Source organism: Papio anubis, chromosome 16, assembly GCF_008728515.1.
Source record: "Papio anubis isolate 15944 chromosome 16, Panubis1.0, whole genome shotgun sequence".
Classification (NCBI taxonomy): Eukaryota; Metazoa; Chordata; class Mammalia; order Primates; family Cercopithecidae; genus Papio; species Papio anubis.
In genome coordinates, this window is record NC_044991.1 from 15,389,381 (window position 1) to 15,459,637 (window position 70,257).

Here is a 70,257-nt window from a genome sequence, read left to right on the forward strand (position 1 = left end):
GTATGCCCAGCTCCAGACCATACCTCAGATGGCAGGTGCTGCCTGCCCACTGCCCATGGGAACCAATGGCTGCTCACACAGACCCGGGCCCTCTCCCAGGAGCCCAGGACCCTGTGGACTCAATTGCTTCGGCCCCACACCAGCCCCCTCCATTCCCCAACCGTGTCCTGGGCCAGGAGGCTCCAACATGCCTCGGCAGTGACTCCCGGGGAGTTTGGCCTAGAGATCCCACACCTGAAAAGGTGGCACCCCAAGACCTGGGGCTCTTGAGCTGCCATGGAGGTAAGAGCTGACCCCCAGCACCTGACCTGGGGCCCAGCGTCTGGAAATGTGTGCCATGTCTTCCCAACTTAGCCTCGGTGCCTGGAAAATGGGCAGGATGCGCTTCTGCACGAGGAAGTGCTGGCACATGACAAACAACTGCAAGAGCTTCCTCCTGTGAGCTGGGCGGTTTGATTGGCTCATGGAGTCGTCGACTTCACGTGTATACATCGAGGATGCTCACTTTGCTTCTCCCAGGCTGTTGTGATGATACGAGCCAGTGTGTAGCCCCAGGCAGCGCCTGGCACCTGGCCTCGGAAGGCCAGCTTCCTCCTGTGGCCTGTGTACCCCACATGCCCACGCAGTCCACACAGGCCCCAGCCCTTGTGATTTGTGTGCTCTGTGCAGGGCAGAAGCTGGCCTCACGGGACAGCAGCGTGAAGTGCCTCGAGGAGGGAGGGATGTCAGCTAGGGAGGGCATGCATCCTCCGGGCAGGGGCGGTGGCTGGAGCCTGCCATGTGAGGTGGGAGGTGCAGCACCTGTGTAGTGTAGCTGGGTGCTTGCTCCTGTCCTTCCACCTGCACCACCTACAGATGCTCACCTCTCGGGTGGCCCCCAGCCCAGCCCAAAGTAGTCGCTGCCTCTGTGAGGCCAAGAAGTCATTTCTCACCGGGAGACTCGACAGTGCTGCTAGCAGGGTGGTTTTCTACCTTTAATTGGGGACACAAAAGGCACCCCTCGCAGTACAAGAGGATCAACCAAGAGGTGAGCCCCAGTGCTGTGGTGCCTGGCCAGAAGGAACAGAGGAAGGATGGAGGACAAGGCAGTGGAGGGGCAGTGGGGCCCCAGCGGCCCCTGAAGCCTCACCTGCAGCCTGGGGCTGGTGAGATCTCGCCCACTGCATGCAGAGTTGAAGCTTCGTACCTGGGCCGCCGCAGCTCCTCAGAGGGTCTCCACACCTCCACACCCTGCCCTTGATGGCCAGCCAAAGCCATGGGGCCCCACGCAGCAGAGCGGGGAATGGACAGCAGGCTCGGCACAATTTCCACTGTGGCCAGCTTCCAGCCAGGCCTCGACTGGCAGTGTGGGCTCTGAAGGGCTCCACGGGGCATGGGCCCGGAGCAGGGTATCACTCAGTGAAGGAGAGTCACACTGGGTCAGCCAGCCAGCCAGCCTGTCCTGGGGCCTCCACTTCTCAGCAAAGTCTCATGGTCAGCTGGGGTGGGATAGGAAGCGGAGCAGCCAGATCCCACTGCAGTGCAGACCTGTCCCCAGTTCATCCCACTGCCTCCACACCCCCAGCCGCAGCTGAGGCAGCTCCATCTTCAAAGAGGAGAAAAAGGGGGTAACGAGCCACCCCCAAAGCAGCCTTGACACCAGAGGAGGGAGGGAGGTCCCAGCCTAAGGGTGTGAGGGCAGTGGGGACCTGGGCTGCAGGGTGCCAGACCCCACACTCATAAGGCAAACAGCATGTCATCATCTTTCTCCTGGGTCTTCTTCCGGGGTGCTGGGCCAGGTGGGGGACCCGGGGGCCCCTCAGCTGAGGGGCTGGAGAGGTTGGGCAATCGATCCGCGGCTTTGGCCCGTTCTTCCAGGAATTTGTCAAATTCTAGAGGAAGGGGTGAGGGTGAGGGTGAGGGTGGGCTCTGAGGCCAGAGCCCTGGGGAAAGGAACGGGCGGGCAGGGGCGGGGACTACTACCTTCGCTGGTGACCCCCTTAGGCTCTTCCGCATCATTCCCCTGGGAAGGCAGAAGAAAGGAGGCAGAGGTTAGCGGGGCCCCCAGCACAGTCAGCCTGGGGCAGTGGGGCCACAGCTCCGGCCCTGCTGAACCTGAGCATTGGGTCCCAGCAGTCTCTGCACGCCCCCGCCACCCAGGTCCCAGGACCTGGACCTGGGCTCCTCCCTGAGCCGTGGGCCCTCCTTGGGTGGCACCTGACTTCCTGAGCCTTGTTTTTCCTTCTGTAAAATGGGGGCGGGGTGGGGGCTGAAGCTAACTTGGAGGGTTGCTGGGAAGCTGAAATGATATAATATGCCACACGCCAAGCCCAGCACCTGGTGCCCAGCGGGTCCTTGATGAGTGTTGATTCCTTTCCTTGGGAGGGTCACAAGGGGTGGATGGTCCTCACCCCCGGGGGCAAAGGCTGACACCCAGAGGCTGAGGGCCATTCATGCTAACACTGCAAACGAGGGAGGGGTGAGGCTTCTGCCACCAGACAGAAAGCCTTAGTCCGTGCCCTGTGGCTTAGTCCTGGGCAGAAACGGTCTCTTCACCTGCAGAAGGCGGCTTCTGGGCCTGAAGTGCCCAGGCGCCCATGTGGGCCTTGGTGCCCAGAGAGGGGACGGCAGATGCTGGGGTAGGAGCCCTGGATAGAGAAGCTGGGTCTGGCCCTAACTCTTCTGCACCCTGAGAGGGTGGCAGGGCTTGGGGTCCCCATGACTGGCACCCGCCCTCCTCCTCCCGGGTACTTCCCTTTAGAGGACAGCTGCTTATCAGTCTTCTGATCGGTAAACAGGGTGGGGATGGGTTCTCTCTGCAAGTGGCTGGAGTCTCCTGAGCTACTGCAGGTAAGAGCCTGGCGCCGTGAAGCTTCCTCAGTTAGCCTCTCTAGCCTGCCCCGACATCCCTAAGGTGGGCTGACACCCACTGGCACCTCACCTTGGGAGCAGGCTCTGGGAAGCAGCTGAGAGGCTACTGTGGCCAGGCCTTCTCTGGGGGAGGGGGCGTGCCAAACACAAGGTGGGTAGGTGGCAGGAGATGGGGACTTTAAGTGTGCCCCTCTGCTCTCAGGGTGCTATATGCTATACAAGAATACCCTGGCCCCGTGGGTCATTTCGTGGTGAGAACAACGGGTCCTCCTGCTGTGTGGGTGAGGAGTGGGCCTGAGCCTTTGCGTCCAGCTGACTGGGCCCCAACGTACCACGTCAGTGGACAGCCACTGCTCGATGTCCTCCATGAGGCAGGCCTGGGTGACTGGGATCTGGAAGGAAGGGCAGAGGGTGAGGCAGGGAGGGCAGTGCCCTGGGTGACAAGGTGGAAGACGTGCTAGCTCAGCGCCCGGCAGCTGAGTGGCCCTGGGCAGCCTCCCAGCCCAGCCTCAGCTGCCTAGCTGCCCGGACCCACCACTGGGCCCGTTGTGCCAGGCTGTGGGTGAGGGAGGTGCAGAGCCAGGAAACTAAGCAGGGGACAGGGCTCCCAGCAGCTGGAGCAGGGCCAGGGGTCAGAGGGAGCTCCCTCCCCTTGAGGAGAGGAACCCCAGTTCTGACACACCCTGCGGGTAAGCGTTCTAGGCTGGAGGAGGGGCTTTGGGCAACAGCCTGGGGCAGGGGCTATGCCGAAGGTTCTCAGGAGCATCTGACAAAAGACACACCAAGCCCAGGGACGGACCCCAGGCGTTTTCTCCAGCCATGAAGGCTGGGGTGGGGACATGGTTAGTGGGCCAGGGGTCCCCAGGTTCCATTCCCTGCTGCCTCTGCAGACGCAGACTTCACGATAGAAGGGGGCATAGCAGGGCCTGAGAGCAGAGGTGCCAAGTTGACCAGACAAGGCCAGGTGGGTAGACCCAGAGAGGCGGCATTACAGATGGGGACATTTCACTTTGGGCCACAAAGACATGGGCTGTGCCACGATGGCTCCCACACAGGGGCAGGAGTTGGAGGCTTTCTCCTCTAACGGCTTCTGCGGTGGCAGACTCCAGTTGGAGGTCATGGGCACAGGCTTCAGACTCAGAAAAAACTGGATCTGGCTCACCCCTTAACACAGTGTGACTTTGGGCGGGTTACTTAACTCTCTGCGCCTGATTTCCCTCGTCCTTAGGGTGAGGCTAGCAGCAGTACTTACCGTCCAGGTGGCTGTGAGGATGAAATGGGATGTCAAAAGCTTAGCACAGGGCCTGGCATGGAGGAGATGCTCAAGAAACCAATAGGCCAGTTCCTATTTACAATTAATCAGTAATGGCACTAATAGCACTAGTTACTAGTTAGCTACTTTAGAAAAGACAGTCTTTCCCCAACCAGGCCAGTTTGGTTTCCAAGCTCCGTCACCCAGCACCTGAGGACCCCCTAGGCAGGAGCAGAGCCCAGAGAGAAGGCAGGAGCCGACTTCCCAGCAGCAGTGGCAGCAGCCAGCGCCCAGCTGCCCACACCGGCTCCCTCTCCCGCTCCGCTATCCCCATCGCCTCTTAGCTGCCAGAGGGGCTACCTTGCCCTTGCCCGAGACTCAAGAGTGGGAACTGGGCACAGAGGAGCTGCGGAAGCTGGGCTGGCCGGGCCAACCCGGGAACAGCCTGAGCCCTGGGGCGCCGCAGGGCCCTCAGCTGCCCCTCTTCGCTCCTCTGGGTCTTCTCCTGGGTCCCACTCCCTTGGACAGCAGCACAGTGCCCCACGCCCACGCCTGGCAGGAGCCCTGCGAGCAACCCCAGCTTTCCGGGCGGCCAGGCCTGGCCCCTGCTCACCATGCCTTGTCTCACCATCCAGTCACTGAGGCTCTTCTCACAGCCGCCTCCCATCTGGGTGAGAGAGAGTCACGCTGATGGTGGAGGGCCAGTAATGCCAGGGCCACTGGAGGGCGCAGCTTCTAACAGGGGTGCGCCTTTCGGGTCAGGAGGCCTGCTGCCACTTTGGGAGACGTGTGTAGGGGTGTGTGTTTAGGTGTGTCGGTGTATGTGTGTAGGGGGGTGTGTAGGTGTGTCGGTGTGTGTAGGTGTGTCAGTGTATCATTGTGTAGGTGTGTGTGTAGGAGGTGTGTAGGTGTGTCAGTGTATGACTGTGTAGGTATGTCTATGTGTAGGTGTGCGTAGGGGTGTGTATGTAGGTGTATGAGTGTAAGTGTGTGTGTAGGTGTATGAGTGTAGGTGTGTATGTGTAGGTGGAGGTGGTGTGTGTAGGGGTGTGTGTGTAGGTGTATGAGTGGAGGTGTGGTGTGTGTAGGTGTGTGGTGGGTATAGATGTGTGTGTGATTGTGTGTGTGGTGGGTATAGATGTGTGTGGTGTGTGTTAGGGGTGTGTGGTGGGTATAGATGTGTGTGGTGTGTGTGTAGGCGTGTCTAGGTGTATGAGTGTGTAGGGGTGTGTGTAGGTGTATGAGTGGAGGTGTGGTGTGTGGAGGTCTGTGTGGTGGATGTGGCGGCCGGTGCAGAGGGATGAGGCAGGCATTGCGGTACCCACCGGGGGGGGGTGAACCACAACAGCTCTGGGATGCCAGCGCCCTGGGTAGGCTGGGGCAGAGCTGACGGCAAACTAAACAAAGCTTCTCAACTCTCTCCACAAAGATCCCAGAGGCTGGGCCTCAGCGACCCCAGGACAGCAGGGCAGGCGGTTGTCAGATGGTCTGGAGGCTCCCAGTGGGGTCTGATGGGCACTCAGGTTTTAGAAACATCAGTTTATCCAATCTTCTCACATTCATCCATGGCACACAAGCAGTTTCCTAGGGCCCCAGAGTGGAGGGAGACGAGAGTCCTGCTCCCAGCCCATCGCCCTGTGCCTGGCTGGCCCAACCTACTCAGACCAGCATGGGGCCTGGCACATGGCACACGGCACACAGCGGGCACGTCAGGGAGTGAAGGAACTAAAACCTGGCACACAGCATGCACCACCACCTCGTCACACGACTTGTGAGTCCTGCTCGGAATCCCAGGGCGCGAACATGGGCTGCCCACAATTGGCACTTGATTCTGTTTCTTTTTTTTGAAATAGAGTCTCACTATGTTGCCCAGGCTGGAGTGCAGTGGTACAATCACAGCTCATGATAACTTCGAACTCCTGGCTTAAGTGATCCTCCCGCTTCAGCCTCCCGAGTAGCTGGGACTACAGGTACAGGCCACCACGCCTGGTTTTGATGCCGTTTTGTACTTTGCTGTTGGGAATCATGTTCTCACGGTTTAGTGGGTGAAGGCCTTACCACCAGCCAGACTCTAGCACCCCAGGAGCAGACATTTGCTCACAGTTTTAAGAAATCATACCCTGATTTGGCAGAAATGGCTTAAATCTCCCAGGTTATCAGAGAGAAGTGAGTGCTAACCGGTTTCTCAGCTTCTCTTTGCTGCCAGTGGAGTTACGTGGTGTGTCTTCTCTCTGTGGGCGGGTTGCAAGGTGGTGTGGGAGCCAGGACACCTGGGCGCTAGTTCTAGTCATGCCTGAATTGCTGTGCACCCTTGGGGAAGTGAACCCTGTCTCTGGGCTACAGCGGGAGCGGACTGGCTGGGATTGCTGCCCACTGGGCGAAGTCAACCTCTGACCACAAGAGGCCAGGTGGCCTGAGAGGAGAGCTCCTACGGCAGGCTCCCAGCATGTCAGTTCTGATGAATCCCGACACACTGGAAGCCTGAGGCTGAGGACGGAGACACACACCTCCACTCACTCTCCTTTGCACTTAGGGCTTTTCACAGCTCTAAGGTTACCAGTGTGGCTTAGAAGCCAGGCAGAACAACACCTGTACTCTGGGCAGGTATCTCCCAGTCCTCAGCCTCAGTTTTCTCATCTGTAAAGGGACCAGGACATGGCGGTACTGTAAAGCTTAAGTGCCATAATACTATACTGTGTGCCAGGCACCATGCTGAGGACATCACACTGGTGGTTTCACTTAACCTCTCCCTGGAACTCAGTTTTCTCATCTGTAAAATGGGATAATAACATACCCTAAGGGTTTGACTCGCTAAGAGAGGGGATGCAAAGTGCTTAGTGCAGGCCTGGCCCGGAGCACAGGCTCAGCAAATGATGGCTCACACCCAAAAAAGGACGAGGCTCTGGTGTGTGCAGTGGATGTGACACGGGTGTGCAACGTGCTCTGCTTGGTGGCAGGTCACACACCACACATGGAAGGTACCGGATTCTCTTGCTGCCCACTGGGTGGTAGAGTCAACCTCTGCACAAGAGGCCCAGGTGGCTAACCCGTGTCCCCTACCTTGCCCTGTTCTGACTTGGGAATGGTTCCTGAGATGCTGGGAGACCCAGGAGCGGAGACAGAGTGCCCTTGGGAGTCACAAGGACTTTACCCACAGTGGACTGGCCTGGATGGTTTCCACAACTCCTCCCTCCCTGCTTTCCTTCTTTTCTTTTTTTTTTTTTTTTTGAGACGGAGTCTCGCTGTGTCGCCCAGGCTGGAGTGCAGTGGCCGGATCTCAGCTCATTGCAAGCTCCGCCTCCCGGGTTTTTACGCCATTCTCCTGCCTCAGCCTCCCGAGCAGCTGGGACTACAGGCGCCCACCACCTCACCCGGCTAGTTTTTTGTATTTTTTAGTAGAGACGGGGTTTCACCGTGTTAGCCAGGATGGTCTCGAACTCCTGACCTCGTGATCCGCCCGTCTCGGCCTCCCAAAGTGCTGGGATTACAGGCTTGAGCCACCGTGCCCGGCCTCCTTCTTTTCTTGATACAGGGTCTCACTCCATTGCCCAGGCTGGAGTGCAGTAGTGCAGTCTCAGCTCACTGCAACCTCCACCTCCTGGGCTCAAGAGATCCTCCCACCTCAGCCTCCTGAGTAGCTGGGACTAAAGGTGTGCGCCACCATGCCTGGCTAATTTTTAAATATTTTGTAAAGATGGGGTTTCACCATGTTGCTCAGGTTGGTCTTGAACTCCTGACCTCAAGTGATCTGCCCACCTCGGCCTCCCAAAGTGCTGGGATTCCAGGTGTGAGCCACTGTGCTCGGCTCTCCCTGCTTTCCGAGCTTCCATCCTGATCTTTTAGATTGCAAGTCAAGTCCCTCCTGTGCTCAAGACTTCCCTGCGGCCTGCACCTCACTTAGGATGCTATCCACAGGACTCCTAGCTGCCCTGAGGTCCCCTGGTCCCTGATATACCCCTAGAGCTTCATTTCCTACCCACAACCCCACACTGGCCTCAGAAGTCCCCATGCTGCCTTGAGCCTCCTCAGCCCCGGGTCTGCCACCCTCATTCCCCGGGACACCCAGGTCCTGCTGTTTCTAACCGTCTCCCATAGGACCTGCTCTGTCTGCTCACTTGCTGGAGCAGAAATTCTCACACGGCCTGAAAGGCATCCAGATACACGTTGAAATGCATGAGAGAATGGTTCTTGGAGGTCTTGCCAAAGGGTGTGGGGGTCACCCACAAAGTGTGCTTGGTGCTGGACAAGTGGCTGTCACTCAACACACAGTCAAGGAACTAAACGGAATTCAAACAGCACCCTTGCATTTCTCCCCGCCGCTTTAGGGTCTGCTCTTCTATTCCTCTCTGCCCACACTCCTGCAAATCAAGAGTCTCCTGAGAAGCAGAGAGGAATACTATGGAACGGGCTCTAACTCCATGTAAAGCTCCCTACATGCATCCTCTCACACTTCTATTATAAACATGTAGAGGTGCTAGGATAAGCCCCAATGTACAGATTAAGAGACTGAGGGTCAGAAAGGCCAATCATTTGCTTAAGGACACATAGCTGGTAAGTGGCAGAGCTGGAATGTGGAGCCCGGGCCACTGGTCTCCAGTTTCAAGTCAGGCTTAGGTCTGAATCCTTGCTTGAGAGCTGGGGCAAATGGCCTGGCCTCTCTAGCGGTTTCCTCTGCTGTAAACTGGGAATAACCACATTAGCCAAAAAGAACTGACTTGAGGGCCAAACGAGGAAGGGCCTGTGGATGTGCTGGGCCAGTGCTTGGCCAACAACAGCACCCAGTGGGTGAGCATTCCCTCACCTCCTTCAGGAGGGCCCCTCTGCTTACCGCGCCAGTGCTCTGCTGCCGGGCGTCCAGGGCTCCAGCCAGGCCGTCTGTTGCTTGGGGGGCTTCGTATTTTACCCTGAAACAGAGACCACCCAGCCATCGGATACTGCCCTTACTGATGGCTGATGCAAGAACGGAGCAGGTTGGGGCACAGGTTGAGGGCTCCCAGCCTCCAGGCCTCCCTGCAAATGGTAGAAAGGGTCTCATTTCCTGCCTCTGGAAATTAGGATCTGATAAGTGACGAGGATCAGGATTGGCCAAACTCAGGAGACTGAGAAATAGCTCCAGTGCCGCTCGGCTCATGAGAATCCCCGCAGACCCTTTCTTGAGCAGGTCTTGTTTCCTATTTGATAGACTGTGGTTCTGTATGAGGTTGTATTTGAACAGGGGATTCCATTCTGCTGCTGAAACACATCTGTAGACTGCTGGGTGCAGTGCCATCTTATCTGGCACTGGCTCACCAGCACAAAGACAACCACCCATACTCTGCCCCCACCCGTCTCAGTAGCATGGGAGGTGGCTTCGTTACAGCTCTTCTAAATGTCCCCTGGGGGACGCCAGCCAGCCAGCCAGGCAGGGTGGGGAGGCAGGAACTGGGACGGCACGCAAGGCTGATGGGCTGGGAGCGGCAGAGGCTGACCCTGCAGCTGCTGGGCAGATGAGGAGAGGCAAGGAGGGGCATGTTGTGTGTGAGGTTACGTCTTCTGGGGAGCAAGAGAATAGCCCAAGTGAGAGGAGAAGCTGGCTGAGGAGGAGAGGCGGCTGTGGTGTCTTTCCCAGCTGCTGCAGTGGGGGTGTCCAGGGCAGGTGTTGGGGACCCAGCCCTATTGCAGGGAAAGAGCCCCGTTATTCTCGCCTTGAACTGCCGGCAGAGAGGACTTCAGCACTGGCTCAGTCCAGCTTTGAGGCGAAGAAGCCACAGAATTCTGGTCACAAAGGGGAAGGCCTGCGATTCCTGTTATGGACAAGGCCACCTGACATGCTAGTGAAGCTAGTGAAGCCTAGTGAAGCGGGGGCTGGTCTCACCGAAGGCTTCAGGAACTGGGACTGCATCACATTTAACTCTTGCAGTACCAGCTTGCTTTCCAGGAATGCAGTAGGCTGCCACTGAAAGGGGCTTACTGAATATGACCCCCAGTTCCCACGCAGTCATTTTGAAGAGTGCTGCTGTCTGTTCCGTCCCACCAGGGGCAGAGTTTGCTGGTGGAGTGTGACCACTAGCTGGGGCATTCCCTGGTTAAACGGCTTCCATCCATGGCAAGTGGGCCAGTCACTACGGCAGGGCCCTGCTGGAGCCAACCTTAAAGCCAGTGGTGGGCGAGGTGGGGCATCAGGTCGCTCAGTTCTGACCCAGAGAAGACCTGCTAACTGAGGGTCTGGCGGTGGCATGTTGCGGTCTCCAAGACATGCTTGGCGCATTGTGGGCAAGGCTGAAGAAGGCACGCCCAGCCCCAGGAACACGCAGAAACCGATGCTTTCCCTTCACTCAAAAAAACTATCTGCCCTTCGTAAGCGCTCCTTGCCAGCTCTGTCTTTCTTTCCTGCCCACACATGGCCCTGAAGCCTGGCTGTCCCTGAGGGCCACGCCTGTGGCAGTAGAGGGCCAAGCACTCCCCTGGAGGAAGCCTGCGCTTCCTGCACTGGGTGGTGGCCCCTGGGCCTGGGCCTGCTGCCCCCCGCCCAGCGCAGGAGGGCGGAGGGTCACTCCTTAGGTGGTCCCAGTGAGGCTGTGAGCAGGGGCTGGATCTGGGCCACTGGGGTGACACTGGTCTAAGTGCTCCTTGTAGAGAAGGCCTCCGTGTACAGCAGCACTGGCGAAGAGGGTGGAAGGACACCCCTGCCTCTGTGAAGGCCTGGCTAAGGCATCCCTGCTGTGGCTTGCCTGGAAGCCCTACTGCTCCTTGGCACTGAGTGGACGGGACTGGCTGCAGGAAAGGCTGATGGTGCCAGCTGTGGTCAAGGCTGGAGCAGAAACAGCGGCTGATAAGGAGCCGGTTTCCCTGCAAGCCAAGGCAGAGCTGATTGCAGGCTGGTGTGAAGTGGGGAGCCAGGCAGGTACAGGGAGGGGCAGGCTGGACACCAGGCAGGCAGAAAAGGCCAGTCAGGTGACCAGAGCTGGAAGATCCACCAGAAACATAAAGGGGTCAGCCAGGCAGGAGAACAAAGGGAAGAGGAAATGGATGCTCAGGTCCATGCCTGAGCCTGCGGGATGTTTTCTGCCAGGGTGGAAACCAAGCCCTGGGGAGCGCCTGCAGGAGAACCAATGGCCTGAGAAGGTGCATGATGTCATTTCAGCTGTGCCTAACTGAAGGCAGTTTCAAAGATGAAAATCTGATAAGAAAAAAATCCCTCTTGTGCTCCCTCCTGCTCATGTTCCCTCCTGCTCATGTTACAATAAAATCAATTGCTTCTTTGTAGCCCAGTGGGCCCCATCAGCATCCTGCCCCCTTCCCTGTGTGAAGGGCGTCTTTCCCAGCTGCTGTGCGGAAGCCAGGGCACCTCTCTCCCACCCTGCCTCTGAGCCTTTGCACATGCTGTTCCTAGTGCCTGAAATGGCCTTCCTATCACCCAGCACCTGGTCCAGCCCTGAGTGCCCTCTGCAGAGTTGCATGCCCCCTTCTCTGTGTCCACAGAGCCTGGCGCCCCCTCCAGGACAGCCCTTTGACTTCGCAGCGGTGCTCCCGGTGCACGTCACACTCCCGTGACTGCAGGCCCTAGAGGACAAGCTCCTGGTGTGCTTTTCCCTGTCCCCCAGGGCCTGCTCCCCAGAGGAATGATGGTACAACAGCAAACCTCAGCCAGGCTGGTGACCAGGGCAGGCGCCAGGACTCTCCAGTGTGGCCACCAGTGTCGCCTGCTGGGGCCTCTGTGGACGGGCCACCTGCCTGGCTGCAAGTCGCACCACATTCATTAGCTTGCCTCTGCAGGATAGCCTTGGCAGCAACCCTAACTCCATGGCAACTGTGAGCTGCTGGTCCCAGGGTACCTGGGCTTAAAAGTACGGACTCTGCCCAGACTAAAGACGACATAGCTAACAGCTGGGGCAGCCCTAATGACCCAGCAGGCTGCAGCCTGTCAGATTTGACCTGGATTTGTGGGTTTGGAGAGGTTATCCCTGGGCTCTCTGGAGGCCCATTGACAAAGTTCCAAAAGACACCAGAATGACCTCTAAGGAGCTGAGTGGGGTCAGTGGGAGGATCCCATAATGTAGATCTTTCCTTAGCTAAAAGAATCCTGGCAGCCAGGCGCGGTGGCTCACGCCTGTAATCCCAGCACTTTGGGAGGCCGAGGTGGGTGGATCACAAGGTCAGGAGATCGAGACCATCCTGGCTAACACGGTGAAACCCCGTGTCTACTAAATATACAAAAAAAAACAAAAACAAAAAATTAGCTGGGCATGGTGGCGGGCGCCTGTGATCCCAGCTACTCAGGAGGCTGAGGCAGGAGAATGGCGTGAACCCGGGAGACGGAGCCTGCAGTGAGGGGAGATCGTGCCACTGTACTCCAGCCTGGGCGACAGAGCGAGACTCCGTCTCAAAAAAAAAAAAAAAAAAAGAATCCTGGCTGCCCAGAGCTTAGCCCTGGGGGTCACAAGCAAAGGGCTGAAGAAAGTATCAAGCAGACTGTTCCTCTTACAAGCCTCTATGGGGCCAGTTCTCTCACAGGTCCTGGCAAGGGGTTGGACCCTGGTGGACACACTCAGGCCACGTGCCCATTCTGCTGAAAGCACCCCCTGAAAACGCATGGTGCACAGGGAAGGGCAGAGCCCCAGTTCTGGGGCAAGGCCGACAGAACCTGCTTAATCTTCTCTGGAAATTAACGGTGGCTATGGAACAACAGAAAAAGACTTGACTTGAAAGTCCCTGAGGATTTATCAGGAAACTTCCCTGCTCCTGGAGGGCTTACTATGCAATACACAGTGCAGGGAAGAGGGGGCTGGGTGGAGACACTGTGTTTTGAAACCAGACAGCCCTAGGCTCCTAACCTAGTGCTGCCAAATACTAGCTGCTTGACCTGGGGCAAACGACCCTGCCCCTCTCTGTGCCTCAGTTTCCCCCTCTGATCAGACTGTGTAAGACTCTCGCATACAGTGGGTCATTAGGTACCCATCCCCCACCTAGCAAGGCCTGTGAGGAACGCAGTCTGTCAGCTGACCACAGGGCTCCCAGGCCATGCTGCACTGACTTAGGGGATCCTAAGGGGAGTGCAGCAGGGACCGTATACCCTTTCTCATGGTGTGCCCACCATCAAGCCGGGTTCAAGGACCCCAAGAGACGCTTTCCCCAGCAGAGAGCCACCTAAACTGCAGGGGACCAAGGCAGGGCCAGGACACTCACTCTTTCCGTTGGTCAGCCAGTGAGCTGCCCCGTGTCAGCGCAAACATGTCAAACTCATCTTCCAGTCGACCAGAGGCCTCCAGAGACTGCAGGCCAGCTCTCACACTGCTGGAGCCCAGGTCTGCAGGGACAAAAAGGCCACCTGAAGGACCCATCCACATGCCGTCCTTGCGTGCTGAGCTGCTGCTGAGCTGCCTGCTGCCAGGCCCAGGGCTTGGTGCTGGGGAAGCAGCATGTGGGTGGGGGAATGTGCGAGGCAGGCCACCTGCTGGCTGTGCGGCCTTGGGCAAGCGGCTTCCTCTTTCCAGCTTTAGTTTACTCATCCCTCCTGGGGCTGCTGTGAGCATCAGAGAACAGGCAAATGCTAACCACTGATTCTGCTAGGGGAAGTGGCTGGGCAGGAGGACAGTAATCAGATGGGTAGTCCAATGTTTCCAAAAGTATAGCATTAGTGATTCAAAATGGGATGCTAATGATTTCCTAGGGCTTGGCATGAAGCAGACAGTAAATTATATTAAAACCTATCACAGTGATACAGTGACAATGGCCAGCTACTCAACCTGGGCCTGGCACGGTCTAAGCGCTTCTCATACACGAGCTCCCTACTCCTGCTTCAGAGGAGGAAAGGGAGGCTCAGGAGGTTTAAGGAACCTGCCCAGGCTCACGTGGATGATGGAAGCCATGGAGCATTCAGTGTCGAGGGCCAGTCCTAGGATGGTGGGATTCTGAGACCCAAGGCGGCCCAGGACTTGTGCGGCTGCCAGGGGCAGTTACCCTGAGTGTCCCATCTTGCAGCAAGATTCAGCCTGGGACCCCAGCAAGGTGGGGTCTAGACTGACATTCTGCCGTGGGTGTATAACAAGGGCACACCCAAAAACTGCAGGGGTGCCAACAGTACCATAATGTACCCTCAGCTGGAGCCCTCCAAACCACACTTACTCATTCCTGCCAGCTGGGATGAGAGGTTGCCGGTGGCTGCTGGCTCAGGGCCCATGTCGATCAGGTCAGCTGCCGGCTCAGCCTCACTTGGGGCCTAGTGGGAAGGGAGATGCCCTGATCATCCCCTCTGTCTGCAGCTTCGTTCCTTTCTGTCCCAAGCATTGGGGCCTGCAGGCTTTGCCCAAGGATCTGTCACCAGGGCTCCAGTAGCTAGGACTGGGCATCAGGGGATTTCCTTCCTCCCCTCTGGCTCCAGCTTAACTGGACTCCCTGGGAGGCTGGGGAGACTCTTGGGCATCAGGTGGTGGCGGAGCCTTATTTACCTTAAAGGGACAGGGGCGTAAAAAGTTAAAAGGGGATTTCTCTCTAGGCCTGGATAAAACAGCACCACCCTGTCTGGTTTACTGGGGGAGGGAGTTGAGAACGACACTCCTTCTTCCCATGAACGTGGCTTGATCTAGTCACAGAAAAGAAGCCTTTTACCTTGGTGGTCTGGCCTGTTCGGAACCGTTCAAACCTACAAGACAGAAAAGACACGAGTTATGGAGACAGACTGAGACAGGCCCCTGCTGCATGGCCAGGAAGAGCTCTTCAAACCGTGGGTCTCAACATCAACACACTGGGTTATGATCAGGGTGATGATACATCTGGTGTGTCCTGGATAGATCCAGTTCATGCCTGCTGTCCCTGGATAGCTAGCAGTGCTCCTCTTTCACTTGCAAAAGTGTCCCAATTTGGATGACCAATTATAAGGCAACCTTAGTTGTGAGTAGCATGAAACAAATAAATAGGAATAGGGACAGCAAAGAAAGCAAATAGAACAGCAAAGAAAATAGGAATGTATGGCACACAGTAAAGGTAAGGGCTGTTTCATGAAACTTGTTTCAATTACATATTTGTGTGTGTGTGGGTTAGTGGCTCTCTTCAGGGGTGTAAGAAAGATACATGTATCTCTAATCTTGCTTTCTGGAGCTACTTAGGGGTCAGTGAGGTAGATCGAGAAGACTTTATTCCGGGGTCTGTTCGAGTTGTGGCCTTGTCACTTATCACATGACCCTGGGTAAATTATGTTCCTTCTGAACTTTAGTCTTCTTGTCTAGAATCTGCAGGCACCTGCCTCCCAGAAGTGGTGAAGCCCAAATTAGGACATAGGTATAAGTGACTGCGAACTTGAAAGCACCGGCAGACATTAAGCCTAACGACTGTGGGTATCTGAGAGTACCAGCTGCTACCAGATGGGGCCCCTCAGTCACCTCACAGCCCAAACCCCAAAATGGCAGGGAAGAGGCCTTTCATTCCACTGGGCCAATGAGCAGGAGAAGCTAGGCAGATGTGACCTGCAGGGTACCCCCTACTCTCCACTGTTTTAGAATCAATCAGTGAGTGTCTTTTGATGGAGAATGACACAAAAAATGAACAAGGGGCTGGAGGAGGCTGGAGTAACTTGTGTCATTTATTGGACACCCTGGACTGCTAAGTGCTTTATAGGCACTGTTTCACGGACTCTCAGTTATGCCACAAGCCTCATTTTATAGACACAGAGGTGGTGTGATGGGCACGCAGTTTCTGCAGACCCAGCAGTCCTTCTTCTCTTTCCTTTTTTCTTTTGAGAAGGAGTCTTGCTCTGTCACCTAGGCTGGAGTGCAGTGGTGCAATCTCGGCTCACTGCAACCTCTGCTTCCTGGGTTCAAGCAATTCTCCTGCCTCAGCCTCCCAAGTAGCTGGGATTACAGGTGCCCGCCACCAACCCTGGCTAATTTTTTTGTATTTTTAGTAGAGATGGGGTTTCACCATGTTGGCCTGGCTGGTTGCAAACTCCTGACCTCAAGTGATCCTCCCGCCTCGGCCTCCCAGAGTGCTAGGATTACAGGTGTGAGCCGCTGTGCCCAGCCCTTCTCCTTCTTTTGTAATAGCACCCAAGTGCTCTTTAGAGGAACTGCTCCTCCCCCATTTCACATCATCCCGGTGGGGCTGCCATCAAAGGGCCCTCTCCCCCACCCTAGCTGGTAGACACAATGAAGCTAAGCCAATCCAACTCGCTCTTGGGGATGTGACTTTTGAACAGAATGATACAAGGTGGGCAGGCAGGTGTGGTGGCTGATGCCTGTAATACCAATGCTTTGGGAGGCCAAGGAGGGAGAATTGCTTGAGGCCAAGAGTTGGAGACCAGCCTGGGCAACACAGTGAGACCCCTGTCTCTGCAAAACAACAAAAAAAAGAAGAAAAAAAATTTAGCTGGGTGTGGTGGTGCATGCCTGTAGTCCCAGCTACCTGGGAGACTGAGGTGGGAGGACTGCTTGAGCCCAGGAGGTTGAGGCTGCAGTGAGCTGTGATCATGCCACTGCACTCTAGCCTGGGTGACAGAGCAAGATCGTGCCTCAAAAAAAAAAAAAAAAAAAAAAAAAAGTGGGCAGATGTTTGTGAACAGGTGTTTGTGCTGATCCATTTATTGATGGCAGCACCCTGGGGACATGGTCCAGAAGTTTCTGCTCCTGAGACATTTGAGCTGCTCTGGGATCTGTCTTTCTTGCTCTGTTGGGAGATGTCAGTTTCACTTTTCTCTGGATTCTGAAAGCTACCCATTTAATAAAGATTATTATCCTAACAAATTCTTTTTCTGCCTAAGTTAGCCAGAAATGTTTTGTGTAGCTTGCAGCAGTGAAGTCACTTGTCTAAGGCCCCAGACCCAGGAAGTGGTGGAGTAAGGACACACCAGGCCGGTCTGGCTGCAGGGCCACGCTCTCAGCTGTGACCTGTGACCATCCCCCAGGGCTGGACTTGGGCACAGGCAGCAGGGCTGACCCTTGCGGGGGATGCAGGGTGGGTGTAAGGACGGGCCCTCAAAAACATCCTGGAAGAAGAGAGCTGAGGCCACACGCCCCTAGGAGCCTGCCTTGTGTTTGAGAGGAGGACGACAGAAGGCTCAGACGGTATGAGACCAGGAGAACAAGGCAGAAGGGAAGGGAGAAGGTTGGGGCAGTTGGCCAGAGGCCAGGGGAGGTGCTGGGGCTACCGTTCATGGCGCAGGAACACGTTGTTGAGATTGTCATTGACGATGAGCAGCTCCTCTGTCAGCTGCTCATTGGCGATCTGAGGGATGAGCTCCAGGACCCGCTGCTGCATGGCTCGGCACGTGCGGTTGAGCTCCTGCCAGGAAAGGAAGTGAGGCAACCACAGTCACATGACTCAGAGTGAGGCCATCTCTCATGCACGGGCCTCCAGCCCCTGCACAAGCCTTGGAGGAGGGAGAGGTGTCCAAACTGGACTTCAAGGTTCCACGGAACAGCTTTTTGATCAGGCACACATGAACTTGAACTTCACTTCCAAGTGTTAGATGCTAAAATTTAATCCACAGGAAACCATCAACATGTCTAACTGTACTGCCGGTTTAACTTGGCTTCGTGCAGATTCCAGAATAAAGGTTGTGCCACCTTCTTTCCTTAGTCGGAAAAAACTGAGTCTGCAAAGGCTGACGTTGAACAAACTGCAACTTCTGGAAGTACGCTGTGATTTTTGCAACCAAAGCATACAAAATGAATTAGATGACTGCGACCATTAGCCACAAACCTCAATTTCGAATTTTTGCCTCACTTTTCTCACTGGCTGATTTTTTTGTCTTTTTAAATAAACTTTTAGCTTCAGAATAATTTCAGATTTTTCAGAAGAGATGCAAAGATAGTACCACAAGTTCCCATACACCCTTGACCCTGGCTTCCCCTTAGTCTGGCATTTGTCAAAACTGAGACATTAAAACTGATAAAATAGTATTAACTAAACTGCAGACTTTATTCAGATTTCACTAGGTCCTTTGTTCTAGGATCCCACAGTGCATTTAGATATCACGTCACTGACTTTTAACCAGTAAGCATCATATTTAAACTTATGAAAAAGAAAAATATTGGCCAGGCCCAGTGGCTTATGCCTATAATCCCAGCACTTTGGGAGGCCGAGGCGGGTGGATCACCTGAGGTCAGGCGTTCAAGACCAGCCTGGCCAACAAGGTGAAACCCTGTGCCTACTAATAATACAAAAATCAGCCAGGTGTGGTCATGTATGCCTGTATCCCAGCTGCTTGGGAGGCTGAGGCAGGAGAATAGCTTGACCAAGAGGCAGAGGCTGCAGTGAGCCAAGATCGCACCCACTGCACTCCAGCCTGGGTGACAGAGCGAGACTTCGTCTCAAAAAAAAAATAAAAAATAAAAAATAAAAAACCATAGACATACGGGTTTTCATTTTTAAGATTGCTCAATTGTTTCTTCAGGTACCTGTCACCAGGTGAAGGTGCCTGGGTCAGGGCAGGTGCTTGGGTCCTGAGGTCCAGGGAGCTGCCCGGCATTGCCGACTGCGGCCTCACGCCAGCATGCCTTTCTCCTGGAGGCAACGCTGAGGCTAGGCACTGCCCAGTGTTTATTTTGGCTGTCATGTGGACCCTGTTCCCCGCCCCCTCCAAGGTCAGGCCTCTGGGATTTCCTCATTGCCCTTAGCACGGGGGCAGGGCGGGTCCTTTCAACATCCTGTGGGCTCCCCTCCTGCTCTCATGACTAAGCACAGGGTGGCTCTGCTTCTGCTTCCCTGCTGGCTCCTCTCAAGAGCAGAAGAGCAGCACTTGGAGCCAGGTTCAAATCGCAGCTCTGCTATTTACCAGCCATATAACCCTTGACGTGTTATCTGATCTCCCTATGCCTGTTTCCTGACCTGGAAAATGGGGGTGGTGAGGATTACGTGAGTGATGTGAACCAAGTGTCCACATACAGCTTGGGGCAGGGGAAGTGCCCAATGCATGGGAGCTGTCTCTGCGTCCACCTTGCTCAGCCTTCTGAGTCCCCAAACTGCTCACACCTCACGGCCTTGGCTTGGGGCGTACGAAGCTGCCTGCGCAGTCTTCTCTCTTCCGGAGCCCTTACTGGGTTTCAAGTTTGCGTATTCATTCGACTCTGAGGCTGCTCCTTTTCTCCCCACCCTGCACCACCAAGTGAGGACCCCTGCACAGTCGGCTCGGTCAGGCACACAGACACGGTGGCGAGGAAGACACAGCGCTGCCCTCAAGGAGTCTGAGGCCTGGTGGACGAGCAGCAGGAACTCGCACAGTTACACAAAGCACTATGTCCCCTCATGAATTCTGGTGACTCCTGGGCCTTGGGGGATTCCTAGCTTTCTTGGTGCCTCTATGACCGACCTCCACGTGGAGGGTGCTTTTTGCCAAATTCAGTGCCCCTTCTGCTCCAGTGACCCCCAATCTGGGCTGGGGCCATGGCAATACCACGTGACACACGGGAGCAGGCACCACTAGCTCCACCTGCCTCGGCTCCCCAAGACCAGTGGCTGGCGCATCTCGAGGCTGGCACCAGCCTCTCACACCTGCCTGCTGAGTCTCGGATTGTGAATGGTGGAAATCTCACCTTCCAGCTTTTTCTCAGGACCCCGTACTGGGTGCTTTACTCTGCACCAGGGACAAGCCTGGGTGTTTTCCATGCAATGCCTTATTTAACTCTCACGTCAAACTTGTGCCATAAAGGCTATTGTTAGAGCAACCTTACAGATGAGGAAACTGAGGCAAGGGGGGCTACTTTGTTCAAACCAGAAAGTGGTAGAGCTGCGGTCTGATTCCAATCTGATGGCGTCCAAAGTCCCTGGTGGTAACATGGCCCCAACTGTGACCAAGGAGTATGGAGTAAGCCATGAAGACCGTCATGAGGACTGGGAAAGAACGCACGTGGGCAACTGGGCAGGAGTCATCTGAACCCCAGGGGGTGGTGCCATCTGCTCACCTGCAGCAGCTCCAGGTCTGCAGGCTCGACCTGGGTGGGGACCAGCTCCGTCAGCATCTCCGACATCACCCTCACGTTCCCACTCACCATCTCCAGCTCACTGCGCAGCTTCCCAATCTGAAACACACAGTTGGTCGTGATGAGAGAAGCCAGGGGTCTGGAGCCCATGTCACTCACAGGGACAGAACCCAGTACCACCAATCCTAGGTGCAGCACCAGGGAGCCCACCTCCTAGCAGACTCTCTAGGCAGCCTCCCTCCTGGCTCCCACAGTGACAGCCCTGCACTAGAGGCCTGCCCCACCCCTCCTGCAGACCCCTCACAGAGGCGCTACCAACCGTGACCATCTCCACACCGGGGAGCCTGGTGCAGGGAGAAGCTGAAAGGAAATGAGCTGAGGGGGAATGAGCCACCAAGTGTGGCTGGAAGATTCCAGCATCTCCTGGGTCTAACACGGGAGCTAACAAGGCCCTGGAGGGTGGCTCCCCACAGGAGGAGGAGGGAGGCTGCAGGCCCTCTCACTCTCTCCCCCTAGAGGACTGGGCTTCTGCCCTCTCTCCTCCTCGGAGGACTGGGATTCCGCCCTCTCTCTATCTCTTAGGAGGACTGGGCTTCTGCCCTCTTTCTCCTCCTAAAGGACTGGGATTTTGCCTTGTTTCTGTCTGTTTTGGTGTCTCAGGCTCTTCTAAGGATAGTCCTTGCCGTGTCCCTCACCTTGAATATGAAACTCAGATTCAGCACTTGTTCCAAGGGATGTGGGCAGGTTTTCAATGGTCAAAGGGTTCCAAGGAGTTGGGCTTGGGGAAACATTTTCAACAAAGCTGTAGTCTCCTCAAAGAGGTTAGGTTGGGGAAGGCCATTGGATAAGGATCTTATGCTGTGGGACCTTGTAGGGTGTTTAATACCCTCATGCATACTGGGGATGCCCGGGAAAAGATCGATATGAAAACTTCCAAGATTTATTTGACTGAAGAACCTTTTTACGTTTTGAGAAATGCTGGTATATTGTAAATCATGTGGCTGAGTTATAGTTGATTTCAGAGTGTCACTATATACATTCATGATTGTGATAGCAGCTACCATTTATAGACTACCTAATAAGTGCCAAGCATTGAACATATATTGCTAACTTAATTTTTTGCCATAGGTAGACATCAATATCCCTGCTTTTACAGATGAAGAAATGGAATGTAGAGACAAGTAGTATATCCACTATGGTTCACTGACACCTTCCAAAACCTGCAAAATGTTTGATCTATTTGGCTGACTTAATGAATACTCTTGGTATGAGTGAGTGGAAAAACTACTGATCACAAACCTCCTGCATCCAAATCAGACTTAATTACAAAGGAGCCTGGGAGTAACATCACTGCACACCTGATGTCTTCACATGTCCCAAGAGACAAAAGGGGACTCTTGAATTAAACAAAGATTAGTTTCGTTTAGCAAGCACCTTCTTGCATTAGGAGTAATTAGCGTCTTAATCCACACAGATGCTAGACTTCAGGCAACTGGTTAAAATCGTAACTGAATGAGACAATTTTTTGGATCACAAGGTGCTTTTACAATTTTTTACACACTTTTAACCCATGCAGAAAAAAAAAAGTGCAGCTCACTGTCAGCACTCATTTAATTTTACATAAACATGCTCTTTGAGGCTGAAGTAAACCTGACTATTTTCAACATGAAAATAAAACATAAAAACTGTTCTTGGAGTTATTTCTAAACAGAACTCGTCTCCAATCCTAATGTAACAGAAATGTATATGATGTTACATTAGGATTAGAGACAAGAGTATCCTTGGGGTAAACAGGCACTGTGTTAATAATTTTGTCTAGTTAGCAACATTTTCTAGTAATATTTGTAACTCTGGGGGGTGATTTCACAACTTGCTAAGAGAAAACAAGTCACGGAAGTTTCTCTTCAAATAGGCTAGGGTTAGAATGAGTTCAAATGATACATAAAGCCGGTTGTGAGGATGCTTATTGGGAAAGTTAAGCTTCACTTTTTTTCCATCATGCATCCGTGTCTTCCTCACCAGCACACTCAGCAGCTCCGCCTTTAAGCGCCACTGATGTGATGGGTCTGATGTGTGTACAACACCTCTAATGTGGGTGCTCCCACAGTGTGCAGGACTCTGTCCCCACCCCAGCAGCCAAAAGTCTAGAATGACAAGCCCCCAGCTCTACGAGTTGGTCATGGCTGTAGAAGTCACTCAGCAGATACAGCAGCCATGGCACTCCACAAGCAGCTCATGGCCCAGTGGGCAAATCGTCCCACCTCCAGCCACAGAAGGAAGTGAGATGCCCAGATTGCCTCAGTCAGGATGCCACCTGCTCTGAGGTGGGTAATCCTTCAAAGCTAGTCACAAGGCTGGGAGAATCTGTCCCTTAGAATCTCATACTAAGCCTCAAACCTTCTTGGCTGGGCGTGGTGGCTCATGCCTGTAATCCCAGGACTTTAGGAGGCCGAGATGAGTAGATCACTTGAGCTCAGGAATTCGAGACTAGCCTGGCCAACATGGTGAAACTCCATCTCTACTAAAAATAAAAAAATTAGCCAGGCATGATGGCTCATGCCTGTAGTCCCACCTACTCAGGAGGCTGAGGCAGAATTGCTTGAACTTGGGAGGCAGAAATTGCAGTGAGCCTAGATCGTGCCACTGCACTCCAGCCTGGGTGGCAGAACAAGATTGTCTCAAAACAAACAAGAAAGTTTCAAACCTTCTTGAGACTTCATGGGAAGCAGCACAGTACAATGTTCATGTGTTTTTTATTTTTTGCACAGATGTTTTAAAACTTTTCAGGCAGAACCTCTGTTCAAATGAAGTCTTTTTTTTGTTTTTTTTAAACAGGTCTATGTTGTCCAGCCTGGTCCCGAACTCCTGGGCTCAAGCCATCCTCCCGCCTGAACCTTTGAGAAGCTGAGATCACAGACGCATGTGACTATGCTCAGCTCAAATGAAAGCTGTGAGTGTGTAAGAAACCACACAGGTGGAGCTGGCCTGTTTGAAGGGGCCGCCTACAGGACACCTCCTCTCCATGGTGCTGTCAGAGGGCCCCGCAGAAAACACAGGTTGGAAAATGGCCAAGGTACAGGGCAGTGCCTGCCAGGAGTCAGACAGGCGTGAGCTTGAATCCCAACTGTCTCCGATGACTGTGTGCTCCGGGCAAGTGAATGGACCTGTCTGAGCCTCATCGCTCAAACAGGAAGAATCACACATACCCCGTGGGCTGCTGTGAGGAAGAAGTGGAGGCTCTGTGGACGGTAAATTCTGACAGGGGCCCTCCCTGACGTGTGTGGCCCACCTGCCTGGACCTGACGGTTCTGACCCCAGGCTTGCGTACCTGCTCCGGCGTTGGTGCTATGGGTGTGTCGCCGGAGAGCATGGGCGGGGTGGGCAGAGGGGCAGTGTGCTGGCCAGAGTCCTCTTGCTGGCTGGCGTCAGAGCCCACAGAATCCTGTCCTGATTGTGTCTCTGAGTTGAACACGGTCTAGTGGGAGGAAAACAGAATCAGTGAGGGGTCCTGGGAACGTTAAGAGCCCAGGAAGTCAGGGGCCGGCCCAGTGATGTCTCTGGGGATGAGTCCTGCCTGCCTTCCCTCGGTTCCCGGTGCGGCAATTCTCTCACCCTCTGGGGTGTGTGGATGGGCGACAGCATGTCCAGGTCAGTCATGGGGAACTCCAGGCCTTTCCTCCGCAGGTCCTCATAGATGGTGACCACACCTGTCAGGTCGGGCGAGCTGCGGAACGCGTCAGCCCAGGACTGAGGGGGAACAAGGGGACACAGCCGGTAACCACAGCTCACCTGTGAGCCTTCCCACCTGGCTCCCAGAGAACAGACATTCTTTCCCTGATTTTTTCCTTTCTTTTTTTTTTTCTTTACTACATCTGCCCTGCCCACTCCACAGCAAAGCACACAGTTGGCAAGCCTCCCTCCCCACAGAACATCCCACCAGCAGACAACCGAGACACCCCGAAATGAGAAGTGGAGCCTGGGACAAACACGATGGCCTCGAGCTCTCCACTGGGCAGGAGGCTCCCGCGCTGACAGCTTTTCCTGGCGCTGCCCGGTCCTGGCACTCACCTGGATGAGGTTGAGCACCTTGTCATGCACGATGGTGGGTGGGTTGTTCTTGGGCAGGATGGTCCTCACCAGCACACTCTCCACGAAGTCCTGGCTGGCTACCAGCACGTGGAAGCGGTGCCCGCAGTTCTTGACACAGGTTTCTAAGACCTGGAGGGCGGAGAGGTGCCGTCAAGCACCTTGGTCAGAGGAGAGGCGGTGCCCAGGACCCCCACCCTTGTGGCTCCTCCTGTGTCCCAGAGGGGAGGTCCGGAAGAGGAGATGGGACTTCCTGGAGTGAGACCCTTCAATGTGGAGGGCTGGGACAATGCCAGGACTGGGGGACTTGTTTACTGGAGGGCACGGCCTAGGGTGGGCAGCGGTGTGGTGTGTGGGCTGGACTTCCCTCCCTGACTGGCGCCAGTGCACACAGAATCCCAGTGCTGGCTCTGAGCTGAGCATGGTCTAGACAGAAGGGGCTCTCCAAGAGGAAATCAAGAATCTGAGATGTCAATTGACCGGTAAGCCTGTGGCCCAGGGAAAAGACACTGAACTTCCCTCCCCACTCTCCACTTCCCACTGCAGGAACTGCCTTTGCTTTTCGCTTAAGCCAATTCACCTGGATATAAATGCTCCTTGTGGAGGAGGGTGGGACAGCGTTTATAGCTCCCCCAGTCAAACCCATGCGGACAGCTAGGAGGCCCACGCATGTCTGGCCGTCCTGAGATCTGGGCTGGTTCAGTGGTGGGGGCAAGACTGTTCTCAGCCACTGGTATTTATTTTACATTCATTTTCCAGAGCACCAAAGTGCCAGGCAGCACCCAACTCAGTCTGCCAGCCTCCCTGCCCCCACGGAGGCCTGGGTTTACTGAGCCTTCAATGTCACCCGCAGGTCCTTTGGCCCAGGCTCTCCCTGCCAGTGGTTCTGGAGTGATGTAAGCATCTGTTCCCATGCTGGGGGATCGGGGAGAACCTTTCCAAATGGCTTCTTGCTATTCTGCATCTGCCTGCGGTGTAGACAGGACAGTGTGTTGCCCACAGACCTTTCCTTTCCAGCACTCAAATGAGGAGCTCAGGGGAGGCTGGGAGTCCTGCTGGGTCTCAGGGGAGGTGACTTTCAGTGGACTGCAGTCCTGCCACGGGACGGACAGATGGGGCACTCACTGTGAGAGCCAGCATCACCTCGTGGAAGTTCTTATTTCCCACGATTCTCTTCTTTACTGCTCGGAGGGCATCTTTGGGACTAAGAAGGAGGACAAGAAAAAGGGTGGGCTTAGGAATAGAGCCCTCTTACCCAACAGCAGAGGCCCTGGAGAGTTGGAACAGCTCTTATTGGCCCATCCTCCCTGTGCCCCACCTGTTTGGTGTATCCAGTCAGGTTCTGATCACATCAGAATCTTCCTAGCCCATTGCTCAGCAGGGACTCACAACCTGTGGCCCCTGGACCTCCTGCAGCAGAGTCACTTTGAGAAAAGGTGAGAGTGTTTTGTTAAAAGTGCAGAACCTGGCCGGGCGCAGTGGCTCACGCCTATAATCCCAGGACTTTGGGAGGCTGAGGCAGGTGGATCACTTGAGGCCAGGAGTTCAAGACCAGCCTGGCCAACATGGCGAAACACTGTCCCTACTAAAAATACAAAAATTAGCTGGGCGTGGTGGTATGAGCCTGTAATCCCAGCTACCTGGGAGGTTGAGGCGGGAGAATCGCTTGAACCCAGGAGGCAGAGGTTGCAGTGAGCTGAGATTGCGCCACTGTACTCTAGCCTGGGCGACAGAGTGAGAGCCGAGATCGCGCCACTGTACTCCAGCCTGGGCGACAGAGTGAGATGCTGTCTCAAAAAAACAAAAGACATTAAAAAAAAAAAAAAAAAAGCAGAACCCCAGGTCACCACACTATATACCACCTGAACCAAATTCTCAGGCAGTGGGGCCTCTGAATCTGAATGCTCTCATGCTCCCCAGGGGTTTCTTATGCATGCTCAAGTTTAAGAACAAAGAACCTGGAGGCATAGTGTTTTCATCACAAAAATAGAGACGGGGTCTTGCTATGTTGCCCAGGCTGGTCTCGAACTCCTGGGCTCAAATGATCCACCCATCTCGGCCTCCCAGTGTGTTGGGATTACAGGCATGAGTCCCTGAGCCCAGCCAGCATAGTGTTCTGATGCCCTGTCCTGGCCAGCTGCTCTATCTGCCCATTTATCCTTCCATTCAAGTCTTTTTTTTTTTTTCTTCTGAGACAGAGTCTCACTCCGTCGCCCAGGCTGGAGTGCAGTGGTGCAATCACAGCTCACTGCAGCCCGGAACTCCTGGGCTCAAGTGATCCTCTTGCCTCAGCCTCCTAAAATGCTGAGACTACCAGTGTGAGCCACCATGTCTGGCCCATTCAAGTCTTATTAAGCACCAATGTGTGCGTGGCACCATGCTAGGTGCTGGGGAGACAGTGGCAAACGAGACCATATGGCCCTGCCTCCTCCCCACCTTGCGGGGAGACCCAAAGAAGAGCAGGGAATAAGCAGGTCCTGGAAAAAGAGCAGAGGTGAGGATTGGGGTGGTCAGAAAAGACCTCCGAGTTGGGCCTTGAAAGATGGGAAGGACCAGCTGTGGGGAGTGGGGGCAGAGCAGTTTGGGTCAAGGTCAGAGGCTGGACCTCCTGTGGTGCCTGGAACACACAAGGTGCTCAAATAAACAGCAATGCACCTGAACGACGCTGAGCCCATCCCCCCATGTTTACAAGGGACATGGGGGCTTGCTGTCCCCAAGGATACTGCAGTGACTTGCAGCTGTGACGCCCATGAAGCTCCCAGGCCTGTCTAGAAGCTTGGTGAAGTTTTCTGCCTCCTGCTTCCTTTCTCCTGACCTCTGCCCACCACTCCTTCCCTCATGCTCACTCTCATGAGTCCTTGGCAAGACCAGGGAGCAGGGCTGAGGAAGACACCGGCAGGTTCCTGGCAGCCAATGCCCTCTCCTAACTGGGCCTTGACTGTGTGACTCAGATGCCCACAGCCTCCCTCCTGCTCAGAGCTGAGCATTCCCTGCCCTCCACCTGCGTCCGGCCTGCCCCTCTCCATGCAAAGCCCTCCCGGGCTGAGGAACCCTGCGCTGGCCACAGGACAGCTGGATGATCCCAGTGAGAACTGGAGAGGGAAAGGAGGGTCCACATCGATTTCTCAGGATGGAGGCCTCGCCTGGCAGCACTTCCTGCTGCCCATGGGCCCCACACCTCTCCCCATCCTTCACTGGGTTTTCCTGAGAGGACAGGGACCCTCACATCCCCTTTCTGTTCCCTCCAGGGACTCGGGCTTATTGCTGGAAGGATCCAACAGAGCACCTTTGAGGACAAAGACCTAGAGAGAGAGGTAAAGTGACTTCTGAAGGTCACATGTCAGGTCAGTGACAACAAGTCAGACATCGGAGGCCAAGACCCCAATCCCTCCCCCACACCACGTGCCTTGGCAGGGCTCCTTGGCACTGAGCAAGAGGATACCATGACCCCAACACCAGAAATGCCTGGCAAATGCCAGTGCTGTTCAGGCTCACGGTTCAGCTTCACTTTCCCTGCCATCCTTGTGATCTCCCCTACACTCAAGGCTGGTTTCAAATCTTAAGGAAATGGAAGTCTGTTTTTGCTCACAGAGAAGCCGGAGTCTCTCTAGCGCATACTCCCGCCTGCAGAATGCAGATGGCGCCTGGGGTCAACTCTGATTGTAAGAGTCTCCAGCTTGCCTCATCCTAGGGAGATGCTGCACACAAGGCTGGGCTTCCAGATCCGTGTGGAATCTGTACTGCCACTAAGAGAGGCGGGATGGGGAGGCAGCCCTCGGGGGCCAGCTGTACTCCTGCTGTGAATGCCTACCTTGGATGGCGCTCAGGTACTAGGGGCTCAGATGGCCTCTGCAGCCAAGCGGGGTGGGTCAGACTTGGCTATGGCAGCAATGGGGCTGGGGCAGGGGCTCCCTGGCAGGGTGCAGGTGTGTGCTGCGTGGTGGATGGCCGTCTCTGCCTGTGCCCCGCAACCTCTCCTTGGGGGGCCCTTACCCTTCCTCCGTCTCGTTGATGATGTCACAGATCTCCATGTTGAGAGCCCAGTCCTCGCTCTGCAGGGAGCCATCTGTAGCTTTCTCTGAGAAGAAACCATGAGTCATAAAGGCATGTGGGGGTCCTGAATGGGTAAACCCAAACCCTGGGTGGGAGGGGAGTGGGGTGCAGGGCCAGATGAGATGGGGAGGAGGAAGATGACAGACGCTTCGGGCACAGGGCCTGGCGCTGTGTGAGACTGCTCTACACACATCATCCCATCCTCACTAGATTTTTGTAGCCACTGAGGCTAGGAGTACCTATCTTTTGAGTTGGTAACCATTCACAGGATACAAAATCTAAAAGTTCTCAAGTGGTATACAATGCAGCTACGTAAATCTATCTCTGCCCCTGCCCCAGCACCCTCTTCCTAGAGGCATCCCCTGTAACCAGTTTCCTCTAGAATCTCACAGAGACCTTCTTTACCTAGCAAGCAGAGGCTCCATTACTAATAGGTCACCCTGCCCTCCTGTACCCTTCTGAGGCACCCACAGAAGGGACCGATGCCAAGCCACCCGGCAGAACCGCCCCAAAGAGAGGCGATGATTCATGCAAGGTATCAGCACGGTATGGGCCCAAAATAAACACTCAGCAAGTGGCGGTGGTTCTTTTTTAAAAAAGTTGAGGCGAAAGTCACATAAAATAAAACTAACCATTTTCCCGTGTATAATTCAGTGGCATTTGGTACATTTGTAATACTAAATACAACCACCACCACCTCTATTCAGTTCCAGAAAATTTTCACTTTGTGGCAGTTCTGAGGGTAAGATTTCCAGGCCGGGAGTCGGCTGCAGGGTTCTGGAAGCCCGTCAGGGCCACAGCCTGGACCACTGGCTGCAGGTCCGCACGGTGGCAAGTATCAGGCTGGCAGCCTTTTGTAAACTGTAGCGTGGGAGACACTGATTGGTATGACATGAATGATGAACGCGGGAACTGGCAATGCCAGCACCTTTGTAAATGGTCTTCAGGAAAGGGAGGTGCTGCATGGCCTGTTTTTTTGTTCTCTGCGCCTTCCTAGATGCCATCTTCATGCAGACCAGTTCAACCACGTGCACACAGGAAATGTGCCCTGTTTCTTGCAGGTAACGTTCTATTACGCACATCACTCTGGCTGGTATGTATTGTGACTACATGGAGGACTGTGTGATGAGACAGGCCTTGCTCAGCATTTTAAGGGTGAGACCCTGTTCTGACGCAGGGACTACCCAAGGCTCTCTCCCCGGCAAGGGTCACATGCGGAGTACTCATCCTCCTGCTGTCCTCTGCAGCCATCCTGCCGGCCTCGGCACACCTGCTGGCACAGTGGTGCTGGCTATTATCTATCAGGAGTGTGCGCCTGGGTAGGCATGTAGAACTTGTTATTCCACGTGATGTGATGTCATGCTGTCCTGCAAGGGAGGCTCTCCCCTCACGGCTGTGCCCCAGCTTGGAGAGGGTGGGTGACTCCTTGCTTGCTACACAGCTATTTGTAAGCCAGGCCGGTTCCAGGCACTGGGATACCATGGTGGACACGGTGGGCATGGTCCCTTAGGGTGCCCAAAAAAAGCTACAGGGCATGCCAAACCCAGTCTGCCAGAGGACAGAGGAGGGCAGTTTCCATGGGACTGGACAGGGCCCTCTTCTAGCCACGCTGGCTCACCCAACTCTAAAACTGTGGCTCTGAGACCTTGGTTTTGCAACTGGCCCAACTTCAGTTCCACCCTTAGGTCCTGAGCCAGAAGGATGCCAGGGTGGCCCAGGACACATGCCAGGCGGCTGAGGCAGAGGGCGGTTGCTTTACCCCCAGACCAGGCCTGGAGGAGGGGATGAGGAAGGCTCCTCTGACAGGGCTGAAAGACAGAGTCGTCCATCCTGCGAAGGTTTACTGGGTGTGGCTTCTTTATACCACACCCCTGCCCTTGGGGGTTCCACACTTAAAGAGCCACATGGGAAGAACAGAGCGGGCTGAACAAGTGTCCCTCTGAGCAGAGGGCCATGTCCTGCTTTGGAGGGTTTGGGGGCAGGGGTTAGTCATGTCAGCGTTAACCTATAGAACCTGCTCCCCTGCCACAGGCCACATCTCAGTGAGCCCCAGTCACACGGGCCAGAGGGTTAGTGTCATCTCCCTCCCCGCCCACATCTAAAGGCCACGAAGTCCTGCCAAGTCAGCTCCCAAATCTCTGTCCATCACACCATCCCCTTCTCACCACCCCTCTGCCACGGTCCCTGCCCCAGCCCGGCCACCATCCGCCCGCTAGACCACCGCCTCAGCTTCTTCCTTCCTCCTGCCTCCCTCCTCCCACCCATTCTCCACGCTGCCCAGAGGGAACTTTCTGAAACCTGAAAATGACAGTGTCCTTCCTGCCCAAATCCTTCCGCGTCTCCCTAGTCTTCGGCCTGGCCTGCATGCCCTTCCACGATAATATTTTAACTTTCCAAGTTATATGCCGTAGAATATCAAGCAGCATTAGCTGTTCACATGAAGAATGAGATTCAATTTTCACACGCTGTAAGGTGTGCATTATTGCCCTCATCTCATGAGGAAACTGAAGCACAGAGAGGTCACCAACTTGCAAAGGGTACACAGAGGTAAGGGCGGGGCAGCCGCTGAGGCTGTGGCGCAGGTGCCTGAGGCGTCTGTGCCATCTGCATTTCTCGGCAGGGGCGGGGAGCTCTGCTTTCCCAGAAGTGTCCTTCCCGACCACGCAGGCAGTCGGCGCTCTCCTCCCTGAGCTCCACTGGCAGGCCTCTCAGTGGTCCCCTCCATCAGATCCCCTTCTGTCCCTAGCACCCCCTGAAACGATGGGCACCTCTCATCTCCTGGAGGAGAGAACATCAGTGTTTCAGGAGAGGCTGTGGGTGTTTTGGAAAGGCAAGCAAGTGGCTTTTAAAGGGAAGCGGGGACATTGATAAATAAGAGAACTCCCATACCCGGGAATAAGGTGGGTGCAGAAAGACCGCCTCCCCTCCGCCCTGCCCTGGTGCGTGAGTCTGATGTGACCCAAGCAGCGCGGGCAAGCTCCTTAGCCCTGAGTGGTAGCAGGCAGCAGCGGGCAGAGCCAATCAGAAGATGGAGGTTTTCTGCGGGGTGGGAGGGGACATGTGGCCTAAAAGAGAAAGGGGAGAGAAAGAGGAGGAGGAGACAAAATTGGGACAAGGCCGATCTGTGCGCAGTACAAGACAGCTGTTGGGAGGCTGTGGGACACATCTGCCCAGACCATCACTTGCCAACCCCTTCTAGATTCCTCCAGGTTCCTCCAGGTCCAGGTATGGACTACAGAACCGGGGAGAATCATGCATTTCCTTCAGATGCCCAAAGGGTAGGCATATTCCATCAGGGCAGAATTTTAAACCCACAGGAACCTGGCAATATTTGCTTTGTTTTTGTTCTTAACCACAGAAGTAATTCAGCTTGCTATTTTAAGAAGGGGGAATAAAAATACTGACAGTGGTTACCAGTTACCAAGAGAATGACAACTGATTCCCTGACCTCGGAGCTGTTGGCAATAAACTTCAAGGGCCTCTGGGTAGCAGCCGTGCTCGTCTTCCAGCTCCTGTCAGAGCCGGGCCCTGCAATCCTCCACCTTTCATCAGGCGGCTTTGTGGTTGTCTATGGCTGGCAAGTCTGTGGCTTCGGATCACTGGGCACCTGTGCATCTGTACGGCAGTCTGTCCTCTCCCTGTTGGGCCTGGTGCAGATACCACCTCCCTGGAGGGCTCCAGATAACCTGCCTGGCACGATGGCAAGACCCACTTGTCCCTCATGGAGATGAGGATAGAGTGGGATGAGTCTGGCCTGACCTAACTCAGAGACCATGGGCAAAGATCCAGCCCTTGAGTCTGTTTTTGCACCCATAAAATCAGGGTAAGACTGCCTGCTTCACAGGATGTTGTGACCTTACAGCCAGACAATGTCAGTATGACATCAGGAAAGGCTAGCAATGAGTAACCGAGCTACAATGACTATGATTTGGGCCAAGAGAAAGAATGAGCTCACAGACTCCTGGGGGAGAGAGAGAGATGTGGAAACAAAGAAATCGCCCAACGGACCAAAGACACGCCACACCACGGGCAGCATCAGAGATGGGGGCCATGATATGGTATCACCCCTTTCTTTCTTTCTTCTTTTTGGGAGACAGTCTTGTTCTGTCACCCAGGTTGGAGAACAGCAGCATGATCTTGGCTCAGTGCAACCTCTGCCTCCCGGGTTTAAGCGATTCTCCTGCCTCAGCCTCCTGAGTAGCTGGGTTACAGGCACCTGCCAACACAGCTGGCTAAGTTTTGTATTTTTAGTAGAGATGGGGTTTCACCATGCTGGCCATGCTGGTCTCGAACTCCTGACCTCAAGGGATCCGCCCGCCTCGGCCTCCCAAAGTGCTGGGATTACAGGCATGAGCCACCACACCCGGCTCTTTCTTTTTTTGGGAGATAGTCTTGTTCTGTTACCCAGGTTGGAGTACAGTGGCACGATCTTGGCTCACTGCAACCTCTGCCTTCTGGGTTTAAGCGATTCTCCTGCCTCAGCCTCCCGAGTAGCTGGATTACAGGTACCTGCCAACACACCTGGCTAAGTTTTGTATTTTTTGTAGAGATGGGGTTTCACCATGCTGGCCATGCTAGTCTCGAACTCCTGACCTCAAGGGATCCGCCCGCCTCGGCCTCCCAAAGTGCTGGGATTACAGGTGTGAGCCACCGCCCACTGTGTCTGGCCAGTATCACCCCTTTCCACGCCAGCCTTCTGGGAAGCAGCCTGGAGCCCTCTTGCTCCCACCCTGCACATTCCAACAGTCTCATGATCACTGAGACAGCTCTGGCTCAGGCTGCCACCTCCCTAGGCCTGGACTGTCACCTCCACACTTTACTCAAACATAACTCCAAGCACGACTTCCTTTGTTTAAACATTGTCCATCACCCCCACTGCCTGAAGATCGAAAGCCTGAACTCTCCAGGGACTGGTGTCAGCCACAGTCAGCTGTACCCCCTCCCTCTATGTGGCTTGTCTTCTCACGCCTCTGAGCTCCTGTCTGCAATGCCACTCCTCATTCAGTCAGGCTCATCCCATTCACATGCTCATCTGGCACTTAGCACGCACCAGGCATGGGACTTAACAAGCACGTCACACCCTCAGCACAGTACCCGTCACCACAACCTTTAAGACAGAGGATGAACTGAGGGGCATGGAGAAGTCAGCAATTTGCCTGCAGTCACACATTCTGTGAGATGCAGAGCAGATTCAAAGCCAGAGAAGTATGGTTCTCAAGTCCATATTTGTAACCACTACGCTATGTGCTTCTCAGGCATTCTCCACACTTGTCTTCCAGGCTACAGGGAGACGTCAGTGAGCAAATCCAGCAAGGTCCTGCCTCAGCGATGGTTTACAGTCCAGTGGGAGGCCACGACTGACAATTCCAAAAGGTCAAGGTTCCATGGCAGGAAAGACCAGGTGCTGAGACAGTGCCAGGCGTGCTGATGAAGAGGAGGCACGAGTCAGCTGAACTCCTGAACTCCCCTCATCTTTTTTTTTTTTTTTGAGACTATGTCTCACTCTGTCGCCCAGGCTGGAGTGCAGTGCATGATCTTGGCTCACTGCAACCTCTGCCTCCTGGGTTCAAGCAATTCTCTGCCTCGGCCCCCCAAGTAGCTGGGATTACAAGTGCCTGCCTAAGTTTTTTGTATTTTTAGTAGAGACGAGGTTTCACCACCTTGGCCAGGCTGGTCTTGATCTCCTGACCTCGTGATCCACCTGCCTCGGCCTCCCAAAGTGCTGGGATTACAGGCGTGAGCCACCGCGCCTGGCCGACGCCCCTCATCTTCTAAGCCCCACCCAGGGCTGGCTCCTCAGTGGTGCCTCCTTCTGGGCAGACCATGTCCCTCCTCATCCTGCACCATGACAATATCATCATGGAGAACAATGACAAACAGCATCATTCAGTGAACAAGTGTCAGCCTGTGCGGGATGCTTGGGGGCCCACCTTTTGTGTCACCTCCCCACATCCCCGACTGTGGTGGGGGCAGCCAGTGTGCGGAGGTTTGTGACTTGCTCGATGCAAAGCCAGGCCTGCGTGCTCCAAACTCGTGTGCTCTCCACTCTGCTCTGTCCCCGTGGAGACTGCCTCTGCCTGCCTGGGGCAGACACTTTGGGGGCCCACCTTCTGGTGGGACAGAGCAGAGGGGGGCATTACATACCTCTGGAATGACGGACTGAGGCTCCAGACTGCCCAGGTGCTCAGTTTGAAGCTGACCGCCCCTGCCTACCCCGCCTTCCCAGAACAATATTCACTGTATTTCACTGATGAGCCACCAGGCTAAGGACAGAACAAGAAAGAGCCTGCGTGTTTTGAGACATTGTGGAGCTGTCAAACCCACCCTGAAACTGCAGACCTTCAGGCTTCTCGCTAGGTAAACAAAGTGCGTTGTGGTGGTGGTTTCAGACTCTGCTGGGTGGGTTTCCTGTTACCTGCAGCTCAGAGTATTCATGATTAATTTTCCTCTTTAAGGAGTGAGGCCCAGCTGCCCTGGCCTTCCCACGGACTGCTCCGCAGTGGACAACCACGGCACAGACCTGAAGGCACCGGGCTCCACGGAAGCCCTCGGGAGCCGGCGCTGAGACCTGGCCCAGCCCTTCCTCCCACTCCTTCTCATCACCAGCTCAGCTGACCACCTGCACCTGCCCCATAACCCTCCTCAGGCTTCTGTGCTTCTGAACATGCTGCCCTTCCTTCCAGGAAGAAATGTACTCCTCACCACCTCAACTCACGCTCCTAAGCCCAGACCAAAGGTCAGGTCTCCTGGTGGAGTCCGCCCTGACACCCCTCAGGGCCTATTCCTTCCAGCCAGCGGCCAAGAGCATTTTCCACAGACCACAACTCTAAGCACTGCTTCGTGGAGTGATTACAGTAACTCTGTTGGGTGATTTCTTTGTTTCTACATCTCTCTTTCCCAGGAGTCTGTGAGCCCTTTAAGGGTGGAGGTTATAGCTCACGAATGGTCCAACTGTCTACCCCAGAGGGACCTGGCCCATGATAAACCTGCAGTACCTGTTTGCTGAATGATGGAATGAAGGATGAGGCCATATTCACCAGCACAATAAACCTTTATAACAATGTAAATGAAATAAAATACCTCCACACTTTGGCACTCATTGATCCTTTAGAAACTATTGTGTGGAAATCCTAATCTTTCTTCCAACTTGCAGTCCTTTGAATACCTTTTTTTTTTTTTTTTTTGACGGTGTCTCACTCTGTTGCCCAGGTTGGAGTGCAGTGGCACCATCTTGGCTCACTGCAACCTCTGCCTCCTGGGTTCAAGTGATCCTCCTGCCTCAGCCTCCCAAGTAGCTGGGACTACAGGTATGCACTACCACGCCCGGCTAATTTTTGTATTTTTAGTAGAGACGGGGTTTCACCACATTGGCCAGGATGGTCTCGATCTCTTGATCCGCCCGCCTTGCTCTATCGCCCAGGCTGGAGTGCAGTGGCTCGACCTTGGCTCACTGCAAGCTCTGCCTCCTGGGTTCACGCCATTCTCCTGGCTCAGCAGCTGGGACTACAGGCACCTGCTACCACACCTGGCTAATTTTTTTTTTTTGTATTTTTTAGTAGAGACGGGGTTTCACCATGTTGGCTAGGATGGTCTCGATCTCCTGACCTCGTGATCCACCCGCCTCAGCCTCCCAAAGTGCTGGGATTACAGGCGTGAACCACCGTGTCCCTTTGAATAGTTTTAAAAAGTACCGCGTCCCTCCTTAATCTGTCCTCCAACCTAACATCCTCAGGACCTGTGACCACTCTACTCTGGTAATGATCTCCAGAGCCTTCACTATTCAGACCGACCCCTCTGGATATAGGCCAGCTGTGCTGTCCATCTGGAAATGCAGCGTGGGAACCCACACGCCACACTTATCTGTCCTTGTTAGATACTGTATTTCTATTACTGCATCCAGTGACTATGTGAAATTTTTATTAACCCCACCATATGGAGCTGACTCCACTAGTTGTGAAAGATGATCCCCCTGGACCCGCAGCATTTAGCTCTTCTAGACACTCTTGCAGCCAGAAGTGGCCGTGGGACTTACGGCCACTGAGATGGAAGCGGATGTCTCTTGCGTGGCTCCTGGGGAAAGTTTTGCTTTCTTGGTAACAGAGACACAGACAGTTGGTTCCTTCACCTGTGCTTCCTACCATGAGAATGCAAGCACGAGGATGAAACCAATGTGGTCAAGAAGGTTAGGCAAAAATACAGAAGGAGTCATTACTGAACGAATTCATTCTAGATGGACACAGATGTTTTCACTCAAAGGGAAACCCAGCACGTCTCTTTTAGTTCTTTTTTTTTGTTTGTTTTTTTGAGACGCAGTCTCTGTTGCCCAGGCTGGAGTGCTGTGGTGCGATCTCGGCTCACTGCAACCTCTGCCTCACCAGTTCAAGCGATTCTCCTGCCTCAGCCTCCAGAGTAGCTGGGATTACAGACACTCACCATCATGTCCAGCTAATTTTTATATTTTTAGTAAAGATGAGGTTTCACCATGTTGGCCAGGCTGGTCTCGAACTCCTGACCTCAGGCGATCTATTTGCCTTGGCCTCCCAAAGTGCTGGGATTACAGGCGTGAGCCACCATGCCTAGCCTCTTTCAGTTCCAAGGGAGAATCAGTGAGATGGAAGAGTTGGGAGGATGGGATGCAGACACAGACAAATCCTGCCCAGACTCAAGCACCTACGAGCTGTGTGACCCTGGGTGACTCCTCGGCCTCTCTGTGCCTCAGTTCCTCCTCTACAGAATAAAGATGACCAAAGCACTCACCTTCCAGGGATGTGTGAGGAGGAGAGTATACATTTCAAGCACCAAAATAAATGCTATCCTCTACAAACATATCAACCACAACATGATTGAGAATTTCAAGCACTCCCATAAGAGATTTTTAAATCACAAATATGCAGAAGCCATTTTTTTTTCAGCCAGAAACTTGTCTTGAAAACTATTTTCCAAAGGAGTAACTCTTTCCAGACCCAGCGTGGAAAGTTCCATCCACCTCCTAATTTGCTGAGCCGCCCTTCCTCAAAACCCTGGCTGCCTCTCCCCTGTTATTTTTTTTTAACCACAAACCACAGGAGAAACCCTAAAATACCTCACAGAGGGTATTGCTTCGGCAGCCTACAATCTTAAAGTTGATGTAACTAACTATAGTACCTAACAAAAGGAAATGTCAGTGAGATAAAGAAAGGTTTTCTAAAACTCCCCAGGTAAGAAGAAGAGAGGCTGTGAAGGCAGAGGCTTGAAGTGGCTGGCTGAGGTATAGACGGCAACTGTTTTCACTCCCCACTTGGGAGCGTAAAAGGTGTTGCTGACAATCTGGATGGTTAGGGGTGGAGTGGGGTTTGTATTAGTCAAGGTTCTCCAGAAAAAGGAACTAGGCTGGGCGTGGTGGCTCATGCCTGTAATCCCAGCACTTTGGGAGGCCAAAGCGGGCGGATCACGAGGTCAGGAGTTCAAGACCAGCCTGGCCAACACGGTGAAACCCTGTCTCTACAAAACATATAACAATTAGTCAGGTGTGGTGGCGGGTGCCTGTACTTCCAGCTACTCGGGAGGCTGAGGCAGGAGAATTGCTTGAACCTGGGAGGTGGAGGTTGCAGTGAGCCAAGACTGCCCCATTGCACTCTAGCCTGGGAATAGAGTGAGACTCCGTCTCAAATAAATAAATAACAGAAAAGGAAGTAACAGAAAGAAAAAGAGAGAGACAGACACACACACACACACTCACACACACACGAGAAAGAGCAAGCGAGCACTTAAGGAATTGGCTTATGCAGTTGTGAAGGCTTAACAAGTTGAAAATCTGTAGGGTGAGCTGACAGGCTGGAGATCCAGGGAACAGACGCTGTCCGAGTGCAAGGGCAAGGGGAGCCTGCTGGCCAAATTTCCTCTTGTTCTGGGGAGGTCCATCTTTTTCTATTCAGGCCTTCAACTGATTGGATGAAGCCCACCCACATTATGGAGGGCAATACGCTTTACGTGAGTGTAGCGATTTCAGTGTTAATCTCATCTAAGACATACGTTCACAGAAACATCTAAAATAATGTTTGACCAAATATCTGTCTCCCCTGGCCTAGCCAAGTTGACACATAAAGTTAACCACTACAGGGTTTACACTGCACCAACACAAACAAGTTCAAACAGTAGACCCCTCTGTCTGTCCCTAAATTCTCTGTCTGTCTCAGCCCCTGCGGTCTGGCTGGCTCTTCTCTCCTGCTCCCTCCTCCCCTGGCTCCGTCCTTCCCTTCTCTACCTTCCCCAGCAGGAGCGAGGCCTAGTTCCCCTCCTCAGGTCTTGCACTGTGCTTCCCCACTGCACTTTGCAGTGCTCGATCAGCTTCTAAGTTGCCCATGTCCCTTGAGGTGGAGACCTGGGGGACACAGCCAGGAAGGGGCGGAGCTGGCACCTGAACCAGCTCTTCTGATGCGGAGACTAAGCTGTGACCCCATTTCAGGCTGCTTATGTCCCAGCGATCAAAATGAGCTACCTGGGATCACGCCAGGTGGGCTCATGGGTAAACTTAAAGACATTTTTAGAGGGACATATTTACTTTAATGCAGGATAGGAAAAAAACACGAACATCAAAGCCATGATTTCACGGATATAATTACATAGGATGAGGTCAAATTTTAACAGATAAGCTAATGAAAAGAAAACCCTATGAAAATAATAATGAAGATGGCGTGGGGGTAGACACAAATCATAAAGGAGGTACATGAAAGACAGAAGTTTGGAGGGCACCGGCCTAGATCAAGATCTCCTTAGTAAGGGAGTAAAGAGTTAACCTGTCCTGAATCCCCCTGCTTCTCGCAGGGTAATGGCCTCAAGCTAATTAGGAGACACTGAGGGTTTGGGTTTTTTTTTTTCTAAAACCAGAAGAGAGGAAGTCTGGGACTTTACTCTTATTTCTTTGAGCTCACTAAGGTTAAGAATAAAACCTATTCGCCAGTTCTATCCACAGGGGCAGGCAAAGGCCTTAATTTCCAAGTAAGAATCCGCTCCTCCCCACAGCCTGAAACCTGACCTGTCTGTGAATGTGGCGGCCACCCAGCCAGTGACTGCTCATTTGCCAGGGACACAAAGACCATCACAAAGGCTGCACTGGAGCCAGAATCCTGGGCTGGCACTTAGCTTGGCTACTAACTTAGACTGTGTCCCAGGAATGATAACATCAGTGAAAAATCACATCAGCTAATAATTACAGACATTTCCTGTCTGGCAGGAAGTGCTTTACAACACAACACAACAGCCCTATTTGATAGGTGCTCTTATTAGTCTCATTGCACAGATGAGGAAATTGAAGAACAGAGAGGTTAAGTAACTTGCTCCAGGTAACAAAGCTGGTGAGGACTGAACCAGGACTCAGATCATTCAGTCTGACTCAAGCTCACCCTGGGCTCTACTAATACGTGTACACCTGATACAAAGCCTTTTCTAGACAAAGCTCTGTCATCCTCAAGACAGAAACTTCGGGCTCTAATGTGGGTCCTGTACTTACGGATCAGCAACCAGAAACTTCAAGGTATTAGGGCTCCCGCAGGCACACTGTGGGGATAAGCACCCTCAAGCATCCCCAGTGTGGGTGCTCTGGTACCCCACTTTGAGGAACAGTGTGCTTCATCATTCTGCCTCTGGCCAGCTGCTCCGATTCAGAAGTCAGCAAACTATGAACTCACATGCCAAGTTCAGACCCACCTGTATGGTCCTTGAGCTACAGGTGGTCTTTATATTTCTATATAGTTGGAAAAAAAAAAGCTGAATAATAATACTATTTCATGATATGTGAAAATTACGTGAAATTCAAATTCCATTGCCCATAAATAGTTGTATTGGAGCACAGTCACTCTCATTCATTTACCTATGGCCTATGGCTGCTTTTGTGCTATAATGGCAGAGCTGGGTAGTTGCAGCAGAGACCATCTGGTTCACGAAGCCACAAGTATTTACTTAATGGCCCTTTATAGAAAAAGCTCACTGACCCTGGTCTAGTCCACTCTGCTAACTGATGCAGGAATCCTCTTTCTAGTTCGCCCTCCCCACCCCAGCTTCTGCCTTCACAGCTCCAGTGGTGGGGAGCTCACTACTGAGCAAGGCAGCCAGTTCCATCTTTGCAAGGCTCTAGGGATAGCTATTTATACTGAAACCGAATTGCTTATTCCTGTAACCACACACTCTGCCCTTGGGGCCTTGCACAATCAGTTCTACCAGTCCTCCCCAGCAGCCATCAGTTTTGTTTTGTTTTGTTTTTGAGATTGAGTCCCGCTGTGTCACCAGGCTAGCGTGCACTGGCATGATCTTGGCTCACTGCAACCTTTGCCTCCTGGGTTCCAGCAATTTTCCTGCCTCAGCCTCCCAAGTTGCTGGGACTACAGGCGCATGCCACCACATCCAGCTAACTTTTGTATTTTTAGTAGAGACGGGGTTTCACCATGTTGGTCAGGATGGTCTCGATCTCTTGACCTCGTGATCCACCCGCCTCAGCCTCCTAAAGTGCTGGGATTACAGGCGTGAGCCACCGCACCCGGCCCGCCATCTGGCCATCCGTTTCTTTCTTCCCTCTGGCATCAACCCTTCCCTGTCCCTATATATGCCCTCTGTTGTTCATTACCAATCCTCTGGAAAGCAGAGGGAGAATGACAGCACCTCTGCATTGCCAATAGGGGAGATGGGCAATGGAGAGGGACCGTGACATAGTGAGGAGCAGAACCAGAGCTGGAACCAGGTGTCCCACCTCCCAGCCTGGTGTCTCCTTGACATCGCTTAAGTGTCCACTTTCCAGCCCATCATTCCCCAACTGGTCCCCCAAGGGCCTGAACTGGTCTCTCGCTTCTGTGATTCCTTCCTGTGGCTCCCCTGGCTTGGCTTTTGTGGAATCAAAGACAGCTCTCTTTGACTTTTTCACTTTTCCCCTCCAGGGCTCAGTCTTCAGGCTCTGGGCTCTTCTCCCCTCACACCCAGCTCCCACCACCCCAACCACTGAGGCTCATCCCCAGGGACTGCTCACATTTACCATCTCTGTTGTTTGCAACTTGCTCTCGGCAATCAGCTAGGATTTGGACTCCAAGTGCTTAGGGGGTGAGCTGATAGCCAGAAATGGAAACTGGGATTCTTGACATCTGTCTATAAAACAGAGCCAGTAAGATCTGTCTGCAGAGAATACCTGGAAAGGGTTTGAAATCCTTGAAAGAAGAGGGCTGCGACAACACCAGCTGGTACAAAGGATCTGGAATCCTCTCAGCTACGGGTGCTGCCCTTGGGAAGCTCCCCTACTCATCGGTAAGGGAGAGGGACCTGCAAGTGTGGGACCCACGTGCATGTCCTTATCTGGGACAAGGGGTAGAACAAGAGTTGTGGATCCTGGAAGGCTGGAGGGACATCAATTCAAAAGAGGCACTGGGCAGCTCGAGGCAGTGTGGTAAGGTCCTCTCTGGACCTCAGTCTCTGCCAGTGTGAAATGAAGGGGATGGGCTGGAACAGCATTAGCATTACCTGGGAACTCGCCAGAAATTCACATTCTAGGCCAGACGGTGGCTCATGCCTGTAATCCCAGCACTTTGGGAGGCCGAGGTAGGTGGATCACCTGAGGTCAGGAGTTTGAGACCAGCCTGGCCAACATGGAGAAACCCCGTCTCTATTAAAAATACAAAAGAAGGCCTGGGTCTGGATTCTGACCTTTAGTAGCTGTGGAACCCTGGAAAGCGATGCTTTCCCTTACACTGACTTTTGGTGAAATGGGAAAAAAATAGCAAAACTGCACAGGGTCACCATGAGATTAATACCCAGGACGCTAGCAGAATACCTGGCAGAGTTATTACGGTGTTTGCTCACAAAATGTTACTTTCCTTTTCTCCCTTCTTCCTTCCTGCTATGTGCCAGGCACCGTGCTAGGTGCTGAGGGTCTGGAGAAATAAGGCACAGCTCCTGCTCTCAAGAAGTTCAGCCTAGCTGTGGAGACACACATGCACAACTACTAAGAGAGTGGGATGGTGGCATATTAGTATGATGAGGGTAGAGATAATAAAAATAGGCCGGGCGCGGTGGCTCACACCTGTAATCCCAGCACTTTGGAAGGCTGAGGCGGGCGGATCACTTGAGGTCAGGAGTTCAAGACCAGCTTGGCTAACATGGTGAAACCCCGTCTCTACTAAAAATACAAAAATTAGCTGGGCGTGGTGGCACGCACCTCTAATCCCAGCTACTTGGGAGGCTGAGGCAGGAGAATTGCTTGAACCCGGGGCGCAGGGGTTGCAGTGAGCTGAAGCTGTGCCACTGCACTCCAGCCTTTTTTAAGACTCTGTCTCAAAAAAAAAAAAAAAAAAAAAAGAAATAATAAAAATGATGATGGTGGTGATGACGACAGGAAGAGCTAACGTTTCCATACACTCACATTGTGCCAGGCACTCTCAGAGGACTATCTTGTTTCATTCTAGCAACTACCCTGTGAGGCAGATGCTGTTTACAACACTTTACCAAGGAGGAAGCTGAGAGTCAGAGCCCAAAGTCATACGGTAAGGGGGTCCGAGGACCTGGGATAACGGGAGAGTAAAAGAGCAATGTTGGGCTTGGGGCAGGCCTCAGGGAGGAGGTGATGATATCCTGTACTTTGAAAGGTGATCTGGAGCTCCTCAGTGGGGGCACAGGAGGAAGCAACCCAGGCAGAGGGACCAGCAAGCACAAAGGGGTGTGTGTATGTGTTGGGAGGGGAGGTGAATAAGAACTTTGTGATTTAAGTGCCTGATACTCATTCCTGATTGGCAGCATTAGAACCGGCCAGCTGAGGGATGTCAATTCCATATGGCTCTACAGATCTCCTTTCAACAAGGGCATGGGAGTCGGCAGGCTTGAGAAGAGACGGTACTCCTGCAGCAAGGAGGGGCCTGGTTTACAGAAGTATAAGCAGCTATACTATGTCATCAGTAATCACAGCCAGTGAGCAGTACTTCCTCCGCCTCTTTATCTAAAAGAACATGGGATACTGAGGGGATTAACTCAAACTCTTAATTCTACTTTTGGAGCCTCTTCAGCTTTGGTTTAAATTTCAATGGCTCAGTTTCGCTGTCAGTTCACGGGGGTCTTGGGTGAGTCACAGTCTCCACTTTCCCCTCTCTGGATCTCAGTCTCTGCCAGTGTGAAATGAAGGCGATGGGCTGGAACAGCATTAGCATTACCTGGGAACTCGCCAGAAATTCACATTCTAGGCTGGACGCGGTGGCTCATGCCTGTAATTCCAGCACTTTGGGAGGCTAAGGTGGGTGGATCACCTGAAGTCAGGAGTTTGAGACCAGCCTGGCCAACATGGAGAAACCCCGTCTCTATTAAAAATACAAAATTAGCTGGGTGTGGTGGTGCGTGCCTGTAATCCCAGCTACTTGGGAAGCTGAGGCAGGAGAATCGCTTGAACCCGGGAGGCGGAGGTTGCAGTGAACCAAGACTGTACCATTGCACTCCAGCCTGGGCAACGAGAGCGAAACTCCGTCTCAAAAAAAAAAAAAAAAAAAGATTTTCACATGCTAGAGTCCCACTGCAGACCTAGAGGGTCAGAAACTCCGGAGTTGGGGCCCAGATATCATTTGCTTTAACATGCCTTCCTAGGAATGCTGCTGAGAACCACTGGGTTAGAAAATTCCAAAGGTAAAGCTCTTTTAGCTGTAAAATTCTATTTGTGCTCTAAGGTATGATGATTTAGTAGCATTCTCTTTGCACGGAAGTATTTCTTGCCCAAGAAAGGCAACCCTTCAGGGTAAGAAGAGAAGCTCGCTTTGACTAGCTGAAATCCAGAACCCAGGTGAGCTTTCCAGAAAGCCTTAAGAGTATGCGGCTGACTTTGAAGCCGGGTCTTTTATTTACTTGTTTATTTTTAAGTAGTAAGTCTTAAACTTGGCATGTGATAAAAGCAGTGGTTTCTGTAGTCAGAGAAATAAAGATGACAGGAGAGCTGCTTTCTTTTCTCAGCTCCAAAAAACCATGACTCACTGTGGGGTGGGTGTGTCTAGGGGAGGTCGGGGGTCCTTTGAGAGGGCAGTTCCTCTCCCTGGTTCAGGAGCTTCCTGGTGTGTAAATCCTGGACTGTCACCTCCCCCTTGGAGAGCACTGATTACAAAACCCTCGGAAGAGCCACCAACAGCCACGGTGGCGATTACAACACAGAGCCGGGTCGACAAGCTTTCCTGAGGTTTGGCAAGACAGTAAGAATGGAAAGAATGTCTCGTCTTAAAGTTTTCCCAGTATGGACTTAAGACCAAAAGTCATCATCAAAAAAGATAAAGAGTGATTTCACGGAAATGCGATGGTTTCTTCATGCAAGAATGGGGAACACCCAGACCATCCTCTGGAGAAGTGTGGCTGTTGGGTCAAGGCATGTCGGTTCTCACGGTGTTGGTGTCCAAGAACGAGCACTTATGAGACCTACTGCCCAGCGATTTCCAGGGATTCCTAACCTTCGCTTGGTGGTATCTCAGGAACAATGTGGGTGTGTAAATATATACATGTATGTATGTGTATGTATATGTACATGTATGTATGTGTATATTTATATATGTATGTGGGTGTGTGTACGTATGTATTTCAAGAGATGGGATCTCCCTGCGTCGTCCGGGATGGAGTACAGTGGCGCCATCAGTGCTCACACAGCCCTGACCTCCCAGGTGCAACCAATCCTCCCAGCTCTGCCTACTGAGTGGCTGGGAGCACAGGCACCACCACGCCCGGCTAATTTCTGTATTTTTTTTTTTGTAGAGACGGGGGTCTCGCCATGTTGCCCAGGCTGGTCTCGAACTCCTGGGCTCAAGCGATCTGCCCGCCTTGGCTTCCCAAAGTGCTGGGATTACAGTCGGGAGCCACTGCGCCCAGCCCAATGCTAATAAATATTACAACTGTTTTTTTATACGGCGCTGGCCACGTACCAGGCATTGTTCTAAGTATTTCACATTTATTAAGGAATTTAATCTTCACAACAAGCCCACGGAGGTAAGGACCATTATTACCCGCCAATTACAGGTGAGGAAACCTCCGCCCAGGGAGGCTGCGTCATAGAACTATAAGTATCCTGTCACCAGGGTGCAAAGAACCACGGACCAGCACTCAGGCGCCAGGTGCCCTGGGCTCGGCTTGGCTCGAGCGCCGGGCTGCCCCACCTACGGAGCACCGAGGTGGGCTGACCCGGAGGGTTTCTCCGACCACTTTCTGCTCAGGTTCTCAGAGTCTGTGCGGGTCCATTTGAGGCTGGGTCGAGATAAGAGCCCAGGCGGACACGTCCTGAGATCCGGGTCTGTGAGGCCTGGCCGCGGGCTGTCTGGCGCTGGGTCCCCTCTGGCCAGTCGCCCCCAAGACGCCAAGCCCCGGGCTTCGCGGTCCTGGGAGAAGGGACTTCTAGCCCTTCTCAGGTGTCCATGTCCGGAGAGCCCGGTGAGCCAGAAAGGAGCTGGCCAAAGCCCAGGCGGCGGGACCCAGCACAGCGGCCCAGCCACTGCCAACCACGCAGTCCCTTTAACCCCGAAAACTTTCTCCCTCGATTCGGGACCCCAGCAGACACACATTGGCTGCGCGGTGGGAATCCGGACCCGCCCTCTCTCCTTATCTACTGGCTGTCGTATACATCTATCACAAGCCAAGGCTTCCTAATGGCCCAAGTTCTTGTCAATCAAGAGTGGGAGGAAAGCTGGGCGGGGCCAAGTCGGAGAGCTACACGCCAGCCTCATTGCCCTCCCTGCCTCAGTGACTAGGCACCCGGAGGCTTCCCAGGGGACCGAAGCTGGGTGCGGAGCACGGGGGCGGAGCTGTGGGGGGCTCCAGGGACTCACCGATGCGCTGTCCCACTGGAGAGCTGAACGGGTTCCCCAGGAGAAAGTCCATCGCTGCTACCGCCGCTGCCACCAACCCCGGGAATCAGCTGACAGCAACCGCCAGCGCCGCCAACCCGTCACGTGACGCACCCGAAGGCCGGCGAGGAGGCGTGGGCGGAGCGGTGGCAGAGCGGAGCTGGACCACAGGCCCCGCCCTGACGCGCAAGGGTCCCGCCCCCGAGGCGGAGGGCGATGACCTCATCGTCGCTTCCTAGGCGGCGGCGGGCGTCACGCACGACGTAGAGCCTGGGGGCGGGGCCCGGGAAGCGCGGTCCTCTTTAAGCCACGCCCCTGACCTTTTAGGGCGAGGTCTAAAGGACCCTTTACACATTTGGGAAACTGGGTCGTAGACCAGGGAAGTGACTTGGGTGAGATTACACAGAAGCCGAGACTCTTAGTGTCACAGCCCTTAGTCCTTGGGACCTCACTGTGACTGCACACCTACCCTGGGTGACAGCCTTTCTGGGCTGTCTCCTTGTCCCGATAGGACTCTTCCTGTTTGATGTCAAGGTCTCCCCGCTCCAAGATGCACCCTGCTTGCAGCCCAAATTATCTTACCTTAAATCAGAGGTAAGGGCAAGGGGTTTGTCATCTATTGAGACTGAGAAGTAATTGAATGAATTGCAGCGCAATTCCCTCTAGCGCCCAGGATGGCAGAAAGCACAGATGTAGTCACGAGTGGGGCTTTGATACCCGTCTCTGCCATAAATTTACTGTGTGAGCCAAACACAGCTCCCATTTTCTCTAGATACTGGAATTAGATCAAGGACTCGTAAGCATTTAAAAAAAATATTTTATTTAGGTCACAGTCTCCTTGGAGAATTTGACAAAAGCCATGAGGCTTTCTGAAGAAAAAAGGCAGCGATAGAATTTTGCTTATAACCTCAGGGAGTTTCTGGGGTCCCTGAAGTACAACCGTGGACCCCAAGCTAAGAATCTCAAAGGCCTTTCCCAGCGTTGAGACTTTAATCTCTTCAGCCTTCCTGGCTGTGTGTGGTGTGTCTGCTGACCCCACACACTAGATACCTATCTATGGGTTATGACCTTTTCTTCTGACCTTTTCTTCTGACACTCCAAAAATACAATAACCATGGCCTTAGTAGTCTGGCTACTGTGGGTGCTTTAGTATTTATTGTAATGTTTGTGGTTTTTAAATCTGAAAGACTAGTAAATTGACTGCACAAATTTTGGATGATAGAAAACCTAAATTAAGCAAGGCGCAGTGGCTCACGCCTGTAATCCCAGTACTCTGGGAGGCCGAGGCGGGCAGATCACGAGGTCAGGAGATTGAGACTATCCTGGCTAACACGGTGAAACCCCGTCTCTACTAAAAAATAGAAAAAATTAGCCAGGCGTGGTGGCGGGCGTCTGTAGTCCCAGTTACTCCGGAGGCAGAGGCAGGAGAATGGCCTGAACCGGGGAGGCGGAGCTTGCAGTGAGCTGAGATCATGCCACTGCACTCCAGCCTGGGACACAGAGCGAGACTCCGTCTCAAAAAAACAAAAAACAAAAACAACTCCATGCAAAATGTTTACTATATAGCTATTCAAACAGAAATGGGACTATATGGACTTATTTATTTATTTTTAAAGACATACTCTCTGTCACCCAGGCTGGAGTACAGCAGTGCAATTGCAGCTCATTGTAGCCCCGATCTCCTGGGCTCAAGTGTTCTCCCACTTCAGCCTCTCGAGTAGGTGGGACTACAGATGCATGCCACCATGCCTGGCTAATATCTTTTAGTTTTTGTAGAGGTGGGGTTTTGCTATATTCCCCAGGCTGGTCTCGAACTCCTGGCCACAAACGATCCTCCTGACTTAAGTCTCTCGAAGTGCTGGGATTACAGACATGAGCCTCTGCCTCTGGCCAGTATATGGATTTTATCAACACAGTAGATAGGGATGTAAATGGCAAACATTAAGTTAGTACAAAACTGATTAAAACTGTCTTAAAAAAGAAGTGTGCTAATAAGGAGCAAACTCATTTAGTAAAAAGTGTTTCAACTTACTTTTTCAAGAGTTTTAGTAATATTAATATCATGCCTTACTGAGGGTTAAAATGTTCAAATTTCTTAAGACTGACAGTCTGCATAAATGTAATCTATTAAATCCTTTAAGCACTTACAGACAAAAATCAAGATACCTTGCCTTCAAAATTTAAAGACAATAGTATGACAAGAGTGAAAGCCAGCTAGATAGCTGAACAATGCAAAGATCTCAGATGGCATTCCTACAATCACATTTGCTCAGGACTTGAGATAATGGAAAGCATTCTGATGAATTATATGCACGATTTAAATCTGAAAGTAGCTTGGGGTAGAAAAGAGCCTAGCGTTTGAGGTCACCTGTTCCACTGTTCTTATTCTGCCTTTGCCATTTACTAGCAGTATAAACCTTCCTGGGAAAAGTACATTTTCGCATCTATAAAGGGAGATAATATTCATAAGGCTTTGTGGGGGGGATGAGTGAGACCAGGTATGCAAATCACTCTCTCTAACAGTCAGTCAGTGATACGGTGGTCTCTTCCTTGCTGCCTTTCCATAAGACATTAGCCTTTTAATTAATCATATTATTTCACTATTTATGACTTTTAACACCTTGTGTTTGCACTGAAATTTTTACCTTGAAAGGTCTTATCTCCATATATCCAATGTTCATATTATTAAAACATTCATGTCAGGCTGGATGGCTGCAGGTCTAGAGACAGGGAAGTGACTTTAACACTGTTCTATAGATGGGACTTTGGAAGCCTATCAAGATTAAGTAACTTATCAATAGGATTACTGACTAAGCCAGGACAGTACTGAAACATATCATTTAGCACATGATTCAGATGCAACCCTTATATAAGATGAACGAACATTTTCTTGATTTAGGCCAACACCATAATGCACATAGTTTTGTTTGCCAATAAATGAAGGTGCCGTTATCAGATTCACTACATTTGCAGTTCGCAAAAGAGAAAACGAGAGCCTCTACAATGTTAAAATTAATAGAAACAGAGTAAGGAGTATATTAGGAAAATGGCTAAGATTAGAAATTTAATCTCCATTGTGGGTTGATTTTTTTCTTAAGAAAATAATGGTAGAATAAAGTGAAAAACAGGTTTCATAATTTCATAGCAACTATGATTATCATGATTAGGGAAAAGACAGCTGAGACTGGACTACAAATATTAAAAATGTGATTTTTAATAATATAAGTACAAAATTTTATTTCTTTATACAACTGTAATGGGATTTGGATCAAACCACTAGAATTTATTTAAAAAACAAAATAAAACAATGATATAAAAACTGCAAGAAGGTCTGAATCCAAAGTTTTTCCTCTAATAGTACCAAATACCACAAGGTACAGATTATTATACAAATGTGTACAAATTTTAAATACAAATACAATAGGGCTGGGTTTCAAAGGAAAACAAACAAAAAGCAGGTCCTCATCAGGATTTCATTAATGTACATAAATGACAATGCTAGGATTAATGTCTTCCTGTACTATCCATGTCTTCTCCGCCCCTCCTAGATACCCTGTGTCAAACAGGAAACTTCCAGATGGAGAAGAGGCATGGTACAATGTTTTTTTTTTTTTTTTTTTGAGACGGAGTCTCACTGTGTCGTCCAGGCTGGAGTGCAGTGGCTGGATCTCAGCTCACTGCAAGCTCCGCCTCCTGGGTTCACGCCATTCTCCTGCCTCAGCCTCCTGAGTAGCTGGGACTACAGGCGCCCGCCACCTCGCCCGGCTAGTTTTCTTTTTTGTATTTTTAAGTAGAGATGGGGTTTCACCGTGTTAGCCAGGATGGTCTCGATCTCCTGACCTCGTGATCCGCCTGTCTTGGCCTCCCAAAGTGCTGGGATTACAGGCTTGAGCCACCGCGCCCGGCCCAATGTTCTAATACATGAAATCAAGTTAAGATTTCTGTTCCTCTTGATTTTGGTTCCCAAACAATCCTGTTTCTTTCTCTGTATTCCCAATTAAATCTCAAAACTGCTCTGAGCTGAGAAAGGGATTCAGCAGCCAGAATACCTTTAAGCAACATAGCCCTGTGACAACACTGGTGGGGAGAGGGGAAGAAATTAAATAGGATGCAGACGGGCTACACTGTCCCCGAAGATCTACTTTGATGCTGCAGTGCTGTCTAGGCCAGGAGAAGAAAGCACAGTTAGCTCAGAGCTTGGTGTTGGCAGAGAATCTCACACCAGATTTAAAAACCATCCTGAAGTGCTCAACTGTCTTCTTTCCAGCTGGGAAGCAAAAGTCTGGTTCTCTGGAAATGAGGGCAGCTGGGGATGGTAACATTCCTCTTTATTTTACTTTCTAGACATTATTGAAGCCCATGAAGTTCTTTGTAAAGAATTAGAATCCTAACACAATGATTCATTTTTGAGGTAAAATACCTTAATATGTAGATGATTCAGAGTTTTTGGAATAGATCAGGAGGAAGGAAGGAAAGAGGGAAGGAAGGAAGGAAAGAAAGAATGAAAGAAGGAAGGATGGGAGGGAAGGAAGGAGAAATGACAAATATGTATCTTCCACATGCTGTTGCTGGTGGAGGCTTTTGTTATTAAATTATATATACAGAAATTTACAGGATAAATTAAAATCTAAGAGATTTTAAAGAGTTAAATACACATAATTAAAATACACATTCACACACACATAAATAAACCTACAAGAGAGTGAGTTTTGTTCTGTTTTTGCAATTCACTTACATGTGGAATGCAGAATACTGTGTATCTGCCCACCAGGGGAACCGATAAGATGAATCCAAAAATCATGCTGGGCAAAGTTTATCCATAACCACCAAGTAACTAAGCAGCACGGCTTGTGAGGACTTGGTGGTTAACTTCATGCCACCAGTGAAAGACACTAGCTCTTAGTTCTGCAGACTAAATATTCTGGGTTAGCTCAGAATGTATGGAGGTCCAACTGATGGCACTGACGGCTTCACCCTCCAAGGTGTTTTATGCTGCCAGGGCTCACAGAACTCCTTGGCCTCTGTTGAGGCCGCCAATGGTACCAATGATTACAATAAATTTTCAGACATGGACACCTATACAGTAGGAATTGGAATGAACCCCCTACTCAATTCACCTAAGCCACCTTCCTAACTATAATGGGAACAAATTTTATCACCTCCCACCTAGGTCACTTCAAATTGAAAGGCTTTGAATTTTCAGTCAACTGGCATCTTCTCGTTATCTTTCCTATTACATATTTCAGACTAAGACAGGTAAGGCAAATGGTCAGTGATGGGTCTGGAGGTCCAACTGAGTTTGGAAAATAATCACATTTTAGCTGTCCATAAAGAGATGCGCTTGGCACCCAGAACAAGCCCCCAGCCCCCAAGTTACATTGATTTTTAAGGCAGATTTATCCACCACAGGAGAAAAAAGAATCCCAAGCCTGTATTCATGCCAAAATTTCCTCTTGGCTAAACCTTTGCCATTTCATAAAATTATTAAAAGCAAAGTAGTTACAGTCCTATGTATATACTGTACATTATATATATATGTATATATGTATGTATAGATATAAAAATTTAAAACCTACACCCAGAGGCCAGTGAAGGAATCTGGAACAGTCATATATACACAAACCAGCAATGGTGTAGGATAAGGTTTCTGTCCCAGGATTCTTTGCTGTCACAGTCCAGGCATGATGTAAGCAATGTTGTCTAGTGTGTTTGACTGCAAAACAAAGAAAAATGTTCAACTGAAGAGTACTTTACCTTGGTTTCCTGACATGTTTCTTTGTTCAAGGAGAGAGAGAAAAAAAATCAAATGGAGTTAGAAAAAAAGGTGAGAATGAAGACGGCATCCTGTTGTTTGTTATGCTAGGAACTTTTCTGCTGACTTCTCCCATTAATCCTAGTAAAAAAGAGGGAGACAATTCCTGTACCGTCTTTGGGTGTAGAATAGCAAACAGGAAACACAGGAATCGCAGTACCTCGAGGGCGAGAATGCTTCTTTCTTAAGCACTATTTTGGTAAATGGCTTGTTTTCTAGTTTCAGTGAAAGCACAGCATGCCTTTGATAATATAGCATCATGTTCCACGAGCTAACAGATAAAGGAAGCACTATGTGTCACAAAGCCTTATGAGCCTGTGTCTGACAGTGTTCATTAAGGCAGAGCATCTCTGATGCCCAATGGGTCTGACCCTAAAAATCCAGGGAAAACTCACCAAGACCTGTTTGGGACAGCCATTCAATTCAGGTAGTTGTGTGGTGAGACATGCCAAGGGGCCAAGGGCACAGATAATGGAATCCAGAAGCACTGACAAACTGCCAGACACAGCCACCATACCCTGAAAAGGAGAGGAGGTTGTTGCTTGAGTCACACTCCTGATGCTCTCTCTGTGTTCAGGCTGACTTCCTCACACAGTACTTTAAATCCTAGGCAGTTCTAATCTTACAATTCGAAACTTTACAGCAGAAATGGAAAGTTCACTCTGATAACTCTGTAAGTTGTTTAGAAAGAAAACTTTTACAACACATTCCCAGGTTTCCTTTCTATAATCCTAGCCCATCTTACCTTCTATGTGACCTTGGGGAGGTCAAATACTTAACTTCTGTCTCTTTAACAGGAATAGTAAAAAATGCTTTACTTACTCTGGAGAGCTGTTGGTAAGATTTGTGATTATGTATGCAAAGTGTATCTGTTATAAACTCCACAAATATAGCTCAGAGGTGATTACTATGAGAATCCTACAACCCTACATGTATGTAGCTTTTGATAGCTGATGATATAATTTTTCTTTTTTTTTTTTTTTTTTGAGACAGAGTCTCGCTCTGTCACCCAGGCTGGAGTGCAGTGGCCGGATCTCAGCTCACTGCAAGCTCCGCCTCCCGGGTTCACACCATTCTCCTGCCTCAGCCTCCCGAGTAGCTGGGACTACAGGCACCCGCCACCTCGCCCGGCTAGTTTTTCATATTTTTAGTAGAGACGGGGTTTCACCGTGTTAGCCAGGATGGTCTCGATCTCCTGACCTTGTGATCCGCCCGTCTCGGCCTCCCAAAGTGCTGGGATTACAGGCTTGAGCTACCGCGCCCGGCCTGATGATATAATTTTTCTAGGTTGAGTTGTTCACTCTCAAAGAGAGGTGAATTTGGTTCAAATTTTAACATTTTATGTAATTCATAGTTATATATTTGTGATTCAAAGAGATAAGAAAGACTGTTGCTACTGCCCAGTTCTTGTATAATCTGCTTTAACTAGAAACACTGTGAGGATACGTCATGTTGGGAAGCAGCACAGCAGAGTCCTTAAGAAAATGAGCTCTGGATTCAAGACTGCCCGGGTCCAGATCCTGGCTCCACTACTCACTGTTTTGTACCTGGGCAAGTTGCTTACTATGCTGTGCCTGTAAAATACTAACAGCATCTGCAGCAGATGGGATTGAGATAATAGATATACTTGGGATGGTGCTTAATACACGGTTAAGTACTCAAAAAATATCAGTAATTATGACTATTATTATCAACATCTTGATCTTCAAAATTGCATTTCTGGCTGTCTTTTGGGTCTCTCCTTTTGGACATTTCTCCATCTCAACATGCTGTAAGGAAGAATAACCTTCCCATCCAAATCTAGCCCTCCTTTTAGCATCCATTTCTCTGCCAGAGTCACCACCATTCACATAACTGCCCAGTTTCAAGGCCTAGTCATCAATGACTCTTCCTTTCCCTCATCCTCCTTGTCAACATCTCCCCTCTATACTTTCTGAGGGCAGCAGTGCAGTAAGAAGTTAAGAATCCGGACCTTGAGGTCACATTCCAAATTCAAGTCTCTGCTTTACCACTTAGGGGCTGAAGTCTAGAGAAAGTGACTTCACCTCTTCAAGTCTGTTTATTCTTCTGTAAAATAGGGGGAACAAAAATTCTGTCTTACAAAGCTGCAGTGTGAATTAAATGATGTAATTCATATTAAGCACTCTGAACCAAAGTTGGGTAAGCATTCAATAAAATGTTAATATATAGGGAAGATAATATCTAAAACCCCAAAAATGTAAGTAATTAGCAATATTATTCCATTACCTTTGCCCTATAGTTATTTATAGCTAATTTATCTTTGTCACATCTAGACTTGGATTGTTGTTATAACTTCTCCCCAATTCTGGTCTCTTTTCACTTCCAATCTAAAATAAAAGATATTCTCAGAGAAAAGTAAATGAGAGCTCTGATCTCATCCCTTTCCACTCTAAAAACCCCTGTAGTTCCCCAACAGTAAAGAATACACACTTCAGAATGTCTATGAAGTCCCTCTGCAATTTGGGTTCCAGCCTTAACTTTCTTAAGATATATATATATGTGTATTTTTTAATTTTTATTTTTTTTGAGACAGGGTCTCACTCTGTTGCCCAGGCTGGATGGTGGATGGAGTGCAGTGGTGTGATCTCAGCTCACTGCAACCTCCACCTCCCGGTTGAAGCAATTCTCCTGCCTCAGCTTCACAAGTAGCTAGGATTACAGGTGTGCACCATCACGACTGGCAAATTTTTGTATTTTTAGTAGAGACAGGGTTCTGCCATGTTGGCCAGGCGGGTCTCAAAACTGCTGGCCTCAAGTGATCCTCTCATTTTGGCTCCTAAAGTGCTGGGATTACAGGCATGAGCCAGAGTGCTCAGCCTCTAGCCTTAATTATCTAACTTATGCATTGTATGTTCTAGTTTTACTGCTAAAATGATGAACATTAATTTACTGTTGAACATATTATTTTGATAATTATATGTCCATTATGATGTACATTAAAAAAATAGAATATAACCCTTGAGATGTCATGAATGTCATATAAAAGCATAGACAAGTTTATTTAAATAAAACTGTAAAGTAAATAATAGTGTAAGTGGTATGTGGAAATTGTAAAATTACGGGGATCTATGCAAATGATTAAATTCAGGCCAAAAGTGGATTAGAGGGAGAATGGGGAAAAATTGCTAATGGGTACTGGGTTTCTTTTAGGGGTAGTAATATGTTTTGGAATGAAATAGTAGTCATTCACAATTCTGTGAATAATCTAAAAATCACTAAATTCTGCACTTTAAAGGGGTGAACTTTGTGCTTACTAAACTAAATGGAAATATCTGGGAAAATTCAGAATATGCTTAAAACAAACCGTTTTTACTTCTTATGAAATTAAGAATGATTAAATATGAAAAATAAGTAAGGTCACAGAATATTTCTTCTGGAAATACCTATATCCATTCAGATATCGAGACTATATGAAAGTGCTGAAGTTCTTTTGACTCCTGCTAAGTTTTTTAGAAACTAGCCAAAGAATTTAGATACAGCTTCAGCTTTTGTGGCCTTTGGCATTTTATTTGTTGAATAATTCAGTTTCCACACTGAAGCAAGTGATTAGTTTTACATTCCTACACTAATTTCTTAGCTTAAAAATGGCTTTAGTAGCTTAGACTGGCTTCTTTGCTGAAATGTCTTACTATAACTTGGTAGAAAGCAGAACTACTATACTACTGAGTCAGCTAAGGGGACAGTATAGTTAGAAATTGAATATGGTGATAGAAACAAAACACGACAGCTGTGCAGGTTAAGTGATTTTGAAATCGAAGCTTAAAAGGACAAAAATCTCCCTAGGGCACATAGCACTGTATAATTTAAGTGCGGAGTACTGGAGAGCTGGGTACTTAACTTCTCCATTTGCTACCTATTTTCAAAATAGAAGAACTCTTAATCTCCTATACAATTGAATCTATTCAAGACTTTGCTGGAATTGCACAGAAAAATGCAAAGTCTCTTAGAAGTAAATAGAAGTAATCAAAACTGCTATGGAATTTGTACTCATCGTTTTTCTTGCCTTTTTGTTTTTGTTTTTTTAAAAGAGGTAGGGTCTTGCTCTGTCACTCAAGCTGGAATGCAGTGCAGCAATAATAGCTTACAGCCTTTGAGCTCCTGGGCTGAAGCAATCCATCTGCCTTGGCCTTCCGAGTAGCTGGGTCTACAGGTGTGCACCACTATACCTGGCTAATTTTTAAATTTTTTGTAAAAATGGGGTCTCGCTATGTTGCCCAGGCTGCTCTCCAACTCCTGGCCTCAAGCAATCCTCCTGCCTCAGTCTCCCAAATTGCTAGGATTACATACATGGGCCACTGTGCCCAGCCGCCACTGCATTTCTTCTATTTTTTCTCTTTGTGATGGAGTCTCACTCTGTCGCCCAGGCTGGAATACAGTAGTGCAATCTCGATTCACTGCAACCTCCGCCTCCCAGGTTCAAGTGATTCTCCTGCCTCAGCCTCCTGAGTAGCTAGGACCACAGGTGCACACCACCACGCCTGGCTAATTTTTGTATTTTTAGTAGAGACAGGGTTTCACCATATTGGCCAAGCTGGTCTCGAACTCCTGACCTTGTGATCCGCCGGCCTCGGCCTCCCAAAGTGCTGGGATTACAGGCATGAGCCAACACGCCCGGCCCCATTTTTATTTCTTTTAAATTTTTTGAATATATGTATTTTTTGAGATGGAGTCTCACTATGCTTGCCAGGCTGGTCTCGAAGTCCTGGCCTTAAGCGATTCTCCCAGCTAGGCCTCCCAAATTAGGATTACAGGCGTGAGCCACTGCGCCCAGTCTCCACTGCATTTTAAAAAAAATAAAAATAAGTTACAGGGTATTCCAATTTCTTTTTGTGCCATTGTTTCAATAGGATATCATTAGTGAAACTTTGAGAGCTAATAGGTAGACTGAATATCTCTATAGATATTTCTGTTATCATTATATCTTCTATATCACTGCATCCTGAGTACCTGGCATAATTTAGCATAAAGTAGATGCTCAATACATGTATGTAAAATGAGTGAATGAATCCGAATTATATGGGAAACTGTAGTCACGCTGCTGATAGTTGTATTCACCTCAGTTTCCTGCAGACGGTGTCCAATGAGGCTTAGGGACTCTCCCAACAGCTGAAGATGAGCAGCAACATCAATGGGCTCTGTCTCAGGGGCTTTGGCTGGTGAGGCTGGTAAGAGCATGGTGGTGGGTGGGGATTTCTTCTGGGGTGACAGTACTCCTACAGAAGAGGCTGAGAACACAGCAATGAGGCAGAGAGGTAAAACTTGCCTACAGCCTTGAACAACACAAAATTGTTCTTCCTGATTTTCCCTTTTTATGAACTATACCAGGCATTAGCAAAATTGTGGCCTGTGGGCTAAATTCAGTCCATGGTCTCCTTTTTTTTTTACGGCCTGTGAGCTAAGAATAGTTTTACATTCTTAAAGGGTTATAGAAAAACAAAGAATATGTGACAGAGAATGTGAGAATGCATACAGCACACAAGGCCTATAATATTTACTCTCTGGACCTATTTTTTTTTTTTTTTTGAGATGAAGTTTTGCTCTTGTTGCCCAGGCTGGAGTGCAATGGCACGATCTCAGCTCACCACAACCTCCACCTCCCGGGTTCAAGCAATTCTCCTGCTTTGGCCTCCCCGGTAGCTGGGATTACAAGTATGCGCCACCATGCCTGGCTAATTTTGTACTTTCAGTAGAGATAGGGTTTCTCCATGTTGGTTAGGCTGGTCTCGAACTCCCAACCTCAGGTGATCCACCCACCTTGGCCTCCCAAAGTGCTGGGATTACAGGCATGAGCCACTGCGCCTGGTCTACTCTCTGGACCTTTAAAGCAAAAGTTTGCTGACTTCTGATTTACATTTTCTAAATTTGAACATCTCTTTTTGGTAGCCTGTAACATTCAGTAATAATACCTGGGAATCAAGGTCCACTTCTAATATTGCAAGCTTTTTTCCCAGTTTCTTAGCAAGGAAGCAAAATTCACATGCTTTAGAGAAAAGCAGGATGGGGATGTGGTCACTACCTTTGACTTTCATGGAACCTTCTGAGCTGGATGCTTTCCTTTTCACAGTTGTGGCTTCTGCTTTGTTCTGTTTGTGCTGCAGATACTGAGCTTTTTGCTTCCAAATCTGCAACAACACCAGTGAACATTAAATTAAAATAAATTTAAAAGGACAAAAAAGTAAAAGGAAAAGCAGTTATGAAAGAACAAAATGGAGAAAAGAAAGGCAATAGTAGGAGGCAGGCAGACAGAGGGTTAATGCTAACTTTTAAGCTGGGGGTCACTGAACTGACTTCAGACAGCTGACTACATTAATATCTTTTTTTTTTGAGACGGAGTCTCGCTCTGTCGCCCAGGCTGGAGTGCAGTGGCCGGATCTCAGCTCACTGCAAGCTCCGCCTCCCGGGTTTACGCCATTCTCCTGCCTCAGCCTCCCGAGTAGCTGGGACTATAAGCGCCCACCACCTCGCCCAGCTAGTTTTTTTTTTTTGTATTTTTTAGTAGAGACAGGGTTTCACCGGGTTAGCCAGGATGGTCTCGATCTCCTGACCTCGTGATCCACCCATCTCGGCCTCCCAAAGTGCTGGGATTACAGGCTTGAGCCACCGCGCCCGGCCTACATTAATATCTTAGTAGAGGACTATAAACATTCCTCAATGCTAATGGTTAAATCTTGGCACTGATTTTTAGATCACTGTAAGTTGAAATGTAAAATCACAGATTAAACATCTGGTTCAATATAATGTCTCTGTGGTTCTTCTAATCTGCTGGTTGGCAATACCAACACAACAGCAGGATAACAATAACATGGAAAACAAAAACTAAGGATAATCTATCTGGGTGAAAAATAGTTGTTCATCTAGATTACATATTGCTCCTATATAACCTTCATATCATAAGTCTCAATGATTCAGGTATGACTGTTTTTTGTTTTTTTTTTGAGATGGAGTTTTGCTCTTGTTGCCCAAGCTGGAGTACAATGGCGAGATCTTGGCTCAGTGCAACCTCTGCCTCCGGGGTTCAAGCGATTCTCCTGCCTCAGCCTCGCGAGTAGCTGGGATTACAGGCATGCACCACCAAGCCCGGCTAATTTTTTGTATTTTTAGTAGAAATGGGGTTTCGCCATGTTGGCCAGGCTAGTCTCAAACTCCTCACCTCAGGTGATCCACCTCCCTCAGGCTCCCAAAGTGCTGGAATTACAGGCGTGAGCCACCATGCCCAGTCCAGATATGACTGTTTATCAGTGTCTTACTAGCTTCTTGACAGTAGGGTACATTATTTGGTAATGGTTGATGAGGATAATGACCTTGAACCTGGTTACCTAGTAAGCACATTCTCATGTTTTTATTGTCTGCAGTGACTGCTAAGTGGATAACTTTCCTCAGTTCTCAGACCATGACTGATTACTAGGTGTTTTCAGTAAAGGGCTCTGATTTTATAATTTAACACTTTAGTTATGCCTCAACTTAGATCATCTTTTGGCTCAAATGTAACACTGTTGGAAAAACACTAGACCAGGTTAGAAAAGACAGCCTTGCTATAGCTAAATCCTCACGTACAGTGAACTGGCACTAACAGTGTTATGTCCTCTGCTAAACCATTTTCTATTGATTTGTAATTTTCTTCACTATTTTAAGTGCTGTCTGGCTGGCTGGTCTATGGAAGAATTAGGTATTTTGGAAGGCAAGAAGCACTGAAAAATACGTTTGTAAGAAAGTGTACTTACCAGTTTGTCTTTTTCTGGCAATTGCTTCCACACCTCAGCCAGTTTTTTACTAAGTTCCCCAAAATCTGGCATAAAAGAGTAAAACACTCAATACAGTAAAGGGTTAGCTATTAACAAAACAGAAGATTGGTGAGAGCAAAAACTGTGAAAAGGGTTTTGAAGGTCAGATTTAAATATTGCAAGATTCTGTGAGAAAACCAACCCCAATCCCATTGCTTTTCTTTGATTTTTTTCTATAGGGAAGGGGATGTTTTGATGGTCACAAGACAGTCTCAACTCCTAACCCATCTACTCCCTAGGGATTTATTCCTTAAGCATCTTTCTAGTGTCTCTTTTTGAGACTGAGTCTGGCTCTGTTGCTCAGGTTGGAGTGCAGTGGTGTGATAATGGCTCACAGCAGCCTCAACCACCTGGGCTCAAACCACCCTCTCACCTCCACCCCCCAAGTAGCTGGGACCACAGGCACAGGCTACCACACCTAGCTAATTTAAAAAAAAAATTTTTTTTTTTTTTTGAGATGGAGTCTCGCTCTGTTGCCCAGGCTGGAGTGAAGTGGAGTGATCTTGACTCACTGCAACTTCCGCCTCCTAGGTTCAAGTGATTCTCCTGCCTCAGCCTCCGGAGTAGCTGGGATTACAGGTGTGCACCAAAATGCTCGGCTAATTTTTGTATTTTTAGTAGAGACAGGGTTTCACCATGTTGGCCAGGCTGGTCTTGAACTCCTGACCTCATGTAATCCACCCATCTCGGCCTCCCAAAGTGTTGGGATTACAGGCATGAGTCACTGTGACTGGCTATTTTTTAAGATTATTATTTGTAGAGATGAGGTCTCATTATGTTGCCCAAGTTGGTCTCAAACTCCTGGGCTCCAGCAATTCTCCTATTTCAGCCTCCCAAAGTGCTGAGATTATAGGCATGAGCCACTGCATCCTCCCTCTGGTGTCTTTAATTTGATCCCACAATACAAGGCCTATCAACTTAGGTTAAAAAATATGTGTAGAATTTGAAAAAAGGTGTTAGGTTTTTACCAAATTTCTGAACAATTAGAACCAAAGAAGGATTTCCCTAGAGCAGCTCAGAAGCAATCCTCTAGATGTGTAATCTTACCCTTCCACTGTATAACAGTTTTATGCTTTATAAAGCATATTCATGTGTGCCTCACTGCGGCCTTTTGGAGTTGGTAGGGCAGCGATTTTACACATCAGGCAAAGGAAATCTGTAGCGGTTAAGTGACATGTGTCTCACCTCATTAACTTCTAATACAGAGACAAATACAGACAGTCCCTGACTTATGATGGTTTGACTTTTGATTTTTCAATATGTACTCAGTAAAAACTGTACTTCTAGTACCCATACAACCATTCTGTTTTTCACTTTCAGTACAGTATTCAATACATTACACAAGATATTCAACACTTTATTATAAAACAGGCTTTGTGTTAAATGACCTTGCTCAAGTGTAGGCAAATGTTAAGTGTCCTGAGCACATTTAAGGCCCACCTTAAATGTGTTCTGTAGGCTAGGTGTATTAAATGCATTTTTGACTTACAGTATTTTCAACTTTCAATGGGTTTATCGGGATGTAACACTATCGTAACTTGAAGAGCATCTTTACAACAATATAATACAAGACATCTCATTATAACTTTATATCCAAGGGCAGTTTAAGGAAAAGGCCAATTGTAGAATCTTGGAAATAAACAATTGTATATTTTTGTGCATTTATGTATGTGCTTTATAACATTTATTTTTACGTAGTTTCCCACCTTATCAGTTTAAGAGATATGTATAGAAAGTTCATCTCTTTTACAGATGAGGTAAACTAAGGCAAAATCTAAAGTGATTTGCAGAGCTGAGGAAAGAAAGATTATCTATGCTCTAATGCTACAGGAAGAAGAAATTAACTGCACTGCTTCAAGATATAAATGGAAAGCAAAAGCGCTACAGATCAGCAAAGTTCTTACCTATACCCGGATGGTCAGCCACAATGGTCACGCGATACTCTTTACAGAACACCTGGTAGGCCGACATGTTCTTCTTTTTTGGCTAGTGCCACATAGAAGATACAACAGGGTAAGACTTGATTAGAACTCAAGTTTAGTAACGCTGAATCCACAGTAATAAAATAGAAGGATACCTAAACTTTTTCATCAAGGGAAGAGTTCCAAACTACTAACCAGCTTTCCTAAACAGAATAATTTTTTTTTTTTTGAGATGGAGTCTTGCTCTGTCGCCCAGGCTGGAGTGCAGTGGCGCAATCTTGGTTCACTGTAACCTCCCCTCCTGGGTTCAAGCGATTCTTCTGCCTCAGCCTTCCAAGTAGCTGAGATTACAGGTGCCTACCACCACGCCCGGCTAATTTTTATATTTTTACTAGAGATGGGGTTTCACCATGTTGGCCAGGCTGTTCTCGAACTCCTGACCTCAGGTGATGCGCCCACCTCAGCCTCCCAAAGAGCTGGGATTACAGGCGTGAGCCACCGTGCCTGGCCAGGAAAATACATTTTTAATCCATGTTACTTACCACTCAGAGATGAACATCAGTTTTAATTTTAGTAAGTAAAAACCACATGCTAAATTATTTGTAAAGACCTTCCTTCTCCCTATATACAATCCCATGTTACATATTTCTTTCAGAATTCAGTGTTAAGAAAATCTTTATCACTCCTGGGGTATCTATTTTTCTCACCTTTGAAAATCTGAACCATATAATTTCCTTTTAAACTCTGGAGCCAGAAATGCAAGAGCCAAATCTATGTTATTTTTGCTTCTCTGGTTTTGATTTCTAATCTTGTAATTTCCATCATCCTGCTATTATTGTCATTTGTAGCTTCTCATTATTGGACTATTCACATTCTTTGGGTTCAAGGTAAGAAGCGAATAAATAACTGAAGACAATTCTTTGGTAGTCACTGTCAGATGAAATGTCTTCACTTCAACAAACTGCTCTGTACTACCTGAGGCATGTTTGTTCTTCACTATATTCTGACCCAATGCCAAAAGGAATATATGATTTTTGAGAAACAAAATCAAATTATTTTTAAAGTCAGTTCAATAAGAGACATATAAAACAGATGATTATATTTTTATGCATTCTATTTTACAATTATACATGGTCTAAGGGGAAAAAGTTAAGTTTTTTCTATCAAGAAAGAGACATGCAATTAGATTCATCTATCCAAATTTCTCATTGTGAGGATGGGAAAAAATAAAGTCAGAGAAATTGTAACTTGCTGAGGGTACCATCACTAAGCTAGTAGTAACACTAGACCCTGGCAGTTATAACCACAACCCAGGTAGCCCTGACTTTCAGGGTTATGGGCCCAAGAAAGAATATATGTTGCTCCCTTACAGAAAAAGTTAGCTATTTAAAGTAAAGGAAGGGTTATCACTTAATAATCTTAATCTAACAAACAAATATTTTCAGTATGGCTTTCTGCAAAAACTTATCTGGAAGCATCAAAATGTGATTCTCAGTCTTTCATCTATTCCTAGTCCTTTCTGGCCCTACAGTTATTAAAATGACATGAATGTGGCCAGGCGCAGTGGTTCACGCCTGTAATCCCAACATTTTGGGAGGCCGAGGCGGGTGGATCACGAGGTCAGGAGATCAAGAGCATCCTGGCTAACATGGTGAAACCTCGTCTCTACTAAAAATACAAAAAATTGGCCAGCGTGGTGGTAGGCGCCCGTAGTCCCAGCTACTCAGGAGGCTGAGGCAGGAGAATGGTGTGAACCCAGCAGGTAGAGCTTGCAGTGAGCCAAGATTGTGCCACTGCACGCCAGCCTGGGCGACAGAGTGAGACTCCGCCTGAAAAAAAAAAAAATGACATGAGTGTTTGGTGCTTTCAACGCCCTTGGGAGCTTTTGTTTGCCTTAAGAGTGAGATTTTGGGACGAAAACTAAACCAGTCACACAGTCCTGTCTCATAACTTCAGAGTTGTATTTTGCTTTAAACAAAGCTCGATCGTGCACTCTGCCTAGCTGCCTTAGTTCTTCATGTTGTTCCCACAAAATAATGACCCTCAAAGGACAAAGACTGACTGAGGCTGATGGCAGTAAAAAGCTCATGTGATGACTCTGACTTTAATTCCAAAAGCTATTCTGAAATCATTTGATGAATGGAAATATTCCTAGAACACTTTCCAAGGTAAACTGCTTTGAATGAGATTGCACTTATTTGAGATAAAATTTGTGGTATGTTTGTTAAATTTCATACTAATCTTTTAATCATGGCTTATCTATATGCCTGACATTTACTAGAATACATGATGAAAGAATAATTTGTGGAAGTCTATACGCTGCCAAATCTTTCCCAACTGTACAATCAATCTCACTTCTAAATACTGAGAACATTAGAAAATATATATGCTTGAGAGATTTCATAGCTTATTTGGCCATATTATAAAACTTACAAGGAAGGCATTTAACAACGTTTTCTCAAACACAATATAATACTGTAAAAGGTTAATGTTCCTATTCTATAAGGCTATCCATAGCTGTCACACTAATCACAATTCTTGGCTAATATACTATAGATTCAAATTCACATATTGAAGAAAAAGGTTTCCTTCATAACTCTTACACAGGATTTTATTCAATTATGTAGAAAACAGATTAGCGTTTATTGAGTACCTGTGCTGGGTGGTGGTATAGCAAGTAGTTAGGAGGATAAGCTTTTGAAGACTAGATCTAATTATAAGGAAGTTAAGCTGCATAAAATAGTGGAAAACACATGAAATTTACAGTTTAAAGACCCACAATCTTGTCTCAGCTTCCCCATATACTAATTATTTGATCCTGAATAAAACACATGGGAAGTGGACAGCTTTTCTAATAAGTGATATTAAAAGTATTTCAATGGCAATTAAGGAAAAGCAGAGACTAAGATTTCAAAGGTAGTAGAAAAAAAAGTAACCCATTAAAGTATTCTACTATTCATGTATTAATAATATTTACTGAGTATCCATATGTGCCAGACACTGGGAATACAGATAAGGATCAGATGTAGAATCTAACAAATGAGGCAGTTAAATATGTCATTGTAATAAAACATAGTGCTATTATAGGGAAAGCATTTGGTGCTATGGGAACATGTAGTAGGAGTGCGTTCCCAAGTTAGGGAGTCAAAGAAAGCCTTCTGGAGGAAGTGACATTTAATCTAAACCAGAGAGATGGGTAGAAGTAGGCAGATGAAGGGTGGTTAAGAGTGTTCTAGGCAGAGGAAACAACATGGGGGCACATTTATCAAAGAAGAGAGAGGTAAGAGACGATGTTAGAGAAGCAGGCAGAGCCCATAAACTGAGGCCATGTAACCCATATTAAAATGTATGGATTCTGTCTGGAAGAAGCCATTCAAGTATTTTAAGTAGGAAGTTATATAGTCAGGGTTACACTTAAGGACTATGGAGAACAAACTGGAGAACAAGAGCAAAGGCAGGAAGACCAATCAGGAGGCTGCTGCAGGAGTGCGGGGAAGGGATGAATGATCATGACCCACAATCAAGACAGTGGGTTGGGAGAAAAGCAAATAAACTGGGAAGGAGGAAGATGTGACAGGATTTGTTAGAGATAGTGTGGCAAAAATGGCTTTGAAGACCAGCAAATCTGCGTTAGAATCCTGACCATGCTATTTACTAGTTACGTGAATTGCTTCATTTTCCTGACATTTCGTTTCCCTACAAGTAAAACTTGGATAACACCATTTAACTCAAAGGTGGGAATTACTCCATTGGTGTGTGGCACTTTAGTAGGTACTCAATGTTATTTCTGTGGCAAGCAGAATTATAAGATGGCCCCCAAGACCCCTTCTCCTGGGTTTGCATTCCCGTAAGGGTGGGCAAGACATGGTCATGTCATGTTATATGGCTAGGGGATTGTGCAGATGCACTTAAGGTCTCTAGTGAGTTGACTCTGAGTTAGTCAAAAGGGAGATTATCCTGACTGGGCCTGACCGTAGCAGGTGAGCACATAAAAGAGACAAGAAGCCCAGTGAGCTGTTTCGAAGACATCAACTGATTCTAAAGTTTATATGAAGAGGCCACAGACCCAGAATGGACAACACAGTATTGAAGAAGAACAAAGTCGGAGGACTGACACTACCCTACTTCAATATTACTATGAAGCTACAATAGCCAAGACAGTGTGGCACTGGTGAAAGAATACACAAATACATCAATGGAACAGAATAGAGGGCCTAGAAACAAGCTACCTAAATAAAGTCAACGAATCTTTGAGAAAGGAGCAAGGACAATACAATGAAGAAAAGATACTATTTCAACAAAAGATGCTGGGACAATTGGATATTCACATGCCAAAAAAAAAAAAAAAAAAAAGGAATCTAGACACAGACCTTATCCCCTTCACAAATTAACTCAAAATAAGTCTCAGACCTAAATGTAAAGTACAAAACTATAAAACTCCCAGATGGTAACACAGGAGATGATCTTGAGCTTGGCAATTACCTTCTAGAAACAGAAACCAAAGACATAATCCATGAAAGAAGGTACTGATAAACTGGGGTTCATTAAAATTAAAAACTTCTGCCAGGCGCAGTGGCTCACGCCTGTAATCCCAGCACTTTGGGAGGCCGAGGCGGGTGGATCATGAGGTCAGGAGATTGAGACCATCCTGGCGAAAACAGTGAAACTCTGTCTCTGCTAAAAATACAAAAAATTAGCTGGGCGAGGTGGTGGCGCCTGTAGTCCCAGCAACTCAGGAGGCTGAGGCAGGAGAATGGCGGGAACCCGGGAGGCGGAGCTTGCAGTGAGCGGAGATCACACACCACTGCACCCCAGCCTGGGTTGCATAGAGCGGTGACCCGGCCTCCCAAATCAAAACTTCTGCTCTGCAAAAGTCACTTAAGAAAATGAAAAGACAATCCACAGACTGTGAGAAAATATTTACAAGGGGCATAGCTGATAAAGAACTATTATCCAAAAATCTTTTTTTTTAAGACAAGCTCTCACTCTGTCATGCAGGCTGGAGTGCAGTGGTGTGATCATAGTCCCCGGCTTCAGCCTCCTTAGTAGTTAAGACTACGAGTACGTGCCACCATGCCTGACTTTTTTTTGTTTTTTTGTAGAAAAAACACTTGCTGTGTTGCCACAGTGAGACTGCAACTCTACAAAAAATTTAAAAATTAGCTGGGTGTGGTGGTGTGTGCTTGTAGCCCCAGCTACTCAGGAGGCCGAGGTGGGATAATTGATTGAGCTCAGGAGTTCGAGGCTGTAGTGAGCTAGGATTGTACCTCTGCACTCCAGCCTGGGTGACAGAGTGAGACCCCATCTTAAAAAAAATAATAACATTAAAAAAAAATACATAAAATTTAAAAGCCCCAGACCCCAGGTGGTGGTTTGGAAGGGGCTTAATGACATTTCTTGGGTAGACTTTTCAGTCACTCATTCTTTGAGGCAAGAAATATTGAAGGTATTAGGGACTCAATGGCAAATGAGACAGACCAAGATCCTTGTCCGAATGGGGCTGAGATCCCATGGTACAGCCACTTTGGAAAACAGTTTGGTGGTTCTCAGAAAACTAAATGTTCTTAACATATAATCCATCAGCTGTGCTCCTTGGTATTCACCCAAAGGAGGTGAAAACTGATGTCCACACAAAAACCTGCACTTGGAAGTTTATAGCAGCTTCATTCATAACTGCCAAAACTTGACAGCAACCAAGACGTCCTACAATCAGTGAATGAATAAACTGTAGTACTATATCTAGACAATGGAATATTATTCAGTGCTAAAAGGAAAAAAAGAAAGGTGTCGAGCCATGGAAAGACATGGAGGGAATTTAAGTACATATTAGTAAGTGCAAGAAGCCAATCTGAAAAGGCCAGATACTGTATGATTCCAACTATGTGGCATTCTGGAAAAGGCAAAACTATGGAGACAGTACAAAGTTCAGTGGCTGCCAGGGAGGTAATGAATAGGTGGACTACAGGATTTTTAGAGCAGTGAAAATACTCTGCCTGAGACTAATGGCAGATACATGTCATCATACATTTGTCCAAACCCATAGAATGGACAACACCAGGAGGGAGCCCCAGTGTAAACTATGGACTCTGGGTGATAATAATGTGTCAGTGTAGGTTCATCAGTTATAACAAATGTACTAGTCTGGTGGGGGGTGTTGATAGTGTGGAAGGCTGTGCACCTGTGGGATGGGGGATATATGGGTTACCTCTGTACTTTTCTCTCAATTTTGTTGTTAACCTAAAGCTGCTGCTGCTGCAAAAAATTAAAATCTTAAAAGAGTTTCCTGAACAAATTTCACATGAATAGAAACCACACTGGCTGGGCGTGGTGGCTCACACCTGTAATCCCAGCACTTTGGGAGGCCAAGGCGGGTGGATCACCTAAGGTCAGCAGTTCAAGACCAGCCTGGCCAACATGGTGAAACCCCATCTCTTCTAAAAACAGAAAACTTAGCCAGGCATGGTGGCATGTGCCTGTAGTCTCAGCTACTCGGGAGGCTGAGGCACGAGAATCACTTGAACCTGGGAGGCGGAGGTTGCAGTGAGCTGAGATGGTGCCATTGCACTCCAATCTGGGCAACATGAGTAAAAGTGTCTCAAAACAAAAACAAAAACAAAACAAAACAAAAAACCCCACATCAAACCAACATTAAGAAACAGAAACAAAATGAGAGAAGGCGGCACGACAGTCTCTGACTGGTCTCGAATTTTTAGAAAATAAATTGCCATGAGTCCTACAACTATAAGGGACTGAAAGTGGCCAACAACTTGAATGAGCTTGAACCTTGGATAAGAACCCAGCTCTAGTGGACACCTTGACTTCAGTCTTGTGAGACCCTGAGCAGAGAACCCAGTTGAGTCCTCCAGGAGGACTTTGATCTACACAACTGTGAGATAGTAAATGGATATTGTTTTAAACTGCTAAGCTTGTGATAATTTGTTATGCCACAAGAGAAAACTAGTATGAATTCTTTTCTATTCCCTAGGCATTTTCCAAAATAGCAGTTGTGGCACCCAAAAAGCCAACACAAGCTTTTGAAAAAATAAAAATTGTGGTGAAGGAGGATAGGGTGAAATCATTTGACCTTTATCAGACAAATAGTATCAAGCCATTTTAATTTTTCACTGAAATAGCAAACCAAACTAAAAATACTAAATTTTAGTATTCTTCTGGTGAAGCCAGTTCTGTTTAGAGATGATAAAGCAGTATATTGTGGGTGCTGGATCTCATTTATTAATTTAGTATCAGCTTTTTATTTCCCAACGTCTTAAGTGTTTTAAAGATCCCCTCTTTCAAATCCTCCTTTATTGGGCCTAAGATACAATGGAGAGGCACCACATGCACACCCAAACACATACACACGCTCGCACAAGAGTTCATGTAAGGGGTACTCGTGGCCATTTGGCGGGGTATGGGTTAATTAGTCTGGGTGTTCCACCTGCCACTCATTCCACTCTAAGAACCTATACCTGGAATGAGTGGGACAGGAGATATAAATCTATTCTCCCCAGATAGTTTCTGTGTCTCTCTCAGTGTGGGCAACTCACTACCCAAGTGCGATTCTGATGTTTGTAGCTAAGGTAGTTTAAAAAATGAAATAAAAATCATGGTTCCTGAACAAGGCCAATGACTTCATCTGGTGGTGGAGAGAAAAATCTAGCTGCACTGGAATGACATTCTGTTGAACCGAGACTCTGTCAGCCTTCAATGTGGAGCCTTCCTAAAGGACTTTCAAGGGAAACTCTGACTACTTACACTGTTCGCTTTACAAGCTGACTTAAAACCTAACCACTATGTAAGATGCAACTCTAGTTTGTGGACCTAAAGTTCAGATTTCAAACTTAAGGGTTAAAAATTTTCCATGGCACATTTTTATAAATTAAAAATATACAAATAAAGGATGATCTCTATAAATACAAAACATTTCCATGAGATTCCAAATGCAAGGTCAATAATTCCACTCTAAATTTTCTCATGAAAGAAAACATACAGGATGGCAAGTAGATTACAGCTGGGATACACAGAAGCTTCTTTAATAAATAAAATGTTAGTATTTTAAAAACTTGGACCCTTTATTATTAGTAGCAAATTACTTGCAACAAGTCCACTTAACTACATGTGACTCATGAGGTTACCGTTTTTTACTGCCAGGATCTCCTTTTAAATATTTGATGAGGTATGTCACAGTATCAAGAATATTCAAAAAGCAACTTCTTTTTAAGCAACAGGGTCTCGCTATGTCACCCAGGATGGAGTGCAGTGCCTCATTATGGCTCACTGCAGCCCTGAATGGGTTTAAGTGATCTTCCTGCCTTGGCCTCCCAAAACTCTGCGATTACAGGTGTGTGTCACTGCTCCTGGCCCAAAATGCAACTTCTTTTTTTTTTTTTTTTTTTGAGACGGAGTCTCGCTCTGTCGCCCAGGCTGGAGTGCTGTGGCCGGATCTCAGCTCACTGCAAGCTCCGCCTCCCGGGTTCCCGCCATTCTCCTGCCTCAGCCTCCCGAGTAGCTGGGACTACAGGTGCCCGCCACCTCGCCCGGCTAGTTTTTTGTATTTTTTAGTAGAGACGGGGTTTCACCGTGTTAGCCAGGATGGTCTCGATCTCCTGACCTCGTGATCCACCCATCTCGGCCTCCCAAAGTGCTGGGATTACAGGCTTGAGCCACCGCGCCCGGCCCCAAATGCAACTTCTTAATGCTCTTTATAAAGTGTCCTGCTTAACTCTTTTGGGTCATAGAACTCCAAGAACCTGTTGAAAAATCTCTCCTCATAACTCTAGTTT

At 49.3% G+C, this 70,257-nt stretch overlaps 2 protein-coding genes across 13 annotated transcripts in view; both read right to left on the minus strand.

The window, feature by feature from the left end:
• Positions 1 to 947: 947 nt before the first annotated feature.
• On the minus strand, positions 948 to 46,095 carry TOM1 (target of myb1 membrane trafficking protein). Of its 6 annotated transcripts, XM_021921485.2 has the most exons (17): positions 45,921 to 46,053; positions 28,072 to 28,156; positions 25,397 to 25,502; positions 25,204 to 25,282; positions 24,061 to 24,210; positions 23,605 to 23,739; positions 23,321 to 23,467; positions 19,975 to 20,091; positions 17,220 to 17,353; positions 14,690 to 14,723; positions 14,207 to 14,300; positions 13,268 to 13,388; positions 8,931 to 9,006; positions 4,716 to 4,769; positions 3,183 to 3,242; positions 1,960 to 2,002; positions 948 to 1,871 (listed from the first exon to the last, which is right to left on the minus strand). In XM_021921485.2, exons 4-17 carry the CDS (start codon positions 25,216 to 25,218, stop codon positions 1,717 to 1,719), a joined length of 1,335 nt encoding a protein of 444 aa, XP_021777177.1. In that variant the 5' UTR covers positions 25,219 to 25,282; positions 25,397 to 25,502; positions 28,072 to 28,156; positions 45,921 to 46,053; the 3' UTR covers positions 948 to 1,716. The 6 variants fall into 6 exon arrangements, with proteins under 6 accessions (XP_021777177.1, XP_009215440.1, XP_009215441.1 ...); XM_009217176.3 differs by lacking the exon at positions 25,397 to 25,502 and having other exon boundaries at positions 45,921 to 46,090; XM_009217177.3 differs by lacking the exon at positions 25,397 to 25,502 and having other exon boundaries at positions 1,963 to 2,002; positions 45,921 to 46,049.
• Positions 46,096 to 50,621: 4,526 nt separating this feature from the next.
• Positions 50,622 to 70,257, minus strand: part of HMGXB4 (HMG-box containing 4) — a 38,370-nt gene continuing 18,734 nt past the window's right edge. For 6 of the 7 annotated variants that reach the window (XM_021921478.2, XM_021921480.1, XM_021921482.2 and 3 more), the window contains 6 exons: positions 61,457 to 61,538; positions 59,493 to 59,557; positions 57,788 to 57,893; positions 56,827 to 56,996; positions 52,146 to 52,268; positions 50,622 to 51,651 (listed from right to left, as the gene is read on the minus strand). In XM_021921478.2, coding sequence (XP_021777170.2) covers positions 51,607 to 51,651; positions 52,146 to 52,268; positions 56,827 to 56,996; positions 57,788 to 57,893; positions 59,493 to 59,557; positions 61,457 to 61,538 — 591 coding nt within the window. In that variant the 3' untranslated portion in view covers positions 50,622 to 51,606. The remainder of the gene's footprint in view (positions 51,652 to 52,145; positions 52,269 to 56,826; positions 56,997 to 57,787; positions 57,894 to 59,492; positions 59,558 to 61,456; positions 61,539 to 70,257) is intronic. The other variant, XM_021921479.2, reaches the window with a different exon arrangement.

What these genes read in the sequence shown, in the direction of transcription:
- TOM1 (XM_009217176.3), bottom strand. Translation starts at nt 45,972, where the DNA reads ATGGACTTTCTCCTGGGGAACCCGTTCAGCTCTCCAGTGGGACAGCGC. An exon ending in TAGCACCAACGCCGGAGCAG is followed by an intron (nt 20,092 to 23,320) that starts GTACGCAAGCCT and finishes TGTGTGTTTCAG; the next exon opens with ATTGGGAAGCTGCGCAGTGA. An exon ending in GGATGGTGAGACAAGGCATG is followed by an intron (nt 3,243 to 4,715) that starts GTGAGCAGGGGC and finishes CCTTCCTTCCAG; the next exon opens with ATCCCAGTCACCCAGGCCTG.